The sequence below is a fragment of the Indicator indicator genome, chromosome 16, assembly GCF_027791375.1.
Source record: "Indicator indicator isolate 239-I01 chromosome 16, UM_Iind_1.1, whole genome shotgun sequence".
NCBI lineage: Eukaryota > Metazoa > Chordata > Aves > Piciformes > Indicatoridae > Indicator > Indicator indicator.
The window spans coordinates 17,583,018-17,643,965 of NC_072025.1; the positions used below are offsets into that span (position 1 = coordinate 17,583,018).

The 60,948-nt window shown below is 46.5% G+C and overlaps 2 protein-coding genes across 2 annotated transcripts; one reads left to right on the forward strand and one right to left on the reverse strand.

The window, feature by feature from the left end:
- Positions 1–34,637: 34,637 nt before the first annotated feature.
- Positions 34,638–36,424, reverse strand: TLNRD1 (talin rod domain containing 1). Its single transcript, XM_054387975.1, has one exon. It carries the CDS (start codon positions 36,395–36,397, stop codon positions 35,330–35,332), a length of 1,068 nt encoding a protein of 355 aa, XP_054243950.1. The 5' UTR covers positions 36,398–36,424; the 3' UTR covers positions 34,638–35,329.
- Positions 36,425–47,055: 10,631 nt separating this feature from the next.
- Positions 47,056–52,376, forward strand: MESD (mesoderm development LRP chaperone). The gene is given in 4 exon segments (XM_054387955.1): positions 47,056–47,220; positions 51,002–51,234; positions 51,909–52,147; positions 52,150–52,376. Coding segments are annotated over 4 exon segments (672 nt in total). The 3' UTR covers positions 52,185–52,376.
- The last annotated feature ends 8,572 nt before the right edge of the window (positions 52,377–60,948 follow it).

Sequence of the window (60,948 nt, forward strand, 5' to 3'; positions counted from 1 at the left end):
CATTTTGCTGAGTGGCTCTGACTGGGTTTTTGCAGTCATGCCACTTAACAAGTTGACAGTCAGGCAGCTTAATTTAAAACAGAGCACACTTTGCTGTCCTCAGCCCTGTGGGGCTGTTCTGGAAGAGATGGTGTCAGCTCCACCCTCCCTCCCTAGGGTGCTGCAGCTCCCCACAGACCCCTGACTGATGGCTGAATGCCACAAGTGACACTTCTGAATATGCCATTAGTGCAGTTTTAGTGCAGTGACTGGTTTATGCTGGAAGGCTGTGGCTGCACTGTAATCAAAACCCCACATGGCTGGAGAGAGACAGCAGAGGGTAACCAGTATTGGCCTGTGATGGATCTGAACCCCTAGGTGTTGTCACCAAAAATATTTAGCTTCCCTTTAATGTTCTGCACAGCAGATTGACATCTTGTTCTAAGCAAAAAAAAAAAAAAAAAAACAACCAAACAACTGATACTGAATTAAAATACTTTGTAATAGCAGATTGACATCTTGTTCTAAGCAAAAAAAAAAAAAACCCAAACAACTGATACTGAATTAAAATACTTTGTAATATAGTAAAGAAACTCAAGAGACTCAAAAGAGGGCAACAACATAGACTGTGACAGCTGAAACAAGAGCCATTAGCTGTTTACTGGCCAAAGAAAACAAGTCTCTGTTAGACCCTGCTCCTCTCCCCAGGCTCATTCACCAACACCTGGGAGCTCTACAGTAGAAATTTACATTTAATGCTGTTTTATTTGACTTGGCAATTGCAGTCCTCCAACCTTATTGATTTCAGCACTCAATATTTCAATGCTGCATCTCAGTGAAGGATAGCTGGGAGCACAGACCATCAGTCCTGCAAAAGAGTGCAAACATGACTTCCACTGAATGCCACATGGTGACTGGCCCAGGAGACTTTTTTTTTTTTTTTTCGCCATATACTTGGCCTCTGAAGATCTAATTTCATGTCTCCACAATAGATCCATGAAAAATGTACCAAATAGCAGCCACTAAGTGACTGTTACAACTATCATCTTAGTGCTGTCTTGGCAATCTCTTTGTTACTGAACTTCTGCTAACACAGCATGTTTACCTTTGCACTTTTTGGGGGGTAAAGGTGATGTGAGTCCCTAGAAAATAAGAATGGTTTTTAGAGCCCTTGGGTGCACCTGGGCCAACTGTCCCCAAAAGTGGAGCATTACAGCTAAACCTGCCATGACTTCTGGATCTGCAAAACAGCCATAGCAAAAGCTGGCATACAACCCTTTTGCCACCCAAAGTGGTGGGCCAGGGTCAGGCACATGGTACTGAGAGCAAAAGCCAGGCCAAGAGAGCAGGGCAGCTGACAGAAGACAAGGAGGAGCAGATCTTCCCCAGCAGCACAGGATCCCTGGTTTTGCCTTGTTGGGAAGAAACAACAAGACCCACAGCCAGTGGGCAGACAATAAACTGCTGGAGTTGAAAGAGCAAGAGAACATCCAGGACTGTTGAGATACATTCCTGCTTCAGGAGGCAGAGCACTGAGTACCAATGTGGCAAGTGTCAGCAACAGAGACCTGCTGAAATAAAAGGATCAGGGAATAGTAAGAATGGAGCAGGAACATCTGAAAGCTCTGTGCTCCTCTGTGTTTCAGCTGGCTTTGGTTCAGGGGATTTCCAGCACTTGTAGAGGTTTGTCTGTAGAGGAACCCTCAAGGATTTCTTTTCCAGGTACTTGTTCATACTTGTCAGAAACTCACATCAATTTCCTGCATCCATGACATCCTCTAAAAGGAAGTTTCAGTACTGCCTGCTGCATGAAGAAGATCTACACTTTTGAACCTGGCTCTTTGCCTCCTCATTGGTTGATGTCTGCTGAATGAGACAGCAAAGAGCCATTCCTTTTCCAACTCCTTTCTGCCATTAATGATTTTGCAGCTTTCTCTTTCTTCATTCTGATGTTTCCCAGCCTGCCTGGTAATTGTCTGTATGAAAGCTCTTACAAACATTTCCTTATCTTTGCTCCCTTTCTCAGAATATTTTGTCAGTTCAAACACAGCCTTCTTAAAGGAGGGGACCAGAGCTGCACATGTTGTTTAGGTCATGGATGAGGCATGGTGGCAAAAAGATATTTCTTGGTTTGTTCTCTGTTCATTCCTGATTCCAATTTTTCTAGGCTCTGCTATGCAAATGTGTTCTAAGAGTTAGGTCATTTGAGTATTTTGCAAACAAAAAAGTGAGAAAACTGGTGAGTGTTTTGGGCTTGCTTTGAGGACTTAGATACCCTTACTAATCATGTGTGCTCAAGAAAACAGACAGCTTGCTTTCTGGAGTACATCACTGGAGTTGTAGGTCCACTTTTCCAGCAGACATCTGAACCTGAATATAAGTTGAATCTAAATAGCTACAAAACTACAGTCTTCTAATCAGCTCTGAAGGTTTTCTTTCATAATCTCCTTGCTGCTATTAGGCCCTCCTGGTGAATTCATCTCTATTACCACTTCCTATCAGTTTTGATGTTCTCTGTTCTTGCCTCTGCTTCTCTCAGAAAAATTTATTTTTGAACCCATTGCTTGCTTCAATTAGGTTGTCCTCACTGCAGTAATTCCTCCAGAGCAGGAACATTCCAGCTAGGTTTACCTACTTAATAGTTTAGGATGGTGTAAGGAGTTTGCCTGGCTGCTGCATGGAATCTCCACAGCTTTGACTAGACCTTGATCAAGCCTTAGCAAGCCAATTTAGGGCTGGTGTGAGGTATGTCTGTGTTATGCTGTGAATGCATGCTTGGATAGATTTTGCTGTAGGTCTTTGAGAGTTTGGTCTCTCTTTTATAGAGCTCACATTTATTTCAGTTGTGAAAACAGAAGAAAATACTCCTTCATATGCCAAACATCTCAAATTAATTTCTGTCTTGTAGTCACCCATTTCATAGAATCACAAGAATCACAGAATCAGTCAGGGTTGGAAGGGACCACAAGGATCATCTAGTTCCAAGCCCCCTGCCATGGGCAGGGACACCTCACACTAGATCAGGCTGGCCAGAGCCTCATCCTGCCTGGCTTTAAATACCTTTAAATGGGGCCTCAATCCTGGACAACCCATTCCAGGCTCTCACCACTCTCATGGGGAAGAACTTCTTCCTCACGTCCAGCCTGAATCTCCCCACTCCCAGCTTTGTTCTGCTCCCCCCAGTCCTATCACTACCTGATATCCTAAAAAGTCCCTCCCCAGCTTTCTTGTAGCCCCCTTCAGATACTGGAAGGTCACAAGAAGGTCACCTCGGAGCCTTCTTTTCTCCAGACTGAACAGCCCCAACTCTTTCAGTCTGTCCTCATAGGAGAGGAGCTCCAGCCCTCTGATCATCCTGGTGGTCCTTCTCTGGACACCTTCCAGCATGTCCAGATCCCTCTTGTAATAGGGTCTCCAGAACTGGATGCAGTACTCCAGGTGGGGTCTCGGCAGAGCTGAGTAGAGGGGGAGAATCACCTCCCTCGACTTGCTGGCCACACTTCTCTTGATGCAGCCCAGGATCTGGTTGGCTTTCTGGGCTGCAAGTGCACACTGACAGCTCATGTTGAGCTTCTTGTCTACTACCAGCACCCCCAAGTCCCTCTCCTCAGGGCTTATTTCCAGCCAGTCCCTGCCCAGCCTGTATTTGTGCTTGGGATTTAGAGACACTCAATGTACTTTACTCACATGACTGTTTTAACCATCACAGTACTTTTGTGAACCTGTTATTAGCCCCATTCTAAAGCTGAAAAACAGATAAGAGAGGCTAGAAACCACACTTTCAAGCAGTGCCTTTAAACCCCAGAAGTGCAGCAATTCAGGAGCCACTCTTTGCGTTTGGCTGTCGTCCCTTTGCCAGTGTCTCCTAGCAAACTGAGCACTTTTGGCAAGACATCCTCTGTGTCTTGCTTTTCAGTTTCATTTGCACCTTCAACATGTTGGCTTTGAGATGAAAATAAATGGAGACTTTGCTGCACTGGCAGTCAGACCTAGCAAGAACAAACAATAGCACAGTGACTGGAGCGTGCTGCTGCTCCCGGTGCTGCAGCCCTGTGCTTAGCAGTGCTGTTATTTATAGGCAGCTCCTCCACCTCAGGTTGCTGCCAGGCACACAGATGGCCCTTGGATGCTCTCTATTCTAAATAAAGGTGAAAGGCTAAGGAAAACAGAAAAGAACCCCCCGTTACTATCTGACTGTTCAACAATAACAAGCAGGGTGTGGCCACGCTGCAGCCGGGGCTTGTCGGATGCCTGGGAGAAGGGAAGGGTGGGAAAGCTGTCTGCTTACCACCTCCACAGCCCGGGGAGTGAAAACACAGCTGAGAGCAGCCACTGTGGCCGGGGAGATACAGAGGGGGTGGTGCTCTCAGCTCTCGCAGTGAATTGAGTGTCCGGCTAGGACTTGGAATTTAGCCACGGAATAAGCGTTGGTGTGTTAATGTTTGAGAAGTTGTGAATGGAGCCTCAAGAACTGCTGCCTGTTTGTTTAGAAAAAAAAAAAAAAAAAAAGAAGACATTTACTTTCTTTAGCCTGCCTTTGTTCCCCCAAGGACACTGCGAGGCTATTCACATAAAGCTTACCCTCTTAGCCTGAGAATTTCTTCTTCATGCTCAATTTGCTGTACTTAAAACCGACACTGAGATAGTTTCAGTGTTTCAAATGGGACTCAGAGGCTGCTAGGTAGAGACAGTGCTGTCCTCCCCCTTTGGCAGTGGTTTGACAGTAAAGGAAATTCACAGGGATGTGGGTAGGTCAGAGAGAGAAAAATGCAGGTCTTCTGCACGGATAATCCTGTTGTGTAGGGGTTTTGTTGTGCTTGTTGCTGTTGTTTTGGGAGGTTGGTTGTTTGCATATTTTTGGTTTGGTTTGTTTTATTGGTTTGGGTTTGTTTTTAGTTAGAAAGTGGCAGTCTGAAGTTGCTGTGAACTGAAACTTTCAGGCTTAAGTAATGTGTATTTACCTGAAATCTCATCAGTAGAAACTAGAGGCATCCTAGCCCTGGAAAAACAAAGCACATTTACTTCCACCCAGAACAGACTTCCAGTAACCCACAGTCACCGAGAACTTGCTCTCCAACATATGAGGTCACCTGGAACAGGCACTTGATTTTTTGAATTCTCCTTTTTATTGGGGTTTATTCATTTAGTTCTGACTCAAGAGGAGTTAGAACCTAAGGAAAAAATATTACTGCTATATAAAGCCACAGCCCATGTGCACTGCTGGTCCAGAGGCACTAACAAATACCTTTCACCCTGTCTTATCTAGCTAGGAAGGATTTTATTCTGAGAAAAGGGAATGTTTTTCAGAGTGTGTAAGCATGGTTGAGTGTCTGCCATAAGACAGAGCATTCACTCCTCCAGAAATGCTACCAGAAGGTTGTAGTGAGCCTAGTGTCCTGACAGATTGTGTCTGGGTTCATTCAGCACATGGAAAAAAAAATATTTCATCCCATTTCTTCCCAAGCTGACACCACAAAGCCATTTCATTTCTTCCCCTTGACATGTTGTGTTGTTCAGTAATGCAAGGAGTCTCCCCTGACTCTGGAACAAGAGTGTAGGTTCAAGTAAAACTCTTTCATTTGCACAGTTACAAGGGAAAATGAGATCAGAAAAGAGCAAGTTAACTACCCAGTAATGACTCTGTTCCCAGCAAACACAGCTGAAGTCAGTGACTTTGTTGAGGTTTGCCAGATATTATGCAGCTATTTCTGTTGTCTCTATACCTTGCACAGGTACTGAAAAAGACCCCAGAGGCTTCCTACAAAAAAACTCTCACCTAGCCTTGGGCTGTCAACTTGCAAAAATTAGCAGTGCTGCTAATGGCACAAGTATCACAACTTCCCCAGCTGTGTCATCTGCTGATCACAGCAGGAAAAGATCAAACCCTTCTCCAGAGATAAGCAGCACTAAGACATTTGCAGGGAAACCAAACAGCACTTTTTGTTCCTGCAGCTCCCTATAGGGGGAAAAGGAAAAAAAGGTCTGCAAGCAGCTTGGAGACGTTTCCAGTGGCTCTGGACTGAATGGTAAGTGCAGGGGTATAAAACCTGTTGTCACCTTCGACAGGGGCCAGGCTTGGCTTGAACAGAGAGAGACCTGTGTCAGAGTTCATTATTAGTTGGACTAGGAAGGCAGAAGGAGAACAAGATGTGTTTCAAAGCTTGGCTTACCATCACTGTGTCCCTGTGGTTCTCTCCCATTTGGTACCCATATTGGTAGCTGGGAATCAGGCAAACCCTTTTTTCACACTGATCCTGCAAAGGTTTGCTTGTCAATTTGTTCAGATTATTGCCTAAGTAGGACCTGAGAAAAGAACTAGGGCCACAACTGAACAAAATGCAAATCAGTGCTGGTGAAGTTCAGGCAGTGCAGTCATGGCAGAGGATCCTGGTAGGTGAGAGCAGAAAACCTGCAAGCAGGAGTCCATCATCACTTTGAAGGTGTTACCAAGTAATTTATTTGAGGCTATAGTTCTTATTCTTGTCAAGGACTAACTGGAAAGTGGTTGCAGTTGTCGTGAACTGGCAGGCAGCACATCAAAGGTCTTGTCAAATGTCCCTTAGTAGAACTGGGAGAGCTGCTTTCTTGTTACTGTCTCAGATGAGTGGAATTACAGAGCTTCATCCCTTGTGAACCAAGGTGCCTGTTCAGGTATCTGGGCTTTAACATCAGTGTCTACAAATGAGTGCCAGTAAAACATGACCACTGAAGTGATCTCAGAGGGAGGGAGATGTCTGCTCACTGAAACCCACCCTGTGGTTACTAGCCATAGCTAGCTGTGTGTGTCACAGCACAGCAAGGGTGCAGCCAGGGGCCTCCAGAGATCTGAACTTAGTTTCTTGCTCTACCACAGCTTTCACCTTCTGGAGCTGGGCAAGTAATTTAATCCCTTTTGGCCATTCCAATATGGGGCTGACAATATCCCACCTTTTGCCTCTGTTGTCCCTCCAGAATGAAGGCTCCTGCAAGGTGGCAGTGCCTAAGCTCTGTACAGTGTGATCAGACCCAGGGCCTTTTGCACAGTCACTTGGCCAACACCATAGCAGAGTCCATGAAAGATTATGATTTGAATGGCCATTTGCAGTTCCCAAGGAGAAGACATAACACATTAAGGGTCAGCTCTCATCTGGTAATAATACAAATGTTCTGGGCTGCTCTCTTGTCACCCCAGAAGTCAGAAAAGTTTTTAGGCCCCTTTCAGCTGGCTGATGTGTTTAACATGAGGTCAGGAGCTTGGGAATGCTGCTTCTGAAGAGAGAGTTCCTTTGAACAACTACAGCGTGAAATTAACTTCTCCAGAATGCCCATGGGTCTCTCAGGGTTTCAGGATTTGTTCCAGCATTTATCAATGCTATTTGGCTTGCTAGAGTCTTTCTAGCTTGAATTCATCATTTAGGAGGGGAGGAAAAATTCAGCTATTGCAAGTAGACTAATGCAAAGTGATTTATTGCATGAGAACTTCAGAACCGCAGCCCTGACTCTCCAAGCAGTCCAAGCACAGAGAGCTGCTCTGTCAAATACTTGTGGTATGACACAATAAGATTGGATGAGGCACTTAGTGCCATGGTTCACTTGATTAGATGGTGTTGGGTGATAGGTTGGACTAGATCATAGAATCAGTCAGGGTTGGAAGGGACCACAAGGATCATCTAGTTCCAGCCCCCCTGTCATGGACAGGGACACCTCACACTAGGTCAGGCTGGCCAGTGTGTGGTGATCTTGAAGGTCTTTCCCAACCTGGTTAATTCTGTGATTCTGTGACTGGACACACAGCTGGAGCTCAGACCTTTGTTTGGTAAATACTGAATATTCCCCCGTCCTTTTCATCCTGTCGTCACTTCCCTTGCACAGCTCGCAGCTGTAGCTGCAGGGCAGTGCTCAGGAGTCGCTGGTCAGGCAGAGTTTGGGCAGTGTGCTTAGCTGTGTAACAGAGATCTCCTCTCAGCACAGCTCCAGGAGCTCTGCAGCCTGCACCCAAACCAGCCTGCACTGACACCTTCTGTGTGCAAGGCAGAATGAGTAACTGCAGAAGTGCACTGCAGTGCCTGTGTGCAGGTAGAAACAGAAATAGGCACATCTCTGGTTAAATACACACCAAAAGAGTAGGGAACTTGGCTGCCATGCAGGCAGTCTGTGGCTTTGGGAAACCACAGGCTCCAGGGTGGGGACAGCCATTGTGTTACGTTTGCTGTTTTCTCACAGTGTAGGAAGCAGCAGCTCGAAACTTTGTGGTGCAAGCAGTAAAATACCCAACAGCAAAGCACTTCCTCCATGTGGGCACATGTGTCTTACCAGGCTTCTGAAAAGAGGTGGGTGGAAGGGGATGTTGGCTGGTTTAGGAGTGGTCACAGGGCCCTGTGTGTTGGACAAGAATGGGAAAAGGGGGAAACTGTGTAGTGGTGAAGTCTTCTGATAAGGAACATGCCCTGAGCTGTGTGAACTGGGTGGAGGTGGGACTTTACCCTGGGTCTTTACAGGATTTTTCCATGGTAATGCCTATGTATGTGTTGGTTTGCAGTGCAAAGAGGGAACCCAGCAGTACTGCAGCTGGGCTCTGTCACTTTTGAGTTGTGGGCAGAGCACAGGAGGTCTGGATTTAATTTTTGCTTCCCCCCTCCCCCCCTTTCAATAAATATTGAAATGGGGTTTTTTTGTGTGTGTGCTTGTGCTTAATTTTTTTTCTATTATATTGTCTTCCTCCTGCATGTTTCTTCTCTGTGAGATGAATGTGCAAGTGATTAATATCATCACAGAGTTGCTTAATTGAATAGTAGACATGTGCATTAGGGCTGCTGCCGCTCTCAATTCCCACTCTCTTATTGAGCTCTGCCAAAGGGCCCCAGCTGTGTAGGGCTAGAGGGGAGAGGAGCTCATATCCCTGAGTTAGGAACTGGACTGAAACTGTAAGCACCACTCAAATATGCCACTGAGAAACTCTTACAAGGTAGCCTGGTTCAGCTCAGTGGCCTGGAGGTGGAAGGCAAGCCACTATTTTCTCTCCTTCTGCCTTGTAGATTTTATTTGTGCTGCAGAGCCACCGGGCAAAACCTGCCCATTTTGCAAACATTCAGACTGAGCACCTCTGGGGAGTTGTTTTCTAAGTGAGGCCAAAAAGGCCACAGAAAGAGTCAAAATAAAAACACAACCAAGCAAACAACTGAAAACTTAGAAGAGGTAGAATTCATGCTCAGTTCTCCTGAAGGACTCCCAACCTGAGCATAGCGACCCTGAATGGGTGGCGTGGATGCTGGCAGCATCTCATTTTCCACCCTCACCAATTGCTGTGCTCCTTCCTGAGGTGGTGAGGCAGGGGAGCAGCACAAGCTCCCACAGAGCTGGCAGCAGAGCTTCTGTCTGAGATTGGAATCATTCCTTTGACAGTGTGTCAGAAAACAGCAGATCAAGAACGTTGTGACCCTAAGGGAAGTGACACATTTGCAGTGTCTGGGGTATCAAACCAGTGATCAGCTCCTTCAGTTCCAAATTAACCTCATTAGAGTCTGTGAATGCAAAACCTCTTTTGAAAAAAAATCACTTCAAAACTGAACCTTTCTCCAGAGTAATGGCTGCAATTTGACCCCTTTCTAATAGCTTTAATTTTTTTCCTCTTCCACTGTAATTCATTATGATGTCACCAATAAATGCAATAATTTTGGCTTCTGCCAAAATACTTCACAAAATGTTCCCTGTATTGCAGGGGCAGTGGGGAGAGGAAGATCTGTTTGTTTAAAATTAAAGCTAATTAAAAAAAAGAAAATGAAAGAAAGATTCTATACAATCTCTGGTTTGTGAGGACGTGTTAGGAATTAAGAACTCATTTATTGGTCTTTCATGCAAAATGGTTCTTGCCAATTCATTTACAGCATTAATTACCTTGCTGAAGCGGAACTGCTACGTGAAGGCTCAGAACCTGCATCCCAGCCCTCAGCTTCCCAGGTGAACCTGCTCCTGGGAATTGCAGCACAATATTCCCCTGGGAGCTGCAGCATGGATGTGTCTCTGTGGGAGGAGGACAGCATTAGCACTGCTCCCAGCAGACCCCATCCAGGGCCAGGAAGGGAATATCTGCTTGCTTTCTGCAGGCAGATTCTGGAGCAAGAGCACAGCCATGGCTGTGCTGCTCCAGAGCTCCCCAAGGCTGCTGCTCAGCTGGAATCAAGGGGGTGTGAGGCAGCAGGCAGGCTCTGTCCTTAGCATGTCAGCATCCTGCACGCAGTTTGGGTGATAAACCTGTAAGAGTTTTACATCCAGCTCCATGGGATATGGTGGAAAACACACTTCAGTGGATTTCCAGAGTGAAGTGTTGCCAGCATAGCAAAGAAGGTAGCTCTAGCAGCACAGAGGCTGAGGAGTATTTTTTTTCTTTCTCTTCTTCAGCCCCTGTGGTTGAGCTCTTTCTCTGTTACCTGGCTCTCCACCTGTTCTGGCTGCCTTAGCAGAGTTTAGTTTGCAAGGTTCAAGGTTAACCTGAGGTTGGGCTCAGCCCATGGTCAAGAGCTGTAAACAGGTACAAGGCTCCAGCTATGGGAAGTGCCATATGGTGCTCTGCCTCCTCATCACTCCTGCCAGTGAAAGCCCACTGGTATTTTTTGCAGGGAATCCTCTAGGAGAGAACAGGTAAGCACTAGACAAAGCTGCAGCATAGCAAGGCTCAGGCTCAGATGAGAGCTTATCCCTTGTCTGAAACCCTCAATCAGATGAGTCTTAGGTGGGACTGGTGTTTGCAGACTGATTGTTTCTGCCTGTCTTTTGTGAATCAAGGGAGGAAATCTCACCCCAGCTCTCTGAGATGCATCCAGGCTGCTGTAATCTGCTCACAGAGCTCTGAGGGTATGTCAAATACCTGTTCTGGCTTCGGGCAAGCTTCCTGCAGAGCAATGCAGCTGTGTCAGTAGGGTTTTGCTCAACACTAACTGTGATGTGCCAGCACTCTGCCAGGCTGTGCCCTGGGCAGTACAATCCCTCTCCAACAGTTCTGCCTCGTGGAGCACAAACCTTTGCTGGCTTCAAGGATTCTTAGCATTTCTCCCAGCTTAAGTTTCTGCAAATGCTCCAGCTAATTATTGCCTCTCATTTTGACAGGAGACAAACTCATATCTTCCTCACCAGAGAAACCAGCCCTGAGTGCTGCTAGAGTGCTGAACCATGGCCCTGCAGTGGGAGAGTTTGGGATCTCCTGCTAGCTCAGTTTCCAACAGAGACTAACATCCTGGTCAGGTAAGGTGCAGTGCTCCTGCTCTTGCTGTAGAGGTCCTATTCTGAGTACCCACAGAGCCCAGCATCACACAGAATTGCCCCAAAACCCCAGCACTTATTGGGAATGGCTGCTCTCAGTTCCTCTAAACCAAACACACAGACTGACACTGTACCTTAAAATTACAGATGGGAAGAGACTAAAGGTGCTGAGGGTGGGTGAAATCTGCCTAATGCAGACTCTCTGCTGTGCGGGTCCATAACTGGCAAATGTACTTCTGAAAATGGACTGGAAAACAGGAAATGCAAAGGTCCTACTGACCCTCAGCAAGAAACTTCAGACCTGCCTTTGAGCAAACACACTTGGGACACGAAGCTACTGAACACAGCTCTTAGCAGAGAGGAGCTCAGATGGTTTGTTTGGCAAACACAAGCATGACTGCAATCTGTGTGAGGAGAGGTGTCTACACCTGGGGTGTCCCAGCTGAGGAGGCAGAGAGCAGGAAATGCATTCAGTGCGTGTCAAAGGAGGGGAGAGAACGGAAAGGTGACTCTGCTGCTCCTCTTCGCTGGAAAGAGTGAACCACAACAGGAGCTGCAGCATTTCATGTTGGCTCAAACATTTCACATGACAACCACACAGAGGCCACAAGTGTCATAAAAATTGTATTGTCTTCAGGATAATGGAGAAATAGATTTATTATGGGGGTTTTGTGGCAGGGAATGATGTAATTAAGACTGAGCTATAAAAACAATTGTGACAAGAGCTATTTTTGAAGTCCTCAAACTCCTTGACAAATTATCTTTTTAAGCTTTCTTGTTTCCTGCAACAGATGATTTAAAAAAAAAAAAAAAGTCACATTCACAAGCCCTTAGTAAGCTTGGTAAAAAAAGAAAACCAAACCCAAACTGTAGAAAATTAAACAAAGCACAGAACCTGATTCCAGGCTGCATCGCTGAACAAAAGTAGGTTAAAAAACACCACAGCTCATACATAGCAATTTCTATGCCTGCTTTGTTTGGATACAGGATAGCTTAACATGTTTTGTGCCTAAAATTGTGCATCCTAAATGTTCCAGCACTGCAGAGCTAAGGAGTACTGCTGGACAATGCCCTGTGTAATGATTCAGCATAGCCATTACATTAAGGTAAGCACATTACATTAAGGTGTAGAACATCACTGCAATCCTCAGTGCTGGCTTAGGTGAGAGCTTTGCTGTACAGAGATGGAGTTAAGTGTGTGCCTCATTGCTGTGCTGAGTCAGTGCCTGGGACAGTTCATCTATAAAATGCACAATGGACATTTCAGGCTGGCACGTGCAAGAGCTGGTATTGGCAGGCTGGGAAGATATGTAGTAGTCAGAGCTCTAGTGCTAAACAGCCTGCAGTTAAAATGGTTAATAAACCAGGCCGTCTGTAGCCTTCTTGTTTTCATTATAGTTATTTTCCAGACACCAAAAGTTTAGTTTCTCTTCTGAAAGAAAAGCCACAAGTATAAACAGGAGAGTGGCTGGTTAGCATTTGTCAATGTTACATCTTCTACTGCTGAAGAGCAGCATCACAGCTTCACACAGGATATTGGCTTTAGTGCTGGTAAGGGAAAATGATCCATCTTCCCTCTGCAGAAAGCATTACGTCATGAAGGGATGGAAACAAAGAGCTCTGAGGGATTGGGATAGGCAAACTTCCCTCCTTTCACAGGAAATGGGTGAAGCCTTGCTTGAAATTATTATTCAGACGTTTTGTGCTGCGAAGGAAACGTCTCCTGATAGCACAAGCTATTGGTTTCCTGTTGTGAACAAACGGTTTTGGCATGACCAAGAATGGACAGGAAGGGCAAAGGATTGGGGGTCATTTGAAGAACTTGTTTTAATGGCAGGGCCAGCCCAAGAAAGCCAGGAGAAACTTGGCCTGAAAAAAAGAGACTGGAAATTAAAAGGGGGAGGGAAGGGGATGAGCTGCTGATTGCTGCAATGTCTTTGGGGGTAACAACAACAGAACCCCCATCAGATTTCAGCAGGGAATTTCAGATTTCAGCAGATTTCAGCCTGCTGCTGAGCAGGGAGCATGGTGAGGGCAGTCAGCCCTTCATACCCTACCTCGTTAAGAGCAAATATGCATCCGGCTTCTGCACCAGGAAAGTGATGTTGGGAAGCTTGTGTGGAATTGGCTTTGTTCAGCCAGGACCTTCTAACAGAGGCACTTCCCAGGGCTATTTTTCAGCCGTGGTGTATAAATAGCACTGCCAGCAGGTCCCTGAAAATGCTTCAGCACTGGGCCACCTGGCTGCTCCTCTGCCACTTGAAGCAAAAGCTGGCAAAGGGAATGGCACAGCCACATCCTCCTCCTTCCCAGGCTTCCTGCCAGCAAAGGGAATGGCACAGACACATCTTCCAGGATCCTTCCCAGCCTGTCGTGAGAGCAGGAAGGGGGTGACTTCCCCTCACCTTTTCCTGAGGTCTCTGGGGACCTGTGCCACCTTTGCAGGCTTGCTAGTGCCCTGCCAGCACTGCCCTTGCATTGGCATCAGCTGTCGTGGCTCCCATGCTTGAGGGCCCTGCATAGCACTGGCCTGGGCCTTGTGCCCGCTCCGAGCTGCAGAGGCTGCGGCGAGGGCAGCACAGCTGTGCCCTGCTTTGCTGGGGGCTGGCATGCACTGAAGCTCTCTGTCCCGCTGCAATGAAGGGATGCAGGATTTCATTTTCAGGAGGAAAACAAAAAAGAATTAAAACAAATCTCTTTGCCGTGTTGCAGACTTCTTTTTGAAGCTGGCAGTGCAAATTCCATTCTAAGCACTCAAGATGTTTAAAGGAGTGAAACTCGCTTGGATTTTTGTGTTACACACTTTTGGCAGCAACCATCTTTGGCCTTGCAAAGATTAATTTGATTGTATGGAGATTCAGGTTGCAGAAGAGGGCTGCCTACTGCAGAGAACAGACCATGAAAGGAGTCACTTTGTGTTTGCCCCTTCTTAAAAGGCCTTCCTTAAAAGTGTTTTGTTTTGTTTTATTATGATGCCAAACCCACAACAGTTTATTAAAATGGGCCTGAACTTCTCTATGGATTTGATGTAGCTGGAATTTTTAAAGCCACATACAACAGCATTTCTGCTTTCTACTCTGAGAAAACTACAAACTTCAGTTCACATTTGAATCGTGCCTTTTTTTTTTTTCTTTTTTTCTTTTTATTTTTCATCTCCTTTTAAATATTTTTGTTTCCATTTAGGACTGCCAACATTACCATGGAAACTCCCAAAACTAAAGACTTTCCCAGCCTTCTGAGAGCACACCTGCAAGAGCAAGAATTGCCTGTCAAAAGCAACTCTCCTTCATTACTGGTGTCACCTAAGGACCTTTTCTGAGGTGGGTATGATTTCTAACCTCAAAATGTATTGAAAGTGTATTCTTAGAATTGGTACCTGGAATGCTTGCAGGAACAAATGTCTGCTGCCATCGAATAGCAGCCCCTTTATTACACTATCTCAATTCCAAGGATGAAAACAACTCTTTATAGACTGTAGAGCTGAAATTGGGAGCCCTGAAATAGTGAGCTGAAATAAGCACTCATCTCAGGGAGCAAAGCATGTGTAAAACAAAGTCCTAATTAGCTGTCCTAATATAAAACTTTCCACTGGCTCCAGAAGGACTTGGAGCAGAATTACAAAGAGAACTGCAGGAATTCAGCTGCTGCTGCTGCTGCCTAGTAGAGAGGTGAGCACATCTACTGCTGCACAACTGGCTCTTACAAAAACTCATCTGTTCAGGCTCCTCAGCACTGCTGATTTTATACATAGATTATACTTCCAGCATTACACTATAAGCAGTTTGATCTGAAAGGTTATATTTGCAGCTGAAAGGTTGTATTTGCAAGGGATTCTGTGCAGTTTTCTGATTAAATAAAAAACGAAACAAAAAAACAAAACAAAAAACCCAACCAAACAAAACCCCCCACAAAACCCCAAACAATAACAAAACAATCAGCAAAAAAAGAAAAAACAAACAAACAAAAAACCCTAACCCAACCCAACCCAACGAACCAAACAAACAAAGGAAATAATTATAATAGTTTAACCAGGAGTTTTTTTCCAAGCAGAAGGCATCTAGAGTGGTAGAACTGAATTCAGTTAATCTGGTTTATATAGGAGTACAATAATAATAAAAAATAAAAATAAATACTAATAATTAAAAAAAATAAGACAATGTTCTTAAATTTATGCAATTATATTAAAAAAATCCCTCAAACTGACAAGTTATTTCTATTTTTTTTTTTTTTTGGTGGTGCCTATTCTCTGTTCTTACCTATCTGAACTGTATATTTTGCTTGTTAAATCAAGTTTCCAGTATGTGAAGGCTTTGATATGTTCACTTCTCTGCAGTGTGGTGGCAATTTGGTGGCAAGTCTTCATCAGTAATGAGCACCACTGGGAAAATGAACATTTTTTTTGGATTGTTTGTTTGTTTGCTTTTCTTTACCAAGGAAAGACTTTCCATAGATCCCAAACTGAGTGAAAAGCTGAACTTTAAATGTTAGAAATCCACCTTTGTGCAATCCACAATAACACAGAAAGATGGTCTCTTTTTTTTTTTTTTTTTTTTTGTTGCTACTTAAGCATATTAAAACCTTAATTTAAATGCACTCAGGTCTCACCTAGATTTGCTTTTCAGTGCTGCTTTAGTTGAGCAAACTCCTTGACAAAAGTCATCAGCACAGATGAACCTCTGAGCTGCTAAGCGAAACAGCTGCGTCCAGTATCAAATGATTCTGTTCCAATCAGCAGGACAATCAGCTGCAGAAGTTAGGTGCTGTTCCATGTGGACAGCAGTATCAGACCTCACCTCTCCCAGAATATTAAAGAATAAAAAGAAAGAACAAATTCAGACCTCAGGGTGTTTTCACTGCAGAACTGAGTCTAGGGAGATTCATTCAGGCAGAACTGTGACAAATCCATGCCATGACTGTTGCACTGACCCAGGCTACAATCTCATCAGGGTATTTTGCAGGACTGGAGCTCCCTGTTGTACACACAGCAAGTTCTGACAGAGAAGCAGCCTGGTGAGAAGACTTGAGAAGAAATCCTCCCAGAAGTGCAGAGGTAGGATCAGCAGAACAGTGGTCAGTTCTCCTGTGGACAGCTCTCTGCAGCTATTAACAAAACCTCTGTCAGAATCCCAGTGCTGAAGTAATTTTTGCTGAATGTACCAGCATTAAGCACAGCACTGTCGAAGGTCTGGGTATGTGCAGTCAAAAAGGTTTCTATGTCACAATGGAAATGTGTTCTCAACAAATGCTGACTCAAATGTTGGACATTCTCACTGCTTCAGTTTTGCTCTAGGCTAAGGAGATGATTATTCAGTGTTGCTACAAGCTGCCGTGTTTCTTCTGCAGCTCACCCCAGAGGTGGCTGCATTTCAGTGGCAGGTGAGCAATGTTCCTATGCGTGCACTTGTGCCCAAGGTCACCAGCTGAAGGGTTTCTGCATGTGTTCATTGATAGCCTTCAAGCTGTAATGGTATTGCTGCTGCCAGGAAAAGTGAAAGTGGATTGGAGCTAGTGGCAACGAGATTAAACTGGGAAAGGAGTCTGTGGTCTGAGCTCATGGATAGGATCTAGAGGCAGATTAAACTGGGAAAGGAATCTGTGTTTTGAGCTCATGCATAAGAGCTAGTGGCAATCAGATTAAACTGGCAAAGGGGTCTGTGTTTTGAGCTCTTCAGTGGGAACTAGCATGGAAACTGCAGGTAGATGAAATGCTTGAGGGTTATCATGTGGGGCAGATTTTTCAGGAATGGAGAAATGAAATTAATTGGAGTGGAAGATGTAAAGTGGCATAGATTTGAGCTCAGTCATCATAAAATTATTCCTGGATGCTCTGTGCAAGCTGCAGTTCCCCCTTTTAAAGTGTTAAAATAATTTCTTTTGCTTTGGGTGTGATGAGATTAAAAGCAGCCCAAGACCAGCTCATTCAATAGGAGATGATTGCAGCTGAGAAGCAGTTCTTTATTTGCTGTGAACTCTTCTGCAGTAGATTTCAGTTCCATGCTGAAGGGGATGTTTGTTTGTCTTTCAGAGGTTTACTCAAACAGGGGAGGAAGCCAACAGTCCCTGGCACCTTTGCTTTATTTGCTACTGCAGCTGACACACACCTCACTTCATAGTGACATCTAAGACAGTTTTGACTACTCCTAGTGTTTGTTGTCACCACATCAAGTCTTTGCAGTTGGCTGCTGGGATGCTGGTCAGCATAGAAAAGAAACATTGCAATGTTGGTATCATAGGAAAGGTTACAAAGAAAGGAAAAGACTGGGGTTTGCTGTAGTGTCACTGTCAAACTGGTTTTCTCTTGCTAGTAGTTTTTAAGATGAGGTAGACAATAAATGGCTCCAGGTTTGTCTAAAAATAAAGCAGATGCTGTATGGAGAAAACTCTCTCTTTAAGAGGATCAGTGAATCGTGGAGAGGATAAAAATATGATGGTAACCACCTGGACTTGACTTTTAACTGTATTAAAAACCACTGCCACATTAATGACAACTTGCAGAGGAAGAACTCAAAACCTTCTGTCAGTGTGAACTTGGCATTTTTGTATCATGACTCCAGAATACCTTTCAGTCTCCTGAAGTTGCACCTGGAAAGTAGAACCAGGGCTGCTTCCACACCATAGAAGCCAGGGACCATTCCTGGTGCTGGCAACAAAAAGCTGCAAATTCCATGACAGTTACAGCCATGGGCTGGCTCACAAGAAAGGTCTCAAGCTCTGTGTGCTCTCACAGCCTCTGTGTGCTCTCACAGCCTCTGTGTGACAGGGACTTCAGGCTCTCAACCTAATGCTCACTTACTGGGGAGGGGGCTTCTTCCTCAGACAGCTGGCGAAGGGCTCTTGGGCTCTGATACTAACATGCAGCAGCTTTGACTTTTCTGTTGTTTGGGAGTTTTAACTTAGTTAATGGTTGAGGTCAGAGGTCAGATCCCTTTATTCTGATTTGCATGGGTGCCAATCATTCCAGGATGGAACCAATCCTTGTATTGTGGCAAGAGAGAAGCAGAGGTTGTAGGAAGAGAACAGACACATAAACTTTTTATTAGACCAATTAATATAATTGGAAAGAGCAGGCAGGCTTTGTGGCTCCAAGTGCTTTCTCTGGGTCTGAAAAGGAGTGGCAGAACCCAGGGCAGAGACAAGGCTGGGCCCCATTCCTCTTACTTTAATCTAATTATACCAGCCAGGCCCCTTGGGAGAGAAGGGTGCTTAGGATGTGCAGGGCAAAGCTGCCTTCCACAGAACAGCAACCATATTCTGCTGGGGATAGTTGTGCTGCAGAGCAAACTGCACCAGCTTGTACATCAGTCTGCAGAGACACCTGCTGGGGTCCTTAATTGCTGACACCTTTAGCCACACTGGCAGCACACAGAGCAGTCAAGCCCAGCCACGTGGAATCCAGGCTCTGCAGTGCTGAGAAGTAACCTGTCCTAACATCACCATGCCAGAGGCTTGCTCCCAGGGCTCCACCCCACCTGTGGCTTCAGTGGTGGTCAGCCAGCAGCTGAGGAGGCCAAGTCCTTCTCACAGACCTAGAGGCCGTCAGTGCTTGTGATTCTGGGAGCCCCCTTGGGGCTACTCTGGAGTGTCTCCCTGAGCTGGTAGGGGGTAAGATTCCCATCAGGCACAGGGATGTGTTACCACTGAGCCTGGTTTGGCTATCTGCAGGGATTGCTGCAGCCAGGCTCATTTTTCAGCTCGACGACCGTAATGACTCTGGCAATGGCTGTGGCTGCTCCCATTCATTCTTTCAACAATTTCCATTACTCTGGCCAATTGTTTTCAGGGTCCTGGCCTTTTCTTTCAAAGCTATGTGTTTATATGTTTCAAAATCTCTGAACAGTGGTCTGCACCCAGTATGTCCCTTTGTGGCTGTTCTTCATCTTGCAGCAGTTTTACTACAGCACAAGCCTTTTGAGCTATCCTGTGGCAGAATGACTTGAGGAATGCTGCTCTAAACCTTCCCACAGACAGTGAGTAAAAGGGAGACACATTATCAGCTCTCCATTCTGCTGGACAGGGCATGCACACTAAGCATAGAGTCAGATGGAAAAACCCCGTGGGTTTAGTCATGTTGTCAAGTAGCAGATCCCAGCTGTTCTTTCTGATAGAGCACACACAGGGACTCCTTGTACGGGGCTGGTATCAGCTGCATTTTACTCTATGGCTTTGTCTATCTTTAGTATTTTGTCAGCCCCAACAGGCATCGTTTTGTGTGTTTGAAGCTGAAAGAAAAGTGGGCACGCAAATACTGAGAGAGTCTCTCCAGGCACCCAGAGACAGAGGCCATGGAGTCACTTCTCCTGAAGCACTGGTAAGTCCTGTCCTCTCTCAAATCCATACACACTGCCCAGCTCACAGCTTACTAAGGGAAAAAAAAAAGAAATAGCCACATTCCCAAACATGCTTGAAATACTAAAGTAGTCCCAAGAGGGAAAACCCAAACAAACACTGTCCCCTCGCTGAACACTCAGTGCTTCCCTGATCCAAACAGCCACTGACACCCTAGGCTCTCAATAACTGGTTTATGGTTAGGCAGTCAGGCTTACATTGCTTCTGTAGGCTTTTACCTCCTCTGTGCACTACATGCCTCAGAGACTCAGATCTATGCTGATGATTCTTAGCAGGGCTCTCACACACAGAAAGGGATTCTGTATTAAAAGTGCTGCTGCACGAGGACCAGGTGGTGACTGGTGGTGACTGACCATTAGCTCACCATCGGTGACTTGTGCTGGCTGGTGCCATCCATGACACAAGAGGCCAAAGAGCAGACAAGGGCTTGGGTAGAACAGCTCCTGAATGGCATGTCTATTATCAGCACATCCAGACATCGGTGGGTGGGTGAGGATCAGACAGATCAGGCATCTCTAATCACTACTGCTGATGAGCACTGGGGCTGATTACTCTTAGATTTTGATGCAAGAAGTTACAGTGAGAATGAAAGCTCTACGTGGTGAAAATCATTAGTTACCATCAGAAACAAAAGCATTTCAGATGCCATTTCCTCCACTACGTGCTCACTAATTTCACATCTCTGAAAGCAGGTCCCAGCTCCTCCCCACCACACAGCTGGACAGGCTCCACACTCTTTGACCTCTGCTCAAGCCTTGGATCTTGGGTTCAGTATGAGCAGAACTTCTGTCAATGCCGTAGTTAAGCAGCAAGAAGAATGCCCCTAACAAGACACAGGCAAACAAAATTACCTTAGCAAGGAGGAAAGGATCTAAAGCCTGAGGAAAGGCTGGGTTAGTTTTCAGCACTAACAGGAGCATAACCACAGCCCTGGAGGTTTGCTTCAACTGTACCTGAGATGTCTAATCCTAGAAACAGGTTTTAAGACACAACCCAAACTTCTTTCCAGGTGGCCCTTGCAGACAGCCTGCCTCCAGACTGTCTGAAAGTGCCACGTGTCCTTTCATCCTGCCATGTCAGCTCTTATCAGGATGCCTTGTGTGTCTAGCCTCAAACATATGGTCTCATCACAAGCGCAGATGGGAGGTAGAGAGGTGTTGGGGACAGGTAATGCTCAGAGCTTTTGAGCACTGCAGGATAAAGGTCAGATGCCTGGAGCAAACTCAAGCTTTCTCCAAGCACACCAGTTAGCTCAGCAGTCCTACATGTGATGCTGGGACTGCTCTGGAGTTTAATTCACAGCAATCATGAAGCTGTTCTTTAGGCTATACTTGTCTCACCAAGCTTCCCTATCCACTGGATCAGGGAAGGTCAAAAAAAAAAAAAAAGCCACCTCAGGTGCCCACAATTCTGTAGCAAATGCACAGACAGGTTTTCAGTGTCACAGCAGTGCACTGGGTTGCATCCATAGCATACTGGCAGCCTGCTTAAGCACTTGCATTTTCTTCTCTGAAATGCCTGTGTAATTGATAATGGGTACCTAACCTAATGAAGTTCTTCATGCTCCAAGGCTGAAACACTTGTCTATACTTCACCACCCTCAAAGACTGACAGCAAACGAAAGCAGGAAAATCCACTCCCTATAGAGAAGACTCCTCCAGGCTTTAAGGACATCTAACTTCCAATTAAGGCTTTACAAAGGGGCAGACACATGGTGTGTGAGTAAGGCTCAACACGACCACAGTGTCTGTCTGTCTGAGCTGCCTGCAGCACTGCTGGAGCATTACAGTCATGTATCAGCAAATCCTCCTCTGAATGCAGTTCATCTGTCCTGGGAATGAAGTTCATCTTTCATAGCACAACATGGGCTTCCTGACAGAAGGAGAAAGAAAAAAAACATTCATCATTCCTGTGCCAGGCAGAGTTCAGTCTGAAAGAACCTGGATGAAATGTGTGTCATTCATCCAAGGAACAAACCCACATCACAGATTTGTCTGAGAGACAAGTGAGTGCAATCCAGAGAAGCTATCCATCTCAGAAGGGGAGGCTTGAGAGCAATCCAGGCAGAAAATGCATGCTGAGCAGCACCCACTGATTGAGGGCAGTAATGGCTTCTTTAGAAGCATAGTGCCCTGATCAGCTGTGCTAAGCATGGCACAGACACCAACACCAATTCCCATCTTTCTGAAGGCAGGCAGTCTGCCAGCTCCACAAGAAATGGTTTGCAGAGCAGCTACTGCTCTGGGGCTGCTGCCTGCAGAGCAGGTTCTGTGTGCTCAGCCTGCTGCTATTCCCCAGCTCTGAGTGCAGCCAGTGGAATCCACCAGCTCTTCCAAGTCACCTCCTGTGGAAAGCACTGCACAGACAGTCCCAGCAGTGGAGTAAGGAGCAGCTTCTCTCCGCCCCTCTGGGCAGTTCACAGCATGCTTCAGCAATACCGAAACCAGCACCTAGAGCCACTGCACTGGGGCTGCTGGGGACAGCACCAAGCCAGGAGCTGCCTGAGCCCAGAGCCAGCCTCACACACACAAACTTCCAACCTTCTTTCCTACTGACTCTTTCTAAAAAAAAGACAAAACAAAACAACAAACTTGGCCCAGGAGCTCTCAGTGCCTGCAGAGATGAAAGCTGAGGCCTCAGACGACTTCAGCAGGAAGCTCCTGGGAAGGGGAGTGGTCTGGTCCTGACAGCCTCATTACACATTTCTAGGAAAAAAAATCTTTCCAAGTCCTGCACAGGAAAATGAAACAGGGTCACAGCACTGCCTCTCTTGGAGTGCAGCAGCACTGCTGGAGCGTGCAAAGTAATTCCCTGCTTTTTCCTCTCTCCCCCTTATCTATCTCAGGATCTTGGGATTAGGAACAGCACTTGAGGTTGAAGAACTTTTTAGAACGAACGCACTTAAGGTCTGCTCAGAGAGGAGTCATGCTTATTTCAGACAACCTTGAGGAGCAGCTGGTTTTGCAGTTGCACTCCCAGACCCATCTGCCTTACCCAAACCCCTTACACAGCATTCAGCGAGCTCAGGAGTTCTCCACTTGGTAGCAATGACAAAGCACTGGAGTGCTGCAACACCCCTGACAGAGAAGCTGAGCGATAGCAGACGCCAGGCAAACAGATCACTGGGGTGGAAAGTCATCCTGGAGCAGCATTTCCAGCTTTCCCCTCTTGGTAAACTGCTCTGGGAACAATCCTCTTCTCCAGCATAATGTAATCAAGAATTAGAAAGTCACCAGTGCTTACACAGAGCTGCAATTGCTGGCCTGACTGGCCCTGTTGGGAATTTTAAGGGATGTCTCCACCCAAGCAGCATGTGGAACCAATGTAATGGCTAACACAACACAGAGCTTAAAATGGAGTGATGGTGCTGTTCCAGCTGTTGTAAGTCAGCAGCAGAGATCTTTGGAAGCATCAGAGGAGAAAGAGAAACAGAGGTGAGGAATGACTCCTAGTCTGATGACGTGCACCAAGGAATATGAGAGTGACAATGCAAAAAGCAAGGCAAAAGCACTGCACATGACAAAGGGCCATGCTCAGGCCAAGCCAGTGAGGACTGGTGGGACATCCTTCATGGGCAGGAGGTGTATTGCTTTGCAACTCTGCTTTTAGACAAGGCACAGCCCTCTCCATCTGGAAAGGTGAAGATATGTCACAGCCTAAGGGTGGATAATAAAACCTTCGTTCTAATGAAGAAACGTTCACTGTAAGTAGACTTGGCCCAAGTGCCCTTAGCAGGTACTGTGACTCACAGTGCTCTACAAATCCCTTGATTATCAGAGAGCTGCATCTCCCTGTAGATCAGCTTAATGCAAGCTGACTCTGGAAGGGCCTTCTTCTTTCCTGAGAACTGATTTGACTTTTTGACCAAACAAGTTTCCGCCTTCTTCCCTAGTCCTAACATGCAGACGCAGAAGCACTGGCAAGGCATGCTGATGACAAGCATTTACCCTAGTACCAAATGTATCTTCATATGGGTCCCTGCTTGTAAACAGAAGTTCTGAGCTAGCTGCTAATTCAGATACAGATATTTAGCAATTTAGTAATTTAATAATTAGTTAGTAGTAATTTGGTAGATGTGCTGCCCACTCAGGGCCCCTGTTTAATGCAGACTCTGTCTTCCCAACAGTCCTTACTATTCTTTGAGGCAAGAAACTGTTTTGTAGAGCAGCCTGTGAGCAAGGGAGGCCAGAAGTCTTTGGAAGGATTCGCCTTTGTGTGTGTTTATACCTCTGCACCTCCTACCTGCATTGCCCCACCTGATCCTTCTCTGAAAGAACTCCTATGGCTGGACCATTTACTGAGATCAAGGCAAAGTCTGCTGTTTTCAGAGTTCATCCATCACAGCCAAAAGTACAGGTAGGAAGCCAGAGACAAAGATTTTATCCATGTGGTGGGTTGAAATTACCCTCCCAAAATAAAGTTGCCAGATTAGCTCAGTTGGAAAGCAGATGAAGCTCTATTTATAAGCAAAACTACAATCTAGAAATATGAAATGCAATTAATAGGTACAAAATATAATATATTTACAAATTATAAACAACATGAGAATGCCCCTGGACAAAACCAGGGGACTATCAATAGCTTCCTCCTCTCCACCCCCTAGATTTTAGTCTGGCAGTTTTATTTTTGGAGGTAATTTCACCACAATCCAGTAATTGAATGATGATACAAACTCTGCCCTCTCTGAAGAGCAGAGCTGACTTGCTACCAACATCAATGGGTCACATTTGCATGGAGTACTTGCTGTGTGTTTAGAAAGTACAAAACAAGAAGAGAAAGGTAGGGGAGTGAAAAAGGGGATTGCACCCACAAAACCAGATTTAACAGACTGCTTAGAAAAATCAGTCAATGATTGTTCCTTTGCCAAATCCCAGCTACCCCAATGGCAGTTACTGCAGATCTCACCTAGTGTTCCAGCACCACCTGCTCTGCTGCCCTCAACATGCTAAACACCTACATCACAGTTTCAGATCTGCAGGTAAGACTCAGCCTGCAAACTAGAGCTAACTTGGATAATTTTTGCCAAGCATCCTCTAAAAGGCTTTAATTCCCAAATAACCTGCTCTAGCAAAGATCACTTTGTACTGCCTGGAACAGGGATAAAATGAAACCCTTGGAAAATAGCATGCTTCAGCTTTGCAAGAGTCCTCAAACACACTGCTACAAATGCAACAGCCTGAAGAATTCCCAGGTTCAACTTGTGCAGAGTGAGAGCTCTTCCCTTACCAATACAGGGAAGGTGGTGTCACTCTGTCACTACCCAGCTGGTTCAGTTCTGAGGAGGAGCTCACACACAGTCCACAGGACTGAAGCACAGACACAAGCTGGAGGCTGTTCTAAAATAAAACTAGAGGATGTCAATGCAAATCAACAGCCAAAAGGTACTTTAGAGGGCAATAAGAAGTGGAATAACTCAGTTACACAGCAGGTAAGGAGCAAAAGGGAATATTGATTGGCTTGCAGAACACATGCTATCACTTTGTTTTCTCCCCACTGGTTAAAAAAAACAACACCCTGCTCTTTTTGGGGGCACAAAAATGCATTGAAACTGTTATTTTTAGACTAGGAACAGAAACCAAACATCAGGGAAGGCTTTCAGGTATCATGCAGGTTATCAAGTGTTTTGGCAGCCAAAATTCTTTAAATGCTCTCATTAACTGTAAAATAATGCTCTTGTGGAAGCAGGGCTAGTAGTTCAGAGTTATGGGAAGTTACCCATCCTACAGAACTCTCCTACAGATGGGCTCTGATCATTCTGCAGGGATTCTTATCCTTTTATTCTCTTGACAGGAGGGGTTTTCCCTGGAGATCAGTGACCACTCCAGTGAAGTGCAGCCTTACAAGGAAGGACATGCAACATCTCACAGATCACAGCATTAAGGGGGATCCAGAACCATCAGCTGCATCCTCCTGAGTGACACCAATCCAACTTCTCCAGTCCATCTCTCAGAGGAGGCAATGTCCAGCAGTGACATGAAATGAATGTAGCAACAAAACCAGGTAAAACTGTAGTGAAAGCGAAAACATAGCTTTGAAAAACTACTTTGACTTTTAAGGAGGTGTCTATTGGATTGAGTAGCTGTTAAAATCTGCTTTCCTCGAGCTTCTGAGCACCACTGACCATTTGCAGAGGATATTCAGCATCCAGGGAAAGCCTCCTGCATCCCCTAGTCATTTTCAGAAGGAAGGCTTCAAAGATGTGAGTGAATTATTTCAGCCCCTCACAAGTGCAGCCTGTGCTCTCCTCTGTAATGACACAGTACAGGAAACAAGATGGAATTCATGTAATTCCTTTGCCAGATTAAGTGAGGTCTTATAAAGAACTGGCAGATAATTCTGATTGGAGCTTTCTTGTCTTAAACAGAACCAAACATCATGCAGAACATTCAAATGTACTAACAGGGTCCTTCAACAGCTTTTATTTTTCTTCCCCCCGTACAAGCATCTGCAAAATGCTGGGCAGGCAATCCAAAGGATGCTCAGTGTCCAGAGCAGCAGTACTGATGCAGCCAGACATTTCTGTGTGCTCCAGCACAATCCTGGAAGTGAACCAAAGGAGAGCAGTTGCCCTCTTGGCCTCTTCCTCTCCTCTACCCCAGTGAACAGATGTGGGTTCAAGCACACCCAAACCAAAATGCTCACAAGTTGCAGACTATGACTTGGAAATTTAGGAGTAAAACTGTTTGTCAAAACCAGTGATTTTAATCTCATTATCTTGAAATTGTCCATAAAACACAGATAAGCAGGGAACTGGATAAATATACTAAGTAGAGGGGATTAGTTAAGTTTGCTTTGCTCTTTTTATTGTCTTTTTTCCAATTGGAGAGAAAATTGAGATAATTTTGATGAACAAAAAAAAAAAAACCAAAATGTGTGGCAAACCAATAAATTTTAAAGATGGCTCAGAGTGCAATATAGAAAAGTTGTAGGAGATGCATCAATGAATAGATCTTGCAGAGCAATGTAAACCCAGATGCCACCTCTGTTCTTGAACTCAAAAGCTGCAGATTAATTGGATGCACAATGCTAGCAGGACAGGACAGTGACTCAGACAGAAAACACCACACAAGGCCCAGGTGCTGCTCTGATGGGAAACTGGCACCTAGAGCTGTTACCACTTGAAGCTAACCACTAACCTACATCTCATGGTCTCCAGCTCACCCAGCACCTCATAAATACCTAATGTCAGATTACCCCTTCTGGACAGCAGCAGGGCTCTGACAAACTGTGTAAAACAGTGCCAGGGAATATGGATTGCAGGCAGCTCCTCCAGACCCACTTTGCCAGGCTGGCTGTAGCACTGGGATTTTGCACACAGAGGGCACAGGGATGTCTCTAATGTGAGCTGTGATAGGTGTGCCCTGCCTAGATGAAGGTAACAGGCACAGAGCACAAAAGGAGCTCTGCTCCCCAGCTGGGTGTTGCAGCAGGAGCAGCGTGGAGGGAGGGAAGTGAAGTCTGTGATGCTGCTGTGAAAGTTAAGTGCTGGATGCTGGCATCTGGCAACCATAACACAAGTGAGGTCGAGCTGGGGCTCTGGCAGCTTGCCAGCCAGGCCATATGCAGGGTCAGCAAGAGCTTCTAACCCATACAGAAAGGTCAGGATGGCAACAACAGAATTATGATCCCTGTTCATACTTGAACTGCCAATTCCCTGGCTTTAAAGAGCTTCAGTAAAACTCTACCACAACATCTTGTAATTAATTTTAAAACCATAGGCATTCAAAGTCCACCACAAATGACCAGGTCCACATCTAGACATGTAGCTCCCACTGAAAATCAAGGGGAGTTAAGCCTCTAAATACTGTTACAGTTCTGATGAAGTATTGTATGAGCTTTTCTTTCACTAAAGCTATAAATTTCACCCTCACTTGGAAAAAAGCCCTCTCTTGCTCACAGCATTTTTTTTAAGGGCCTATATTTCACTATATCTCTTCAGGAATGCTGCAGCCTGCAGTGCCCTGGCCAGCAGCACCTGGCTGTGAAGATTAAAAGACATCACTCATACGTCTCTGGAGCTTGTACCACTCACTTCAACAACTGCTCTTCAGCCTGTCCTGATGCCACCAGCTCCATTTCCAGGCTGTTGGGACAAACAGTCATGAGAGAAGACAGATTCTGAATGAGCTCATGTCCTGCAGTCAGAACTAAGGAAACTTCAGGCAGATAGTTCTGCTCACAGATCTCAGAAAGTGCAGGACCAACCTGAGTTACTAAAGAGGGAGCTTTTAATTATGAGCAGAAAAACAATAGCTCATTTCAACATGAGAAAGAACACACCCACTGGTTTCCATGCTCTGTAATTTAAAAATAGGTCAACCCATTAGCTTTAAAGCTCTCAAAAATATTAAAACTGAAACGTGGGGCTCAATTTCCCTTTTATTTTTTTAAGCCAGGCATACAGATTGCAAAGTTTCAGACTAATGGCTGCTTTAATGTGGTAAAAAGGGGATCAAGTTTTTGAACTATGAAAACTATGAATCTAGCACTGCCAGAAAAGATTGATTCCATAGTAAATTTTTAAACATCAGCTAAATCTGAATCATTTAAATCAGAGCAGAGCACTAACTGCATGCCAGTTTGGAGGGGGTACAGTGCCCATCAGCTGTCACACTGCACATAGAGGTCTACCTGACTTAGATTCTCACTTTCTTCTGTTGTGAGCATGTTCAGAAAGCAAACAGGGGCCAAAGCACACCTGCTAATTCAAGGCACTTCCCACACTTAATGTGAACCAGTCAGAGTCAACATGTGCTGGGAAAAAAAAAATTACTATGGAAAGGGTATTGTGGTTTTTTACTCTGTACTTTAAAAAGATAACCTCAGAGGACAGAGTTACTGCCTTGACTAGCTGGCAACTGATGCCACCAGAATTGGGGTTAGTGGGACACTGACTTGCACTGTTTTCCAAGCAGCTTCTGCCTGAACTGGGGGAACACCTTGGATATATTTGTTAATCAGTACACATGAAACAGAAGGTCCCTGGGTTCATCGATGCCCAACAGGCACTGCTCCTTTGAGAAGCATCCCTAGGCCCAGCAGCTTGCCTGAATTTCAACTACATGAAGCCTCACAACTACTAAAATCCAGACTGAGACCAACCAGACCTGGACTGGCTCTGCTGACTAATGCCAGCCTTGTGAACTCAGCTGAGTGAGTCGGATGAAGAGTGAAGCACCCCCAAAGGTCAGGGAACAGAAGCCATTTCAAACCACCCCCTCAGGAGTCCACCCCAACACCTGCACGGGCTCTCACTGCCAGTGGGATGATTTATACACAGCCTCAAGGCTCCATGCTGGTGATGGAGAGCCTGATGTTCAATCTCTCCTCACTGTCTCACCTCAATGCTCAGAGCAGGGATGCAAGAGGCACAGGAGCTCATCCAGAGGCTGGATAAACCAAATCAGGGCTAGGAGCAGCTCACAGCAGCCCAGCATACCACTGAACCACACCCTGCAAGTTATTTCCAGCAAGCCTAGCAGCCATTGCAGCCTCAGAGTGTCTTGGGGTTTCCAGCTGAAGCCCAGACCCTGTAAGAAATGCTACTGCAGGACTTGGGGCTGTGTTCTGTGCTTTTGAGGATTCTCTGGTCTCTGCTGCTCAGACAAACCTGGAGAGAAACTGTTGCTTTATCATCTTGGTAGTGAGTCAAATCTTGCCAAAACCCAACTGCTCAGAGGTATCTGGGACTTGCAGTCACTTCACCTCAGACTAATTTGATTTTAAAACTGAAGTGAAGGAACTTGTTAGTAATCACTTTTCAAGTATTTATTTATTTTGTTGGGGGAGGAAAGGGAGGGAGGAGAGAAAAATCAAGCTCTCTAGCCTTCCAAGTATTTAACATAAAACCTATGAGAGCTCCATCTGGCAACCAGCAGGATTTCTAAAGAATCCAAACAGTATCTACATAGGAACCAGGCTGGCTGTGCAGCAAGGCAGCTTCCATTTTTACAGCCACAAGAACCCTTTATTAACATAAAAAGAAATTATAAAAAATTAAGTTAGAACAGCAACAAGAGTCTGGCAAGCTGACAAAAGACCCCAGGAATCTCTGCATTAATCCTGAAATGCTGCTTTTGACTTTGCTGGAATATAGCATCAGACACTGTGTGGGTTTGAAAAACCAAACAAAACCCCCCTGGGTTCAAAGGGCTCTCTAGGACAATAAAAAACAGTTCTAGAAAAAGATGCAGATTAATGAAAATCAGTGTATTAAAACCTTGCTTTGGAACACAAAACCCCTAACATTTTACAATACAGTTTGTGGAAAAGTTTAGTATCTAATTACAGAGGCTGCACTGAGTCATGGATGAGGCCCTTCACATCCAGAGATGTCCATCTTCATTAAGAAAAAGGCTCAAAACACTGCTGCTAATTATGTTAATTAAATAGAGCTTTGAACTACTCTTCTGTGAAAATGTGGTAATTCATCATTCCCAAGTAAACAAACACCTCTTGGAGCAGACAGCTTTTCATTTTCCAAGTTATTCCTGTGAAGGCTCTGACCTTGCACCTCCTGCCTAACCTGTATAATTTTTTGGCCTGTTTGTGAATGATCCAAACCCAGCAGTGGTTTGCTGTCCTACGTGAAATATGTTCATGGTCTTGATGACCCTGTCAAGTTGCCACTGGGATTTTAAAAAAGTCAAAAAGTGACACCAGTGGGCACCCACAAAACATGCTATGGTGATCCTGTGAGGACAGGGCAGCTTTCAAGCTCTGCATTTTCACTCTCCCTCGGCTACAGGAAGAGAATTTCTCTCTTTTTCACCGCCCATCTGGCACCTTTCACAGACAGCAAGAACAAAGAAGTAAAATGTACTGGTTTCTACCATCTGCTTCTGCTTGGAAAGTCTAGAAAAGAGCTTCATAGAGAAGAAGGGGAAAAAAAAAACAAAACAACACACAAAGCCTAAAAAAAAATCCCAACAAGCCAAATCCCCAAACCTCTCCATTCCCCACCAGCCCCTCCTGGCAGGTCCATCTCTTTTGCTTGCACACCTTAGGGCAACCCCAGAGGCCCTTGGTTCCCTGCAGCGACACAGCTGCTCCATGTCGAGCATCCCAAACTCTCCTAGCTCCAGGTCTTAATTTCTCAGCATCTAACAGCCTGGAGAGACATCTTGTGCTGTCTGAGATTTGCTTTATTGGATCAGCCTCTGTTTTATCTAGAACAGGAAAATTCCTGTGGGTTTAACAGGAGGTATCACCCTACAGATTTTCCCTGGTTCCACCTCTTTTCCAATCAGCCACATCCCCTCTTGCTGCAAAGCTGCATACACCATGTGTTGGCTCGACCCCTTCTGTCTCTGACAGAAGCTTGGCCAAAAAGAGCAGATTTTCTGCTACTTTGATCATTTCCTGTGGTAAAAAGTGAAGGGAATTATCTGACCCATGGTCTTTTTTTTTTTTCCTCTTAGTTTTGAAAAATAACAAGGATTTACATTTGCAAGTTCCTTTAAATAGTGTACTTGCTTTTCAGCAGCATTTTGCTGTGACTTTACTGGTTCCTTTGCACAAAATATTTATTGTTTTTTTTTTTTTAAGAATCCAGACAGACACTGCTCCCCTCAAATCTGGAGATCCAGCTGCTGTGTGAAATCAACAGTGAACGTCGCTAGGATGAAGCCACAGCCTAAAGGTAAGATCAAACTCACAGACAATACAGAAGTGACATCTTCTACCCTGTTAAGAAACTGGGACATTTGGAAAAGCAGCTTAATTCTCCTTTGGTGGGGATAGTGTTGGGTTTGGCTATAGATGTGCATTGCCTGAGATGTTTAGGAGTTAACCCTCTCATTAGACACACTACTGGAGCAGATCACACATGACATAGCACCCCAAAACACTCAGTCTTCTTCTGCCAAGATCACCAAGGCTGCAGCTCACAAAACATGTCTCCAGCTGCCTAAGCCTGTGCTGAGGCAGTGACACTACCTGCTGCTTTCAATGGGGTGAGCACTTGGGCAACAGAAGTCTATTGTACAATGCCAGGTGACAACCAGTGACCTCAATGCAGCAGCACCCTGAGAACCAGGCCAGCAGGGATTGTGCCTGTCCCAGACAGCACAAAGTGAACAAACACGAATGGAGCTACTGCCAGAATGTCTTGCAGAATTAATATGCCATAGGAATACAACCCACAGAAACGCTCACAACATACATTGGATCTAAATGTGGTACCACAGCTCTGAAAACAGATCTGTGTCCACGCTCAGGAGGGGAAGCGCTCCCCCAGCTCAGCAAATGGCACGATGTGTACATACAGACTGCCTCCTGTTAATCATTTGCTAACAGTGCACAAAAACTGTTGGACTTGCTTGCATCAAAAGCTTTTTTTTTTTCTTTCAAGAAAACACCCAGAACTTTGCTGTGCTAACGATGTGACTAGCACAGGTTTTGACACTCTCTTGAGCTGAGGCCAGGGAGGGCATGGCTGCCTTAGTCTAGAAAGAAAAGACTGAAGATTGGGAAGTGTTAGAGTTCCTGTTATTTTAAAGTGTTGCAGCAAGGTACTTTGATGAATTTACTATTTGTGTATGTATGTACATATTTATTTATTTAAGCAGCCTGTTTCAAAGCCTGGCTACATTTCATGCTTTATTTCATACAACTGAAACCCCCCCCCCCAAAGCTCACAGGCCCCAAAAATCAAAGAGAGATCTAGAGCAGTTTGTTTTCCTCCAGTCTGCAAAAGGAGTAGCAGGATCCATACTTATTTTTGTATATATACGTGCACGTGGTTCACTTCAAAATACCATCAGAAAGGGAGGGAGAATCTGCAGTATCCTTCTTAAAAGAAAACCAGCATTTAACCACTTAGCCCAAACTCTCATTGCAGAGAAACTGGCACCCCCCATCGTTAATAAGAGATTGCCTTTCATATGCAGAGGCAATAAGGTGGCTGCACTGTAATCCATACGACCTCCATAATGTATAAACGAATCAAACAGAATCTAGTAAGTTCAGCAGCACCAAAAATTAAGCAGGAACATCAAAAGAGCCAGTGGGATGTTAGGTTTTTTGTCAGACACCCTGCAGAGCTGCCCTTCAGAACCCTCTGGTTTCTATCTGGAAGCAGCCCTCACAAATGTAGGTCACAGCCACTGAAAAGAAGCAGAGCTGAAGGATACCGCCCTGTATCTGGACCCTGCCTGAGCAGCACTGCCCTGCAGCCTCCTCAGCACCATCCCTGCACGTCCCACACGAAGTTCTGCACCATCTAGGATCTATGCAAAGGAAGGGTGGAGCCAGTTCCTCACCTCCTGTCTGCAGCCACAGAAGATAGCACATCCTGAAAGCATTCCGTTTGCTCAGTCCCCTTTTCCTCCTTCCTCTCAGTGCAGTTGCGGAAAAGAGGGAAGGGGAGACTGGGGTGGGATCCTGGCTTCACACACATGCTGCAAAGAAGGGAGATACAAAGGACAGTTGAGCAGACAACAGCAAACACTCCAGAGACGCAGGACCTCCCTGCATGTAGATGGCCTTGGCCTCCTAGGAATCCCTCAGGAGTCCTACAGCTGTTCCTGCCATCCAGATGGGAAACCTGCGTGTGCATGCATGAGAGCCTTTGAGGAAATAGCTGCGGGGGCATCCGAGCCCAGGTTAGCACAGCCGGCATGCACTTAATTCTTTCTGAAAGAACAGCGAGGGAACTTCCACAGCAGCCCACACAGATGCAGGCAAGTGTGCCTCTACAGCATGCACTGCCAGGCTTACACTGAGACACCATCGTGAGAAAGTCACAGCCCAGAGAAGTGCAGCTTGGACTGACGTTCCACTAAGAGAAGTCCTCATCATACAACCCACTCAAGTCAGAAAAGTTCCAGTGAAAAATAAACACAACCCAATGCTGAGGTCCACTCTCAGTGGGGTCAAGGAACGATTGCTCTCTAACTTTGAAGACATTGATACGACAGCTTAGCTTGTGTCTCCTTCAACAGGCTGAATCTGTCCACTGCACAGCAATGGTCACTCCCCTTCCAAACTCAGTCAAAGCATCACGTGCAAGAGAAACAATAACCCTGGAAAAGGAAGGCCTCCCACTGCTCCAGGACTGCTCCACATCCAAACCCAAAAGGTTTGCTTCTTCAAAGGATGAATAGGACAGCACTTGTACAGCAAATGTTTAAATCATGGTAACATTTTAAAGGCACGTTTCTCCAAGACCTTTCAACATTGTTCCATTCGCAGATCTATGTAAGAAATCCAATTATGCAACAGAGCTGGGAAGACAAACAAAGCCTCCTGAACAGAAGACCTGCTCCTCTATTTAGCTTTCATGGAACATATAGAAGGCAACAGATCCCACAGGGCCACAAAAAGCAGTCTGAAAAAGACAATAATCGTTGCAATTAGGGGAACTACTGCAGTATGCCCTAAGGTCCACTCACAATTCCCAGGGAATTCAACTGGAGGTGGACCAGGCCTCAGAAGTTAATTGATTTTTTCCTGCTATCTACGACATCAAACTCCAACTGCTTTGACAGAAACTGCACTGGGAAGCTCCAATACAAACCTTGGAGGCATCAAAAGGGCAAATCTTCACAGTGCTAAGCAGACAGACAGAACAAGCAGGGCTAGCCAGCAAAGTTCTTAAAGCAACCCTTAATAAATTAACATAGAAACTCACAAATTTAACACAGATGGCCCACAACATCTGCACAAGCTAAGCCACAAAACCTTCTGACAAGCTATTACAGAATGCTGATAAAGACAAACCAAGGCAGCCCATGCCCTGCTCTGCAGAGCCATCCCAAGGCACAGAACCGTCCTGCTTCCCACAGACACGGCCAGAGGGGCCCTGAGGAGCAGGGGACTCCGCAGCGGGAGGGACAGCATTCAGGAAAGGCAAAGAACTGAACTGAAGCCTGCAGGCTGCTGCCTAGAACCACAACTCCACTTGTACCACCCATTCCCTGGGGGAAATGACATACAATGCAAACAGGCCTGGCTGTTTCAGGATTCCATATGGAGGGATTGACAGAAGGACATCTGAGAAACATAACATTTTAATAGATGAAATAAATACTCCAGTACATGCAAGATAAAAACTGACATTGGAAAAAAAAAAAAAAAAAAGGAAAATCACTTTTGTTATAGTGTAATTTTTTGTTTGTTTACTCACAGTAGCTTTTCCCCCAGTTTGGAAATCAACACATGGCAAACATAATCACAACCTCCAGCCCTGCCACTCCTACACACCAAACGCACTCCTAACCTAACACTTGATGCAAAATAAAGAGTCAGACAAAACAAAATCAAACCAAATCAAAGCTACATCCATCCTCCAGGTGTTGTTGGGTTTTGTCATTTTTTTTTAAAGTGAGTGAGAAACTGAGGTAACCTTTTTCCTGCACAACCAAACAGTGGAATTTAGAAGGGCAATCTCGGAAGACAAACTTTACAAACCGCACCCAGCGCGATTAAAGCTTTTTGTTTTCTTTTTTTTTTTTTTTTAAGATATCCCCACCTCCCCAAATATAAAATCTCTTAAACAGTTGTTATTACCATTTGTGTGAAGACCTTGCTGAATAAAGACAAATTTATCTGCAGATACTTGCTTGGCATTAAAGTAAAACAAAAAGCAGCCCCAACTGGCTACCCCTTGTTTAGTACATTGAGTTTGAAGATGTTCTGCTCCTTCACCATATGGAATCAAAGGACTGGGCTCATCCAAGCAAATTCTTTGGTATACAAAAAGGGGGTGAGGAGGTGGGATATTATTTTCCTTTAGCAAGAACTGGGATCTAAACAGAAGATGTGGGGGTTAATTCACAGAATTGGAGTTGACTGGCGGTAAAGTCCTGGGTGAAGACCTTTCTCTTAGTGCCTGAGATAGCAGGTTGCAGCCATCCGAGACGGCGCAAGCCGAGTTCCTCAACCTTTCCCTGTAATCGCTCATTTTGGTGCTACTTTCGGGGTGTTGGGCGATATCCCTGAGGCATTGGGTCAGGAGCACACAAGCAGATACCACACTCATGGCTCCTCCTAGGATGGCAGTTTGCACAGCTTTGCCCTCCGGATTAATGGTGGCAGCTTTACCCAAAAACTGGGGCTCAGTGGCAAAGCCCACCAGAGCGTAGACAGACTGCACCAAGGGTCCACTGAACAGGACGCAGCGGTTCCTGGTCAGCTCGCTGGGTGAAGTCTTGACCTCCTTGACACATGCCAAGAGGGCTGAGGCGCTGGTGCTCATACATTTGACACTGAGTTTGAACTGCTCCTTAGCAAATTTATCCTTGGATTTCTCACTGGCCAGTACGCAAGCATCTGTCAGGAATTTCAAGTTCTTGGACATGTTCTGAGAAACCTCCAGCAGGAGTTGAGGGCTCATATCGGCCAAGGGGGTGGTCTTCAAGACCCCACAGCCATGTTCCACCTCATGCCTGCATCGGGTCACCTTGTAGCGATCCACCAAGCCAGGCATAGCAGGCTGGGCTCCTGGAGTCTCCACTGCAGCCAGGTAAGCAGCGTGGGCAGAGCATTCAGTCAGGGAGACCACTAGCTCCCCCATCTCCATCAGGCTTTCCCCCACCTCCCCGAAGCGTCCCATGTTGAGCTGGCTCTGGACGTCATGGGTCAAGATGGAGAGTCCTTTAGTCCTGGCAATGATCGTGTCCCTGCACTTCTCAAAGGACTCACCAAAGACAGACAGGCTCTCTGTGTTCACCGGCCTGGTCTCACTCGACAGCAGCAGCAGATCAGCCACCAGTTGCATCTTGATCTTGCAGTGGTCGCAGATAGAGATGAGCTTCTTCCTCTGCAGGGAACTGCTGCTGGGGATGCCGCCGCCAGACACCTCGCTGCTGGACTTGCCAGAGCCACCGCTAGCCATAGCGCCGGGGGGGCACTCGCATGCCGCTCGCTACCCCGCTGCCACCGCCTCTGCCACCGCCGCCTGAGCAGTCCCGACTGAGCCCGGCAGGATCGCTCTGCCTTGTCCGCAACATCATTCCATTAATCGCCGGGAGGCAAGAAAAGGCTCTGGGCGCCGGGGCTGCCGCTGCTGCGGGGAGCGAGCTCCGCCGGGGCGCCCGCCCCACTCCGGCGCCAGCCTCCGCTCCTACGGCGCTCCCGCGGCGGGTCGGCGCTCGCCGGGAGCCCCCGGGCCCCGTTCCAGCATCGTTTAGCTCAATATATAATTTTTTTTCCTCGGTTTTCCGTTTCGCACGGTGGCTTCCCTCCCTTGACTACCTTCTCCGGCTTCCCGGCCGTGCGGGATCCTGCGCAAAGTTCCCTTTACCAGACGGAATACCTCAGAGACGCCCAGCAGCCGCACGGAGTTGGGATAGGGGCACAGCCCTTCAAGTTGCTACCGCGTCCCCGGCTCCTCCGGTCGGCGAGCGCCAGCCGGGCGCAGCTCGCAAGGGCCGGAGGGGCGGCGGCTGCGCACCATGTGCCGCCCCCGGCGCGCCTGCCGCGGCCCCGCGCCGGCGGCTCGCAGGAAGCGCCGCGGAGGGTGTGGCCCGCCCGCCGCCACAGTCCCGCCGCGCACCCCGCCGCCGGGCCGGGGAGCAGGGGCACCGCGAGGAGCCGGACGGCGGGACCGCTGCGGAGAAGGCAAAAAAATTAAAGAGGGAGAGGGAAAAAAAAATAATCCACCGGATCCGGGTGCTGTGGGCGGGCGGGATCCGTTCCCCTTCCTTCTGCTGCTGCCTCACTCCTTCCTGCCTCGATCATTCACGCGGCCGCTGCAAGCTCGCTCCCCGCCGCCGCGGTCCATGCCCCTTCTTCCAGGGCCCCGCAGACTCGGCGCCGCCGCTCTCTCCTCACCCGACTCCCGCTGTGATCTCCGCCGCACCAACTTAGGCTCTTCCCGCAAACAAGGGTGGTGGCTCTAGGCTGCAGCCGCGGATGCTGCGACCCGCCCGGCCTTGTGCTCCTCCTGCCATGTTTTCTGGCTGAGTCGCCAACTCCCAGAGAAAAAAAATAAAAACAAAAAGAAACAAAATGAGAAGGGGGAAAAAAAGAAATCAGGGGAGGAAATCTTGTTTTAAATCCCCTTTCTCAGGCTTTCAGACAAACTATTGGGAAGGGGCGGCTGCGGCGGATCTGCCAGCCAGACGCTGCATGGCTCTGAGGGAGGCTCCCCCCTCCCTGTTGCCTTTGCTGTAACCTCACTTAAGCCTATCGAAATCTTTTGTGCGGTGTCACCGCCCTTCGTTTAAATCCTGCCCTCCCCCCGCCGCCCCGCTCCACGCCCTTCGCCTTCTCGCTCCTCCCCGGCGGAGGGGGCAGCAGCGCCGCGCCGCGGCCGGCATCGCCCGCCCGGCGGCCGCGGGCCCCCGGCAGGCACCGGCCGATGACCCCAGCGGCCCCTGCGGGCGCGCTGCCCCGCGGGCGTGAAGTGGATCCCGACCCGGCCGGGCGGGAGCCTGGGGAGTGAAAAAATAACGGCGTGGGGGGAGCGCAGGGTGGGAAAGGCCGGTGGGAGGAAAGTGAAAGGCAGCGGAGCAGGGCCGCCGGATGAGCTCAGTGCGGGTGGGCCGCCGCGGCCCCGATTGGGCGGGAGTGCGTCGTGCAGTCGGATACCGGAGACGGAGGAGCTGCCGAGGAGGCAGCTGAGAAGCCGCCCCAGCCCGCCGGGGCACAGGCGTCTCGGTGCCGTTTCCCGCCGGGCCCGCTGCCCCGGGCAGCCCGCCAGGTGAGTGCGGCGTCCTGGTCACGGCTCCCGCCCCGCTCAGCACCGGCGGGGCTCCGCGGAGCAGCGAGTTGGCAGCGCCGGGCCGCGGCACCCAGCGCCCTTTGCCGACCGTCAGGCTTTCGGCAGAAGTCTCTACTGGCCGTCTCCGCCGGTGCGGCGATGGACCAAAGACAGCTTCACAGGGCTGTAGGCAGCAGGGCCTTCCCTGCCGCAGCGGGGGGCTCAGGCTGGCTTTCCTTTTGGTCAACAGCTCCTGCCAGCCCAGTGGTACTGTGAATACGGTGTGGGCTATGACTGCATCCTTATTTACATAAAATGTTCCCTCAGCACTGGCCCTGACCCCATTTTTTAAACCGATGAAGATGAACTTGGTGTGCGTCTCATATGCGTCCCGCATGGTCCTGTCCTTGTTTTTGTGCACAGGTTACCAGTCCTTGGAATTCAGCAGGGAAAATGTGAACCTGCTGAGCTAACTGGGAATGGAAGCCTCTGCAAAGGAGACTTTCTCCTCTGGCTGTTTCCATTGTGCAGCACACCAAGAACTTTGTTGGGCTAGTGCTGTCAAAAGCAAGATGTTATGCTTTGTAAATCGGAGGCATTCAAGTAAATGCCATTAAACATTAAAATTATTAATTGGGCTAGAACAAGTTATAAGAAGATGGGTTTAATGCTGCCAGGGATTCTTCCAAAGGGAATATACAGTTTGGTAAATGATGGTGATAAGAATATTTATGTTCATGTCCCAGATTCTCCTCTTGTGCAGTATCTCCATCAACATAACCCTAAATGCTCAGAACCTGTGTTGGAACGAGGTCTTGTGTTCGTTACATATTTTGCTGTGGCTTAAGGTACAGCTGAATAGTAACAACTTGCTTTTGCTTCTTTCAGTCAGAGTTTCCCTTTTAAGTTAGCCTCTTCATTCTGGGCACTTAAAATGCATTTAGCAAGCTACAGACATCCAGAAGGATGTTCATCCCAACTCCCAGCTACATTTATACTGCTGCAGGGGTATAAGTGACCTTGAAATAGATGGGAATTGAACCAGTACTCCTCACCTGCAGCCAGAGCTGATGGTGTCCTGGCACAAAGGGAACCCACACAATGACAGAGCTGCAGACAGGTTTATTTGTACAGATTCTCACACCTTAGCTAGAAGAACCCTTGGCCTTTGCCACAGACTTGCTGAGCAGGACATGAGCAGGATAAATACAGATATGAAAGTGGGGGGTTAAGAGGTGCTGTGACTTTGGGGGGGGGGGGGCGGGGGGGGGCGGAGCAGAGGGAAGCCCTCACCAGAGCCAGGCTCGAGGAAAGGGGCAGATACTGGCCTTTGAGGATGTCCAAACTAGAGCAGCTCTCCACCCATCCCTCCTCACGGGCACAGCCTGAGGGAAGTTCTGGTGACTTGAGTCAGATCATGGCAGTTTAAAGGAAGGTCATGATTTGGGCCTAAGCAATTCTGGCTTACTGCCAGCAACTCAGTTTCAAAACTATAAATAGGAGTGATTTCAGAGTGCTCTGAAAAAAATAATGGGCAGAAGCAGCCAGATGAATTGTATTTCAGAATATTTCCTACTCTGTTATTAAATGAGGCAGTGAGATATTATGTAGCATGAGGCATGCCTCTCATAAATATTAACCTAGTTTAATGAGGATTAAATACATTTAATTACAGTTTGAAAGATTTTATTTTAGAAAATATGGGTCTCACCCCTGGCTGGAAGAGGTGTTAAATGACCTGATAGGAGCTTCCATTTTTAGGTGCTGCTGCATGCCGTGATGCTCTGTATGATTTGTGCTGCTTCCCAAGGACAAAGCAGAGAGATTCTTGATTTGGACAGTTCCTGCTGTGGCTCCTTCACCAGAGGCACAGCTAGGCCTTAACCCATGGCAGCTGACAGGGCCAGCAAAGTGCTTGGTACCTGCTGTAATATAAAACAGATATTCTTTGAGCTCCTGTAAGCTGCCCACAAGACGAATTCAGTGCTTGTAAACCTCAGTTCTAGCAAGGTGCAAAAATGGCAATTGCTGTCCTGTAGTAGATGTTGCTTGTGGAGAGGCTCCCAAGGCAGTCCTGCCGAATGCCATCTTCCTGCAGTAGCAGCCATGGGTGTTGAGTTCTGACTGTGGAGTGTATGATGAGGAGTGACTTGACATTTACTGTTTGAAAAACTAATATGGAAAATACCACCTTAATTGGTTGTTTTCACCGTGGAAGAAGAATTTCTTGGAGTAGCTGCCTGGTGGAGCCTTCCTTCAGATTGTGTTGCTGCCTTGTAAGCACACCTGGCGTGGCTGGGTTCAGGATGGCTCAAAGTCTGTGTTTACCATTCTTATTTGACCAGAAAGACACATTCTTAGTCTAAAAGTCAGCCTCGAAGTTTTGGGCCTAGTAATTTGAGTAGAACCGAGGATCAGCTAGTTACATGCCTTGAAGGTCCTGTAGATATATGTGTGGTTCCTGAGGAAGGCTTTACTTTATGGTTTGGGGTGGGTATTTCCTTCCTAAACCTTGCATGTCTTCCTCGAGGAGTCTCTGTGCATGCCCATTTATTTGAGGGCTGAAGGTGACCTGCAGGACTTGTGCAGCTCTGTGAATTGGTGTAAAGACTCTGAGGACATGAAAATCAGCTGGCCATGCTTGGCTTTAGAGAGGTTTCACTGACAAGAGTTTGAGTGAACTAAGTCTGTGGGGTTCAGAGCAGCAGGCACTGCCAGCTCCAGGGGGCTGGAAGGCTTTTCAGTGTGGCTCAGCAGAGTCTGGGCTTACTTGAGGGAGTTCCTCTCCTGTCACATCCATCTTTATTTTGCATTGTGCTTAGTACAACAGAACTGGGGGCTGAAGCCTTCTTCCCTGAATCACCTGACAGGGCTTGGCCCTGTTATTGCTTAGTAAAATCTTCTTTTTTTTGTGAAGGAGGAATCGATTTTTTCCCGTGTAGTCAGTCTTGAGTAATAGCTGCAGAGTCGCAGGTTGTGATAATTTTCTGAGCGTTGTATGTGGCCAGGTTGGTGGGAGGAAGCTGCTGTGTACTGGGCTCTCCTGTGATATTTCTGTCCTGCATAGCTGTATTGATCCAACCTAATAGGGAGCTAGCTGATGAGGGGATAAAAGGCAATTCAGTGGTTCCCCTGTGTCCACTCTATGTGACTAAACCCATGAGGTGGTAATTATAAGAATGATAGCACCAATTCCCAGAGATGCAGTTGGTTTTTCAGGCTGAGAACTGAAAATCAGAGGAGGATCAAGTTGGCAGAAACTGATGGAAGAAATAATTTAATACAGAGGCAGACTTTGCAGAAGAGGCTGGAAGAAGCTGGGCCTCCCTCTCTGTAGCAAGGAAATGATAAGGCATACATAAGGAGAGCAAGTGTGGTGAGTGGTTTATTGTTTTAAGAGCTATTTTGCATTAAATGGTTTGGTGGTAAGTAAGTGTTTTGTGGTCGGTACTTACAGTCATTGCTTCATGGGAGACTAAAGCTGTGAGGTCTGGGTCTGTCTCAGGTCTGGAGAGGTAATCATGGATGATACACTGGGGGGTGCAACCTGAGAACTGATCAGTGTGCAGCTAAAGATGACAGCTAGAGATCTGGAGGAGCACTTAACTGGTCGCTTGCCAAATGCATGCACAATCACAACTTTTGTTTTTTCTGCTTTGGAAATTATCATGTGTATCCATAAGTAGCTTTTAGAATAATAGATGGGCTTTCTGAGTTTTCATCCATTGTTTTTTGGTTTTTTTTTTTTAATGTGGCTTTATCAAAAACACAGTGTCAAAGGCAAGAAAAAATGCATTCCATAGCTAGCAGTAATGTAAATATTTCAGTTTCAAAATACTAGTCGGCTCTTGTCGCTCAGCTGCAAGGTAACACAGCCAAAGTGGGTTTGTTTTCCTCTTATTCACCATTTCTTGTACTGTTTTTTTCACCACTTCCCATGGATAATCAATGGGTTCTCCCCTGCTGTTACCATGGCCATTTAATACACTGACATGGAAAAGAGACACACCTTTCTCAAAAGGAAAAAGGCAGCTACAGACTCCTCTTGCACAAAATGGAAGGCTGTGCTGTACTTGATGTTGGTACAGCCAGTCAGGGTGTTGTGTTTCATGTTCTTATCTACCATCTGCACATGGCCATCCATCCTACCCTTGTGCCTTGTGAGGCTAGTGCCTAGGAGAGCGCCAAGTGCAGCACAGATAGTTCCTTCCCTCCCTGGAACAGGCAAGAAGGGCCAGGTTTGTGGGCCAGGTTTGTAGGTCAGTTGGCTTGAAACTCAGAAACACTTAAGGGAAGAGTGGGAAATGCTGTTGATTAGAATGGTCCAGCACAAACAGGAATCCAAACCCTCTTAAGGTCTAGGGGGGTGTTTGGAGATGAAAGAAGGCAGCAGCATCTTGAACAAAATGTGCAAGGGCCCACCCTTCCTGAACTGCACTTTCTGTCCTGCAGCTCTCAAGCTCTGCAGAAGGGCTTGCTCCCCACAACCCCCCTTTGTTTTAACATAGATAAGCAAGGAATTCAAGAGATGTTTGATAGGAGGCTCTGAGCCTGCACTTCTCTCACTGTCCTGGAGTGTTTTCTGAGGAGGGCTGTTGATCACTACCAGTTTAAGTCTAGCACCTTTAGTGCATCAGAAGTTGGTGTAATGTCTGTCTTACATGAGATGTAGGTGCCAGCACTGACCTGTAAACCTAAAATTAAATTGGAACTACAAAATTAATTTCACTTAGATTGTGGAAATTGGGCTATAAATGGAATTCCTGTGGGAGCTGTGTAAACGTTCTTTGACATTGATTGAATGGAAATATTTTCCTAATAGGATAGCTCTCAATTGTGTAACCAAGTGCAGAGTTTTAAGCAGCACAGATGTGTAGCTAATCTTGCAGTAGATATTAAGGGGAACATCCTATAATGTTTCTGAATGTAAGGATTACAGTGAGTAGCTGACTAGGCAAGTCAGCATCATGCTCCCTACCTGAAGCTGACCAGAGCTAACATCTCATGTATCAAACGTCTTTGGTCAGTTGGAAAATTTTCATTTATGAGGTAAACATTCACAGGATAACAAAGTTGTTAGGGTAAAGACTCTCCGTGCTGTCAGTAGATAGCAGTGAGTGTGCATCATTTATGCATGAAATTAATTTGAAGACTGAAATGATTCTGACTCATTCAAATGTTCCTGCTCCAAATGACAGCAGAGTTTGCTTGCTGTGCTGCTAGGAGCAGTATTCAAAACCATATTTTTCTCTTCTTGAGATTCAGCAATAGCCTTGCTGTTAAAGGCAGCATGAGTCTTCAGGCTGTCTCTTGCTGTGCTGGCACTCAGAGGTCTGAACTAACTCCTGCATGGTCTGTGCACGGGAGCTCTGTGTTAGTCTCTGGAGGGGAACGTGTAGGGCACTTAAGACAACTTGGCCTGTGAAAACAGTAACTGTGGGTACTTTTCTGAGAGTAACTCAGAATATCCTGATGTTCCATAGAATGGATGACAGTGCCTTCAAAGAGGGTAAGAAGAGTGCTCTGAATCCTGGGCTCTCTCAAAACATGCTTCTGGTCTCTGTTACTTAGCAAGTCTGGATGGTTTTACACAGTATTGTCCTGGTCCTTTGCTCAGGTGACAGGTGCAGAGCAGTTCTGTCAGGCACAGCTGCACAGCAGACCTCAATCAAGAATCAGGGAATTGTTTGGATTGGAAAAGACCTAAGATCATCGAGTCCAACCACCAACCCAGCTCAACCATGGCCACTAAACCATGTCCTGAAGTGCCATGGCTACATGTTTTTTTAACTGCTCCAGGGATGGTGCCTCTAGATACTCAAAGTAATCACTAAGAGGCTGCCTTTCACAATGCCTCATTCATGTTCTTGACATTAATTCATTCTTCCAAACACAGCAGGTGTTGGTGGCAGGTAGCCCTTGCATGATCGTTGTCCTTTCTGCATGCTTAGGGCTCATTCTCATGTCCTTCCAAGAAGGTATTGCCCTTCTCTTGATGAAGTCAAGATCCTTGTTCTTACCAAGGAATGTCAAGGGAGAAGCTTTAAGATCCTCCTGTACTGTGTATGCAAAGAACAGTAACACACAATGAATGAGAAACCACTTCAGAATAGAAAAACTGTGCACAAAACCCTACCACCAGCAAAGCCTTGAGAGAGCTTTTAGCAGCTGAAAAATATGTGCATGTTCTTCTCCTAATTGTAAGAAATAATGGTACAGGAAATGGATTCTGCACAAATATAGTTCCAAAAGTACAGGTTATTTTAAAAAAATAAAAGTAATTGCGTACTTCATTACCAGAAATTTAGAACAGGCTGAATCCTCTTCTGTTACAGCCTGACCCAGCCCTGCTCAATAATGAAAAGAGTTTACATAAGCAGGGAAGGTAGATTTGCCTTTCAGATAAAGTGTAACTTTATCATTGAAAAGTACTGCTCATGACATTTCTGTGTTGCAGAAGTACAGATGACAGCCACTGGCATGAGCAGATGGGAAGCTGAAAGCTAGAGCCTTAGCCACCTTAATTTTGCAGTCTGCAATGAAAGCAACCATGAATTATCAGCTGTGTTCTGGGCTGTAATCATAGTAGTGGAAGCTGCTAGGATAACAATTCTGATGGAATATGAAGCTCCTTTAGCTATTGAAAGCATGTTTGGATGATGCTGTAGATACTCTGGACAAAGCACAGTGTGCTTCAGTAAAAACAAAATGCAATTTCATTTGCCTTGTCAGGGATGTTTATTTCTAGCTGCATGGCTTTTGTTTCTTGCATGGGAAAGACCAGCAGAGCACAGAGGCTGAATAGGTGCTTGTCCTGCAGCTGACTCCACACAGAGCATGCTTTGAACACAGTCTTCCTGGACACAGACTGCTGCCTGAACAGAGATAGCTGCAAGGTCAGAGACAAGCATGAAAGCTATCTCCCTTTCAAATGAAAGCTTTTATATGTAGGACAAGGAAATGTATAGTGATGTTTGGTGCAGTGCTGGATGTACTGAATGACTTGTGCACTTACCAAAGGGAATTGGATTACTTTGGAGATCCACATCTGAACATAGCACCAGATGCTAAAAGTCGTCAAAGCCAGCTCACTTTGACGAGAGAGAAAGCTGAAGAAAATATTTCCCAGTAAAAATTCAGTGAAAACACTTTATGCTGCAAGTTTAGCATTCCAGAACTGAATCTTTAGGCTTTATTTTTTCCCATACATGATCCAGTAATAACAGAAGTTGCCAGAAACATATTTTAGTAAAACCTCATTAGTCAGGGCAATCTGCTGTAGCCTAGCAGTGTAAGGACAGGACAGTTAATGAGGAGTCACTGGGAAAATGTGCTCCGTAGTGACTCACTGGCCAGGTCTGTGGAAGGAACTTTAGTCAAATTGACTAAAGCCCCGTGTCAGTTACTGTACCCTTAGCAAGCTCCATGAATAGCTACGGGCTGCCTGCTTCCTGTTTCTCAGGCGCTCTGGCAGCAAGTCTGAAACGTTGTAAAATGATAACCTCAGTTCGGGGGTTGCAGACCAGGCTGGGTGTTTATCAGCATGCTGAAATCTTGGATCCCACATCCTCCTCTGCTGTTTCTCATGCTATGTGTGCACTTTGGCAAGCTGCTGCTTCATGTGGCGTGTCTCCCTGGCACTCACAAGCTGCTTAGCCCTTCGGTGCCTTATCATTTCAAGAGACAGTCCAGGCTTCGGAAAGCCTCCCGAGCCCACGCCTCTGCCTGCTGACTTGCTTTTGGTTTGCATGTGCACGCCGTGCCCCGAAGGGCAGTGGGCTCCTGGTTCCTTACAGGGCTCTATCCAGTCACAGAACCACGGCTGAAGTGTTCACTCCATGGAATGAACTCCTCTGCTCTGAATCTGTGCTCCCTTCAGCGCTTCCAGGTGAATGTTACAGCCCTCTGCTCGCTGGGCAGCCTGACCACAAGTAACATCTACCAGTGGCACTTACTGTGCTGCTTCCTTGAATTCCCAGATTTAAACAGCTTAGAGTCCAGATCCAGAAAGCAAAAGAGAAGATGGTGCTATTTATAGTAACAAACGCAAAACCTTCCATGAGGTTAAAAAAAAAAAAGGCTGAAATAAAGCTATGTGTAGTTACCTGTATGATTTAGTTTGCTTTGAGTAACAGAAGTCTGTACAAAGAAAAAGACATAGTGTTAATTTCTTGTGGTACTGAGCTGTTCTAGAGGGTAACATTTACTTTCAGAAGGCATCTCCAAAACCCTAGCGTTGCTGGGATCCTAGTTAAAAGCAGAAGACTTAGTGCAAGGGGTCCAGTTCCCGTCACATAGATTAGCGAACGCAGACTTGTCATCCTGCTTTTAAAAAAACAAGAAATCACATCGTTGATGTTGCCGGAGCTTCTCTTAAATAAAAGCTACCCGACAATGTCCGCCCTTCATTCCACGGCCTGGGCCGAGCCCTGCAGGGGCCACGCCCGGTGCGGCCGCAGCGCAGCGGCTCGGGGCCGGGCGGGAGCTTCCTGAAGCGGCCCCATTGTGCTCCGCGGGAGAGCGTCATACGGCGGGGTGCGACACCGCGGGGAAGGAGCAGGAGGGAGCTCGCCATCATCTCCTCACTCCGGCTTGCTCCCGGTGCTCGGGCTTGCTCCGGGCAGCAGTACCATTGCGCCTGGAGTACCCAGTGCCGGCTCAGAAGGCAGCTGCTGCCCCCACCGCAGTCCAGTCCCTGCCCCTCGTGATGCGCAGCCCGCTCCACAGCGCCTGCCGCTGCCCTTTCGACCTTTCCAGCTCCTCCTCCTTCCCCCAGCGCCGAGCCGCCGCTGCCCCCGCCTCTTAAGGCGGTCGGGGCCGTTTCTAGCGGCGGAAAGGTTTGGGAGAAGATGGCGGCGGCTGCGGGTTGGGCCTTGCTGGGCCTAGCGCTATGGCTGTGCGCGGCAGCTGGGGCTGGCGAGCCGGAGGGGAAGCGGCGAGCGGGGCCGGCCAAGAAGAAGGACATTCGGGACTACAACGACGCGGACATGGCTCGGCTGCTGGAGCAGTGGGAGGTGCGGACAGGGACCGGTGATCCGCGGTGGGGCTGCACCTCCCGGGGCCCGCGAGGGGACTTCATGGTGCTGGCGCGGGGAGCGGGGGCGGCGGCGGCGGCGGCCGCGCTGCCGGATCAGGCCAGCCCTGCCGGTTGCCCGCGATCGGGCGGACGCTCTGCCCAGCCCCCCCGCGCCTCCGCTTGGAGGTTTGGCACCTGCGGTCTGGCCGTTGTTGCCCCAGGCCTAGCAGGGGCGCTGGCCTGGGGCGGGCGGCAGGGCTCCCCGAAGCTTGGTGGTGGGTGCAGGTTTCCTTCCTCTGAGGCTCCGGGTGCCTGGGGTTGGGGAGGTTACAACATCGGGGTGAGCAGGCACAGAAGGGGCTCCTGGGGGGAACTGCCCTTATACCAAGGGCCTACATTTTGTCCCCTTGCCTCCTCCTAGTTCCTCAGCCCCGAACATGTGCTGTTGTTGCAGGCCAGCAGCCTGGTTTGCCTTGAATATCGCTTTTTGGGGGTATTATGTGATGTCTGTGACCAAAGCACAGAGCAGGAGAAATACTCACTTGATGTTTACAGAGTAGCTATGTAGTTGGGTTTTTTTTGGTTCGGTATTTCCTTCCTTGCCATTCCTCATGCTAGTGACTTGTAATTCTCTCTTGTCCCCCCTCAGCCTGCTGCCTTAACTTTCTTTGACAGTTCCTCATCAGTCTTTTCTCTATGTGCTTGTCATGCCAGTGTTCAGTTCTTTTCACTATTTTTGTCTTCCATCATCTCATAAATGCCAGAAAATTCATCAGTGTCTTTTGTTCTTTCCCGTGAGGGCTGTTCTCCAGAATGTTTTGCACAAAAGAAATGGAGACAATATTAGAGTGAAAATCCTCTAACACCAGCTACAGCTGTGAGTCAAGGTGGAGAAGCAGGGTTTGTCCATGTAATATACGTAAGGTAACTTCCTTTAAAAGTCAGGCTGTCTCTTGGACCTGCCTGGCAGGGTGTGCCCTTGTGCATCCCATGACTGACTATGTATCTCCCTGTAGGAAGGCAGATTCTTAGAAAATTGAGTTAAAATTTCAAAATCACATAAAAATACCAAGTTTGCCTCTCTGTTAGTGGTGTTAGCCAAGGACCAGGTAGTCCCAGCTGCTGAAAAATAAAGGCTTAAATGATAATACTGGCCAACTTCAACCAAATTTGGCATTATAGGAAAAATCTTAAAAGGTATTTCTGAGTTCAGATTGGCTGCTTGGATGAGAGGGACGCTGAGGCTCAGGTTGTCCTGAGACCTTGGCTGTGTATTGTTCCAGCCATGTGGCAGGCAAGGTCTGGTGGCTGCTGAAGGCTTTTCCTGTAGCTGGAGCAGGTCTCTGATCCAGTTCCCCATGTGCTGCACAGATGCCTGCAGCCATGTTGGCTGCAGATGTGGCTGAGCAGGTGGGGAGCTGGCTGCTGGGGTTGGCATTGCACAGACTGCCAGATCCCAAGAAGAAAAGAGGGAGTGAGGAAGGGGCTCAACAATCAATGGCTGTTTGGTGTTGAAGCTGGTCAGCTGCATGGCATTTGGCCTGATGGTGATCAGGACACATAGAACATGAAAGACTCGGGGTTGGTGGCTGGAGGATAGAAAAGAGGAAAGGGCATGAGTGGACCTAATGGGGTGGGATGAGAAACAAAGAGACTGTTGTGAATTGGATAGAAGCAGGAATTCTGCTTGGCAGTGAGGGGCACAGGCACAGATCTGTACAGAGCCAAGGGCTGTTTTGTGCAGCTGAGAGAGATGACTCCTAATATTTTTTGTTTCCCTGGTAGTTAGTCTAAAAGCGTTGGAGATGGTGGTTGTGCCATCCTTGTGCTCATCCAGAAGCCTGGCGAGGCTGAGGCTGTGGTTCCACCTCTGTTCAGGCTCTTGTGTTGCCCCATGCACTGAGCTGGTGCAGCCATGTGCACAATTGCCTTGTGAACTGGGAGGGTGATCTAGTGGAAAAGGAGCAGAAGAGGGAAAAGAGGCAGAGGTTGTAGCAGCTCAGCTTCAGCTTCTTGCACAGCTAGAGCCTGAGGGAAGCCACCCAGGGATTTCCCTCACAGAAAGGGACTCTCCAGCAGCCTTGATTCCAGACAAGCTGGAAATGGAACTGAAAATCTGGTCCAGAGGTGTTTCTGTTACTGAAAGGTCATCTTCTTTTAATAGGTCATTGATGTTAGGAGCTCAGGGTTTCTCAGGCTTGGTTCTGAGCTAAGATTATTGAATAAGCTGAGGAATTAGATGACACATGTTGCTGATATTTTAAAACGAAAAATCCCAGGAATTGATGAGAAATGCATGACAATCAGAGCTGAAGGGAGGAGAAAGAGAAGAAATATGCAGTTATTGCTGCATCTGTGGATTGCTTTCCCTCAAAAGCCTCGTGTTAGTGTTTGAATGAGTGCTAGGCAGTTAAAAGCAAAGCTTGTGCTTGCAGTCTTTTGCAGAACTGCAGGGTAGTTTGTACAGGATGGAATTTTCAATGGCATGCAAACTACCTCAGGCTTGCCAAATTGAGACTGAGAGGTAGTTAATAAGAAGGGATAAAATCTAAGGCTTCTTCAACTTTTATTCTGTCATAACTGAATTTTAAACTCCTATCAGAAAGATAGGAAACAATGTAGCTGGGATGGGAGAAGAAGAAAGGTCACCTGTGTGAACCCTTAGCCTTTAAAGGCTGTGGGACACTGCCTTCAGTGGAGTGTTTTAAGGGTGGTGGTGGTGTGTGCTGTACATCAGAGATAAGAGGGCAGTGCATGCCCAGAGCCACACAACTGCCACTGCTGACCTCCGAGGCTTCTGAAGGGAGTGTTTGTACGTGTTGCTACAGTTGATGCTCCTAAGGCATTGATGCATATTTGCACTATGTGTTTGAAGTCAAAACAATACCTAAAATATCTGCCTCAGTTGCTGCTGCTTTACAGGTGCTTGGGTGCATGCCAGGGAAAGGCTTTGGGGGGTTTATCTTTTCCTTTTTAATTCTGTTACACAAATACTGTTTAAGAAATCAAGTTCCAGCTCAATGTAAGTTGTCACTGCATTCACTCTTCTCTGCTGGGAGCTGTTTTAAGGGGCAGCAGATGAATTCTACCTTTCCAAATATTTAAATGCCTCCTCAGATGCATCAGGAGGGGGTTTTGTCTGTTCCCTAACAGCCATTTCCTCTTGGCGATTATGTTGTTACGATGCGAGCTGCTCTTCATCTCTGCATCAGAAAAGCCATGAAACCCTTAATAAGACTTCTCCTGTGGTATGAGCATCTAAACTCTGAATTCTTGCCTATTTATTTATTTGTCTAAAGACACACAGTAAGGGAAATTAAGTCCCCCACGTGATTCCATGATTCCCAGAAGAGAGTTTTGACCTCTGGAAGCAATATGTAGATGGGTGACTTGGTTTATATCTGTGTGTATGAGGCTTTGTTGTGCATCTTCCTCAGTCCATCTTATATGCTTAATAAATTTCTGTGCAACTGTGAAGGAAAAAAAAGTGTTGTTTATAAATTACTGAGGTGTACTGAATCAGCCTTGAGTCTGAACTATTCCTCACTACATGGTAAAGTGAGATCCTGCCTGTTGGCACTGATGTGTGCATCGTTTTGTAGGGAGGGAGGGGCATCTTCAAACAGAACTCTTTTTCTTTTGAGTTAATCTCCATCATTAAACTACACAATGCTTTTGCTTTATCAGTGCAGAATTATTCTCTAAGCAGTGGGGAGTTTCAAAAAAGGACACTTTGTGAAACAGTTGAGTTTAAAGCCTCCTTTTCCTTTTCAAAACAGAAGGATGATGACATTGAAGAGGGTGATCTTCCCGAACACAAGAGGCCTTCAGCACCAATAGATTTCTCAAAAATTGATCCAGGCAAGCCTGAAAGTATCCTGAAGCTGACAAAAAAGGGGAAGACCTTGATGATGTTTGTCACAGTGTCAGGAAATCCCACAGAAAAGGAGACTGAAGAGATTACCAGCCTGTGGCAGGGCAGTCTCTTCAATGCCAACTATGATGTGCAAAGGTAAGTTGCTGTGTGCAGGGATCCAGTTCTTGATTTTACTGAACCTGTTCATGCTGTGCCCTTCTGCACCTCCATCTCCATCACCATTTCCTTGTTTCTATGACAGTTTGTTCTGTCACACTACAAGCACTGGAGTGCTGCTTACATCTCCTCAGCATTTGTGCCATGAAGCCTTGCTCTGTTTGCCTCATCACGCTGCAGCTATTGATCAGGTTTAGCTGCAGCAGTTTGCCTGTATGTGCTTGATGGAAAGCATTGCACTTGGCAGACTTGTTGCCACAAAAGGCTTTTTGTTCCCCTGGCTTGGAAATGTGATTTTTCTTTCAGAGAGGGAGGGTCATTGTGAAGCAGCAGAATATTTTGCTCTTGTATTGAAGCTGGGAAGGGCTGCAGTGTGTGAAGCCAATTTAATGCCCATGAGTGGATTTTTAAATTGTGCCACATGAGTTCTTCATTTTCCCCATATTCTTCCTCCTGCTTGGTTATTTGTAAACTTCATACATTTTATTCTTGCATTCCTAGAAAACTGTTCTCTTGTTGCCATTGCCAGGCAACAACAGCAAGACCAGCTCCTGACTCTTGATCCCCCAGCTCTGGTGGTGCTCTGCATTAAGCAAAGTGTTGTAGTGCTTGAAAGGCACAGAGCTAACTGGGAAAATCTCTCTGTCCTTTAGGTTTATTGTTGGCTCCAATAGAGCCATCTTTATGCTGCGTGATGGTGGCTATGCCTGGGAGATCAAAGACTTCTTGATCAGTCAGGAAAGGTGTGCAGATGTTACTCTGGAAGGTCAGGTTTATCCTGGAAAAGGAGCAGAAGAAAGTGAGAAAGGCAAAAACAAAACCAAGCCTGAAAAAGCAAAGAAGAAAAAAGATGCAGACAAGAAATCCAATAGCATCCAAGAGGACAACAGGGCCACCAAACAGAGAGAGGATCTATGATGGAGGCATGACCCAGACTGAATGCTGCTCTGCTGCTCCTGGAAGGGAAACTCATTTTCCATACAATTCCTGGCTTTACTTGGAGGGAAGGAAGGAAGCAGAGATTCCTGAGGTTAAAAGACTGGTGTGTTGAAATTTACCAGGTTACTTATTAACATTGGCCATTTGTTTAGTTACAGGAAAGGTAATGTTTAATAGCAGCAACTGACTGCTTTAGTTTTTTTTGTTTGTTTGTTTGTTTGTTTGGGTTTTTTTATGCCTTTGTTGTTTAAAATTAATATAGAAATGTGTGTGTCTAACATCACAACGTGGAAAAGAAGAAATGCAATCTCAGAATACACAACCTTCATCTGCAGGAGCTGTGCAGGTTGGTCACTGATTTACAGCTGCTGTTAGCCAGCAGAGTATAGTGCTAAAGGATTCTCTGGGTGGCCACTTTGCTGGGCTCACTTGGCAAAAGTGCCTGAAATGGCCAAGAACAGTGGCAAAAGATACCTGAGGTGATGGTCTTTAGGACTTGTCTGGTTAGCCTGCGTATTTTTTGAGAACAAACCCCATTCTGTGTGCCCCCAGGAATCTATGGAAGTATTTAGAGGTATGGTAGAAGCTAGGCAGATACTTGGCTAATGCACTCCAAAATCCTTGCAGGAAGGAGGTTCTGGGCCCCTCAGAAGTGAAGCCAGGATGTTAACAAATTACATAGTACCCACAGAAGCTGTGTGGGGGTGATGGGAAGAGTAGACTGATGCCATTCAGGTTGCTACTGCTGCCAAAGAGTGAAAGCAGGTGTTAGGTGTGCCCCATTGCCTAGACTGAGTTAGAAGCAAGCTTTCACTGTCACATTAATTTGTTTTCCTGGTTTATGTCTTTAAATGGTTGAGAGAGTACTGCTTACAGTACAGAGTGGAACTCAGACATAGCCCTTACTGAGGGTTAATAAGCAGTTTGTTAGGGGTTTGGGTACAGGTTCCTGACTGCCATGTTGGATGGTGAATGAAATATGATGTATGGGAGCAAACACCATTTCTTCTTGAGAGACTTGGGGTAACTGGGGAGGCTTTGTTACTGTTCAGTTACATGCATTGCTCAGAACTGTTTTCTTTCTGCCTTGCTCTCTGAGGAGTAAATGCACCTCATCTGTATGGTCCACACCATTTTCCAGAGGAGGAGAGCAGTGTTAACTTTTCATTTGATACTACTAAGATGTTATTTTGAGTCTTTCAGGTGCTAAATTCCAAGTGTTTTGGATAAAAGGTCCTAACAGAACCATAATGGTTGGTCTTGGGGAAATACTTCAGTGTCAAAAGTGGGAAACTGTGGCTTTGAGTGCTCCTTCTAAAATAAAAGCTGTCACTAAACTTACTGCCTCACTGAGTAGTAAAATTACAGTTAGATATGCAGCTTTCTGAGGACTGAATGATGTTGATGAAGGTTCCAGGTGATCACTTCTGGTTGATTTTAATTATATTTGTATGAATGCTCCACTGTTAATCCGAATGTGCAGTGGGGTTGAAGGGTCTGTGTAGGTGTTTGGATATTGCATTGCATGGAGGAGAGATGTGCAACCCATTTCTTGTTCGTAACTCATGCAGCATTTTGTGAGGTGTTCTGAGTTTGCACCTCTTGCTAAAAGGTGTGGCTTCTTACCTCAAGAGATAACAGAGGTCAGGCAAAGCTGTAAAAATGAGAACTCTTGATGAGGGGTTTTCTTCTTACAACTTAGAGCTGTGCTGTGACAGTTGAGGTCATGGGAGTGCAGTTTCTGTACTGCTCTAATGTTATCAGACTTAAACACGATTTCTTTTTGATCCAGTTGGGTTCTTCCTGAGCTAAAATTAATTAAGCAATGAAAAGCAGCATCCAAATAATACAGAAGTAAATTAGCCCAGGAGGAGAAACAATTAGTATGCTACAGCCGAGCTGTTGAGAACAGGTACTGGAGTTAGTCAGAAATCTATACCGGCAGTAGGCTGGGTCTGTTCCTTGTTAGGGCACAGGGAGGAGAGCAGCCTTGTTGCACTTCAGCCAGACAACTGACCAGGCTTTTGTTTGGTTGTTTGGAGCCATTAAGTTGCCTTTGCCAAACAGAGACGCCTTTTGTGCCACAGAATGTATCTACATTTTGAAGTGTTTGGCCTTGATTGTTTGTTGGAGAATTTGTTAGGTTTCTAGTAGTAAGTAATGACCCAAGGGTTACTTTTTGACACAATTAGTGGTTTGTTTTTTTTTTTGTTTTGTTTTGTCTTCCCTTTTTCTTCTCTCTTTTCCATGCTTTGCAGTCACCAGATGATTAAATGTTTAGTAAGTAGAATGAGGCAGTCTAGCAGGAACTTCATCACCAGCCAGTCTTCAGCTGCTCTCACAGCTCATAACTACTGCAAAATGACTTCTGCTGCCTTTTAAGGCTCTAAGCCTTTGAGACCCTTGCAGTGCTAGTTATGCAGAGGCATAACTGAGTTATCTGAACTTTGGAGTTCTGAAAAGGCCTGAACACTTTATCTAGTAAAAAAAAAAAGTCTTCATAAAGTTTCATAAGGCCATTAATATTCTAGAGGTACCCAGCAAATGCTGGGCTCTGCTTTTCAGATGGTGTGGATTGGGGTCTCATCAGATTTCAAATACAAGATCTTTTTGTTCTAAATCCAGGTTAGGTATAACCTTTAAAACTTCATTTCAGGAGGCAGGGTGATGATTGTAGCTCTTGTCAGTACTACACAGAGGTACATGGAAAATAATCTGTTTTCAGGACAGCTAAATGTGCTGCTGCCTTTCTCTACTCAGCTCAGTGCTTTCTCTGTCCTAGTGCCATAACTAAGTTTTCTAAGGTTTATAACCCAGCTGTCCTCAGAAGAAACACTTTGTCAGTGATACTGCACACAATGTGATTGCACTTTGTGAGACATTTCCAATGGACAATCAACTTTTTATGTAATAAAAGCCTGTAACAAGCTTCCTGGTGGATTTTGCTGTTTGCTTTTAAAGAGATTCCTGATGTGTGCTGTGTGCTTTATCTGTTTTGCTGGAAAACCCCACCATGTCAGTGACTAGGTAGAAGACTACCTGAGGGCTTGGCTTCCTCAAAGCAAAATATTCAACATGTAAATTACCAAGACCAAGGCCTAGAAAAGGCAGAAGCACCACGTGCAGTAAGTAAGTGTTGCCAGTTGAGTTTATAACACAATCATCCTCATCAACTACTACCTCCTATTAATTGGAGCTGCCAGCAATCTCCATAACTATTTAACAAGCTGAGAACTGCAGGTGTCATTGTTACTACTTTGCTGAGCTTTGACATGTGATGGTGCCATCAAGTCTCCTGTGGTACCACAACTCTTGCCAGTCTGCTGCTGCAGTCTCTCTGTTGCCATCATTTGCTGGCTGGGAAGGTTGTGGTTCCCATTTCTCTTGCAGCTTCTCTTTCAGCTTGTCTCTGTTGCTTGTCTCAGCTTGGCTTTGTTGCTGCACTTGTTACTCAGTGAAGTACACGTTGCTAAAATTCCTTCTTGAAGTCTGTTTGGATGCACTGCAAACTGCAGCAGGACTTCTGGTCTTTACTGGAGTGGTCAAAGCATTGCTCTGAGCAGCCAGGTCAGCCTTGGCTCCAAAACCACTTCAAATTCCTGTCACTGTTTCTGAACTCTTTCCATTTTCTTGTGAAAAGGAAATCATAAATTAAAATCTGGTTTTGCTAAGATAGGGAACAGCCTACTTCTGTCTGATATTTGGCCACTGCTCTCATGAGGTTTGCAGTGAGGTTTGGCAACCGTTGCCAGGCTTTATCCGTGGTTATTTTCTGTTCAAGGAGGAAGAGAGTTTGTCTTTTCCAGAGGTTGTCTTTCACTGCACTGGATGTTTATAGAAGCTGCTAGAGCCCCTGCCCAAGTCAGAGGTGTGGCAATGCCTGTTTTTACAAATACCTGTGCTACTGGTGCTCTCATGTTTGTGATTCTACCCATTCCCGTCCCATGTGTCTGTGCATGTGCTTTCATCTGGGCATTCTTACTGGAGGATAAAAAGCTGTTGCTGTTTTCAGTCTCTCATACTGTGCCATTTTAGCAGGGAAAAAAATCCACTGAATTCAGATAATACTCGATTGCCAGAAGGTTAGAACTGTTTGGATTCATGAAGGAGAATTCTTTGGTGGAGGTTTTTCTCCTCCACCTGAGAAGTGGGGTGGTGTGAGGGGTGCTGGACACCTGGAGCAGAAGAGATCTGTGCAGTATTGTGTCTGATCAGTGTTTGAAAAGCTGATGTGACATCACCATCCAGCCTTTATCCAAAGACAAGTGGCAAATGCTTGCTTGCTTTCCTGTGCAGTGCCACTGAACACACCAGTACTGTCACTGGTGACACTGGTGGCAGCTGGGGTTCAGTTTTCAATGGCACTGTAGCACTGGCTTTCTGTAATACAGAAAGTGGATCAGTTAATTACCATGGAACAGTGAGAATACAGAAATTAGCCACAAACTTTGGGCTATTTTTGATTTTTTTCAGTGCTGTAATTCACCCCAGGAGGATATCTGCAGGTACCCTGGTTCTAGAAGAGCAGCACAGAGGTGCCCTGTGGCAGAGTTTCTAGCATTGAGGTGACTCAGTGCTCACTGAGGCTGTAATAATCCTACTGGTGCCATCCATGGCCTGAACATGGAACAGAGTGGAGAAAGAATGTACTATTTCTTTGGCATTCTTCAGAAACATTTTTTCTCTCTTATTCTGCAATTACTGTGCCTCTGTTGAAGTTGGACGAAAAAAATAGGTTTTTTTTCAGAGGATAGGGACTAGAATGCTGTACACCACGAGTGTTTAAACCAAACCCTTTTTTTTTTTTTTTTTTTGTTAAATCATTTGTAATTTAGTGGCACCTCCCAAAGAGCTGTGGGCCCATCTTGACTGCCTACAACAACTGCTGCTCTGAACGGTAATTTTCAGTGGTGTCTGACAACAGCCTGGGCTCTATCTTGGTGATGTGCCTACTAATCCCCTGGGAACCACCAAACAGAACATTGAGCACTCATGAAATAATTAATATTTAAATGGGCTCAGGATGAGAAAAATCAGCTTTGGATTTGTAACAGGGAAGACCTAGCTGAAACGATGACCCAGTGACATAGCAGCAGTGGCTGAACACTGCTGATGGGCTGCAGGAGAGCAGAAATAAAAGGTCAGCTGCATTCATTTCCTGAGGTGGTGTTATCAACTGGCAGACCCTTGGGGCTTAGGTGAGGCATCTCTACTTTCAGAAACATTATCCTGTACCACTCACTGAACACACCACAGATGATGAGATGAGGTTACCACTGTGCTGGGGATGACAGCAGGATTTCACTTTACACCCTCTGCCAAAGGAGAAGAGATGTACTTTCTTCAGAACAATTTCCCTTAAATCCTGACACTGCTTCCTTATCACAGGCCCCTTCCACTCGTGACTGCTGAGATACTCCAGCTGACACTCAGTCAGAAACTGCAAGTTGTTCCATTTGCAAAGTAGGGGAGCTCTGCCCTGGGCTTTGCCCTGAAGATTGCACAGTGAGCGTGCATGCTGGACTCAGCTCTATGGTTAAAGGATCCCTGCAGGGAGGAGCTCTCAAAGATGTGTTATGTGAAGGAGGTGTGCAAGAGGAAGGAAGGGTGGAGCTGCAGTGGTAGTTTCTACACATCCTGGTTGGAAAGGAGTTGGTGTGGCTAAAGAGCCACTGAGCCAGCTGCTGCAACTAAAAAAGCCTGGACACGTTCACAGCACTTCAGCTTCTGGTGGATGTGATGGACAGGCTGCAGACCCCTGCAGGTCTGAAGATCTGCAGGGGTTACTCTTACCATCCAGTGAAGCTGTGCGGAGCAAAGAGGGCAGCATCCCTTCCTCTGGCAGCTGTGAGCAGGCGCTGGAACGACTCGGGTGCTTGCTGTTCAGCAGAGGCCACTCAGCTGGGACTATCGTTATGATGGGATAAGAAGGCTTTGATATAAGAGCCAAACCCTCCCGTTCTTTCTGGGTTTGTGATCCAACCCATACCCTCTTTTTGCAGCCATCCGCACGCAGCGGTGAAATCCGGAGCCCTCCCGTCCGCGGCGGCACCATCCCCGGAGGGGAGAGGGGCGCTGCGCCAGGCTGGCCACCAGGGGGCGTGCACGGAGCGGCAACGGCAGCTCCTGTGGCGCGGGGCGGGCGCAGCGCCCGGCGGGCCCTGCCCGGACTCTGGGGCTCCCCTGGGTGACGGCGCCTGTGAAATACATCTCCGGCTTCACACAGTGTGACAGCGCCAAGCGCCTATGCCTGGTCACCTCTGCTAACCAAGTAACCCTACTGAGGAGAATACACTGCGCGTAGTTCTTGTATTCGTGGACAGAACGTGTCTAGGCTGTATAGACACAGAATCCCTTCGGCTGCAAAAGCCCTTTCAGATCATCCAGTCCAGCCCTTCTCTAGCCCTGCCAAGGTTGCTGCTAAACCATGGCCCTCAGCACCACGTCTAAATTAAGTCGTATTTTTAGGACTAATGCACTCACCTGTCTCTGCTTATGATTCTGCATGCACCTCTGCACACACACAAGCATGGAATGCACTGGCTTGGAAGGGACCTCTAAAGGTCATCTAGTCCAAGCCCCTGCAGTCAACAGGGACATCCATGACTAGATTAGGTTGCTCAGAGACCCATCAAGCCTGACCTTGCATGTCTCCAGGGATGGAGCCTCTGACACCTCCCTGGGCAACCTGTTCCACCACCCTCATCGTAAAGACCTTCCTAATGTTCAATCTACATCAGCGCTGCTCCAGTTTAAAACCATTGCCTCTCGTTCTATTGTTCCACGCCTTACATGCTCAAATCCACACAGCTGATACACACAAATATACGCACAGGCAATGACAGAAATATCCTCACAGGTGCACCCACTCCCTCATACACAGACATACACAGGCAACCCAAATACCCCCATACCCCCTGCTTCTGTATATACACAAGTACACACTCACCCACCCATCTATCTATCTATCTGTATATCTCCCTATATCTATATATATATGCACCCATATATATATATATCCCATATATATATATCCCATATATATATATCCCCATATATATATATACACACACACACACCCATATATGTATGTATACATATATGTACACCCACCCATATATATATATATATATATATACACACACACACACCCATATATGTATGTATACATATATGTACACCCACCCATATATATATATATATATATATATATATACACACACACACACACACACACATAAGCACCCTCCCCTTTCCTATATACACACAAATAAATGTCCCTCATCCCCCCATATGCTGTCCTGGGGTTTGTGTGTGTGTGCCCTCAGCAGACGCAGGTTCGTTGCTACAGAGAGACACTGAAGAGGCAAAGATAAAATAAGAAATGTGCATTGACTATTTATTTTGATAATCACTGTGTACTCCAAACAACTACAGGTTATTTCAGTTGTAAGCCACAGTCTGTTGGAACCAACATCCCAAGAGCTCTTGTCGTGATGAACCGGACAGTCAATGCCTCACCGTGGTCGGTGGGCACACAGATTCCAAGTGCAAAGCAGATTATCAGAAAGGACACATTGCCAACCTCCTCAACAACCTGGGCAATGCCAAACTGCAGGAAAAATGTCTGCAAGAGTTGTCTTAGTGCCACTGTAATAAATTAATAGAAAATATATATTTTTTTCTTTTTTTTCTTTTTTTTTTTTTTTGTTCCATTGGAAGGAAATGTACAACTCTCTAATCCGAAAGAGGACCAGCTGTTTCGGCAGCAGGGAGAGCCAGCAGCCAGATAAGGGCAGACCCAAACATCCAAACAACCACACAGACAGACAGACAAAGGGTACTCAGTAACACCCTGCTCTGCCCAGGGCAAGTATGGACACGTGCAGTGACCAAACCCTACACAGAGCTCACACTGCAGGGACCATGCAGGATGTACAGAGGTCAAAATGTGCACAGACAGCTTCTACAACAGTCAAAGACCAGAAAGTAATCACTTGGCACAAAACTATTGGCTGACCAGCACTAGTGGCAGGCTTGGTTCTGCCTGCAGAGCAGCACCCTGACTGACTTCACCTCACAAAGGCTAAAAGCAGCCTTTTGGCCCTCACAGCCGTGGCTGCCCCAGCAGGCAGCTGCGGTGCTCTGTTAGCCCTCAGGCTCTGCTAGCCCTCAGACTGCAGGAATCCTGCACTTTGCAGGCACAGCATGAGACCCACCCTAGCTCCAAAAGAGGCCCCATGTGACAAGCTTTGCATGATAGAACAAGCTGCTTAAAATTTTCTTCTCCTAATAAGATGAGATTTTTTAGGAAAGAACAAATAAAACGTTTTTCCTAGAGCCAAGTCTTATGATTTCACCCTGAGAATTCCCAAAATAATAAAGCCAGAGGCTACCCTTCAGCACAAAAACTACAGGCTCAGAGAAGCTAAACAAACCAGTCTAGGGGATAGACCCACCTGGCATGATCCTCCTGGGCATGTACCTGCTCACAGAGAGCAGGAGAAGGTAACTCACTGGTGGCCCATGGAGCAGAGCATCACAGAGGGCAACCCCTCTCTGGGGGTCATACAAAGCCAAACCCCAAACCAGGTACATTCTGAGCCCAGCTTTCCTGCCCACTGCTTGTTAAGTGCTGATGAAAGACGTTTTCTGCTTTGCTCCATTTCCTGGACCAGAGTCAGTGGGACACCTGTCAGTGTGTTCCCCTGACATGGGCACAGTGACACTCACAGAGCTACCTCAGGACAGTGC

Coding starts and splice junctions, on each gene's coding strand:
- TLNRD1 (XM_054387975.1), bottom strand. CDS start 36,397: ATGGCTAGCGGTGGCTCTGGCAAGTCCAGCAGCGAGGTGTCTGGCGGC.